At 48.6% G+C, this 70167-nt stretch overlaps 3 protein-coding genes across 11 annotated transcripts in view; 1 reads left to right on the top strand and 2 right to left on the bottom strand.

Moving 5' to 3' along the window:
- Positions 1 to 8800, bottom strand: part of NWD1 (NACHT and WD repeat domain containing 1) — a 60947-nt gene extending 52147 nt beyond the window's left edge. For 2 of the 9 annotated variants that reach the window (XM_032412335.1, XM_032412332.1), the window contains exons 1-3: positions 8362 to 8800; positions 3014 to 3099; positions 1303 to 1419 (exon numbers count right to left, since the gene is read on the bottom strand). In XM_032412335.1, coding sequence (XP_032268226.1) covers positions 1303 to 1419; positions 3014 to 3099; positions 8362 to 8470 — 312 coding nt within the window. In that variant the 5' untranslated portion in view covers positions 8471 to 8800. Of the gene's footprint in view, positions 1 to 1302; positions 1420 to 1969; positions 2012 to 3013; positions 3103 to 7086; positions 7274 to 7302; positions 7677 to 8361 lie in introns of those variants that run through there. The other 7 variants (XM_032412328.1, XM_032412329.1, XM_032412330.1 and 4 more) reach the window with 7 other exon arrangements.
- An 18459-nt stretch (positions 8801 to 27259) lies between these two features.
- On the bottom strand, positions 27260 to 48508 carry TMEM38A (transmembrane protein 38A). Its single transcript, XM_032412326.1, has 7 exons — positions 48428 to 48508; positions 47570 to 48142; positions 34120 to 34276; positions 33671 to 33855; positions 31326 to 31413; positions 29771 to 29888; positions 27260 to 28939 (listed from the first exon to the last, which is right to left on the bottom strand). Exons 2-7 carry the CDS (start codon positions 47691 to 47693, stop codon positions 28700 to 28702), a joined length of 912 nt encoding a protein of 303 aa, XP_032268217.1. The 5' UTR covers positions 47694 to 48142; positions 48428 to 48508; the 3' UTR covers positions 27260 to 28699.
- A 236-nt stretch (positions 48509 to 48744) lies between these two features.
- SMIM7 (small integral membrane protein 7) lies at positions 48745 to 60019 on the top strand. The gene is made up of 5 exons (XM_032412325.1): positions 48745 to 48818; positions 48901 to 48942; positions 49429 to 49481; positions 53713 to 53803; positions 58899 to 60019. Exons 1-5 carry the CDS (start codon positions 48793 to 48795, stop codon positions 58912 to 58914), a joined length of 228 nt encoding a protein of 75 aa, XP_032268216.1. The 5' UTR covers positions 48745 to 48792; the 3' UTR covers positions 58915 to 60019.
- The last annotated feature ends 10148 nt before the right edge of the window (positions 60020 to 70167 follow it).

Below are 70167 nucleotides of genomic sequence, written 5' to 3'. Positions count from 1 at the left end.
GAGAAGCAGGCTTCCCGCCGAGCAGGGAGCCCGATGCGGGGCTCAATCCCAGGACCCTGAGATCATGACCTGAGCCGAAGGCAGTTGCTTAACTGACTGAGCCACCCAGGCGCCCCCATTTATCTACCTTTAAATTTGCTTCATGTGCTTTGTGGCTACTGTGCTAGACAGTGCAATTCTGAAGCCAAGCAGCCCTCAAATATTTCTCTTTATTTCCCTAGATAACAGCTTTTATAAGGGGGACCACCTTCTCCTACACTCTCCTTTGTCTCCGGGAGAGGTTCCAGGGGAGTTTTCTTTTTATTCGGAACTGCTCGAAGCTTCTTTGTGACTAAGGCATTTTGGGGCGAAGATACTTTCTTGACTTTTTCCCTCTTTACCTTTTAGGACAGAGGTCAGCAAACTTTTTCTGGGAAGGGTCAGATAGCCAATCTTTTCAGCTTTGCAGACCAGGTGGCTTCAGCCACAACTATTTGGTTCTGTGTGTGTAGCTGGGAAACAGCCATGGATGATAGGTGAACGAAAGAGTGTGGTTGAGTGCCAACAAAGCTTTATTTACAAAAAAAAAAAAAAAAAAAAAAAAAGCTTTATTTACAAAAAATGGGCCAGATTTGCCCCAGAGGCTGTAGTTTGCTGACCCCTGCTCGAGGATTTATGAGCTCGAATGTCATAGTTCTTGGATGTATCTGGAACTTGGTGGTGGAATAAATCAGGACAGCGGAATAGCATTCGCTGATCGTAGCCCAAACCACTAATTGTGAGCTGGCGGTTATTCTGGGGACAGAGAGGGTGCTGTTGGGGTGGGAGGACAGGATGAATACCCTGGAACATGGAAAAACTGGTCCCACCTAGCGTCAGAGGAAGTTTGCCCTGAGGCAGGCTCTAGACTTCTCCCAACACCATGACGCACAAGGGAGAAAAGAATTCCCAACATCCTGTGGGTTTCCATCCTTTCTGTGCTTTTCCAGGATCCCCACATTCCACACACATGAAGTGGATGAGGTGAGAAAGCTGGGGGTAGGTTCAGAGCAAATTCTAAGTTTCCTTTGGGCTTCTACCCTCTGCTCTCCAGCTCACCTGTTGCTTCCACTTGGCTGCTAATGTCTGGATCCCAGCTAGCTTGGTGGAAAATGAGTAGTGATCGATTAGCAATGTCTGCCATGGGAAGGCTATGGAGATTAGGTACCATAGAAGAAATGCCACCCACATCCCTCCACCGATGGGTTTGGCTAGTGGGTAGGAGCCATATATCAGGGATGGAATGAGAAGTAATCACCAACCCATCCCTCCCAAGAGACTCACAACAAAAGCGGGCCCTATGGATGTTTTCCGACACCGGTCGAGCTCCTCCAAGCAGAGTTCTGTGGTCATGTGGTCAGTGGCCTCAGTGTTCCGAATACCCCACCTCAGATCAACAACCTGGAGATTATAAGTGTTGGTGTGTCAGGGAGGTGGCAGAATGGATGATTTTTTTCAATTCCTTTTGACAAAGGCATAAAGTTTCTTTCAGTAATTTTGGACAGTCTCTCCCCAAAGGGGGGTGTCCAAATTGAAAGAACTTGAATGAAGCCCATAACCCCAGGGCTATCATGAGAAAAACATCAGATAGACCCAGATGGGGGGCATCCTGCAGGACGGCCAGTCAGCCCTCTCCAAGACTGTCAAGGTCATGAGCAACAAGGAAAGACTGTCTCAGACCAGTGTCAACCCCACTAGGTCCCCTGGACGGGGTCCTCGACCAGAGAGAGGACACAAACAGAAGAACCATTGACATCTGAATGAAGCTGGTTCATAGCAGCATACCAATGTCCATTTCTTAGTTATGACAAATGTACCCGATGATGTAAGATGTTCACAATAGGGGGAAAACCGGGTGCAGAGCATATGGGAACTCTGGACTGTAGGCCACCTTCACATAAATCTAAATCCGAAATAAAAAGTTAACTTAAAAACAACATATCAGGGGCACCTGGGTGGCTCAGTTGGTTAAGCAGCTGCCTTCGGCTCAGGTCATGGTCCTGGAGTCCAGGGATCGGGTCCCACGTTGAGCTCCCTGCTCAGCGGAGAGTCTGCTTCTCCCTCTGACCCTCCCCCCTCTCATGCTCTCTCTCTCAAATAAATAATCTTAAAAAAAACAACAACAACAACATATAAAAAAAAATGTTTAAAGAACTTGGCCATATTCAGACTGTTCCTTCCTAAGTGAGGACATGTCCACACTTGTTCCCAGAGCTTTCTTTGCAAAGGAGGGTGTTTAGTTTGGCCAAAATCAGACTTGGCAAAGTCTCCTTGACAACCACATGCTTGCGGTCCACTTTCGCCTGCTTGCCTGAGGGGGGCCAGGCAGAATGGCTCAGTGTCTGATGATCGATGGCAGGCAGAGTCCAATTCCCAGCACTGCTTCTTTCTTAGTGATATAGAAACTACGATGCGTCTTATAATCAGGGGGGCCTTTGATGGAATGGATCGCTGTCACACAGGTCAAGGAGTCAGGGTCAACTGAAGCCAACGCTCCAAAGATGCTTTGTCGGTTTCCCCATCAAAACGTGCAGGGGGCAACATCCTACGCCTGGATTGGTGCGAGAGCCATAGGGGCCTCTCTTTGGGGACTGCTGTCGACTGTGCCAGGCAGGTACACCATTAGTATTCCCGAAAAAGGCACCTCCCACTTCTGTGTACACCCCAAACACCCCACGGTCCTCTTAGACTCCCCCTGAAGCTGCCCCAGTCCGGGGAGGGCCAAGAGGGCAGGACAAACCAACAACGAAAGGCAGGTAAGTGGCATGCCCAAGGAGCAGGGTCCCAAGGCGGCCCCCCCCAGCACTCCCAGGCCTCCTGGGCTCCCCGAAGTGCCCGCGGCCATAATCCCTCCCCCTGCCTTTTTAGAGGACTTTCATCTCCACGGGGCATCACCAGTGCGGAGCCTCTCGGAGCCAAGGGTCCCGTGCGACTAGCAAACCCTTGGTCTCTAATTTCAGGACAGGGGACACCGAGGCAGGGAGGAAGCTATTACCTCAAACATCAGCCCATGCTTTTGGCAGAAGGTTTGCACTTCGGGGAAGGCCGTGCTCTGCAGGGCTTCTCTCTCTGCATCCATATCTGCAAGGAACAGCATAGAGGATGTTAGCTGGAAGATCCCAGAACCCTTTCTTGCCCCCATGGCTCTGCTTTTAGCCTCATTTGTCCCCACTAAGGCTGGGGTCCTGTGGGGCAAATGAAAAGATACAAAAAACATCAAGAGGTAAACCGGAGAGGGCCTTTCCTGGTATTAGTGCTAAAAATCCCACATCCCAGGAAATTCCTCAATCCCAGCTAACCAGGATGGTTGGTCAGCCTAACTTAGGGTTGCCAGATAAGTACGGGATGCCCAGCTGCATTTGCGCTTCAGATAAGCAACGAAAAACTTGATAGCATAAGTATATCATGTTCCGTGCACTATTTGGACACATGTGCACATCTGATAAGCCCAGCTGAATTTGCATTCCAGATAAACAACAATTCATCTGTTAGCATAAGTATATCCCAGGTCATGCATGTACTATTTGGGAAATACTTATACTAAAGGATTAGTCATTGTTTATCTGAAATGCAAATTTAACTGATGTCCTGCTTTTGCTGTTCTGTTTTGTTTTGTTTTTTGCTTTTGCTAAATCTGGCAGCCCTACCCGGGGTAAACCTGGATTCTAAGACCTTCTGCACCACTGACTTCACTGTGTGGCCCAGTGCCAAGGGTCAGGCTATTCTCAGTTTCCCCCCTCTGTAAAATGGGGGTGATGCTTCTACTTTGCAGGGCCGCAAGCTCCCCAGAGTCAAACGCCTCTGCTTGTCTTGGTCATGGCTAAGTTCTTAGCATTCAACACAAGTGCTCAGTAAGTGTTAGTTGAGCTACTGAATCTTACAAGTAAAAGCACCTAGCATGAGATAGACGTGGAAGAAATGTTTGTCTTCTCCCCCTGGTCAGGGGGAGGTCATCGGAGGGTTCAGGGAAGGACTCCCAAAGCTGTTGGCACAAAGAAGCCATCCGGGCCCTGGGACGGGAGCTGACCTGGGTTCTAGTCTCGGCTGTGCCTCCTACCCCATGCTCTTCCCCCTACCCCATGCTCTTCCCATGTCTAATGCATTCCATGGGTTATTCACATCCGTCCATAAAGTATTTATTAGGAAGTTGCTCTATGCTCAGAACCTTGCTTAACCACTGCGGGCACGGCAGCAAACAAGACATAATGGGGATGATGCCCTGTGCTGGAGCCGGCCCCCACTGGCTTGGAAGAGCCGAGTGCTAAACCTTCAGGAATTTTGTGAATTCACATAGCCACTACAGACAATTAAATCATCGGAACTTAGGATGGAAAAGGCAGATGGCAAATGCGCAAAACGCATCACTTTGTGATTATTTAATGGCATTTGACTGTGAGCTCTGTTCTGGAGTTCGGTCCTGGCTGCTGATTTTGTATCAGGGCAAATATTAGAGGAGATTGAATTACTGCACATCTCTGCCTGCGTGTTCGGAAAGTCCCATCGGCAGCTCGAAATTGACCCTGGTGGAAGGATTTACACCACGGAAATGGGCGGACGGTACAAATCGGGTGTTTTGGTGTTTTTTGTTTTGTTTTGTTTAGATTTGGGGGGACAGGCTCGTAAACACCCTGCCAGCATACTACCGTCCTTGCCCCCACAGGGCTCGCAACCTGCTCGGAGGAGCCAGACATTAAATACACATACCCCTGACCACGGTTACGGGGCCTGGGGCTTCAAGGGTCCCACGACCTGCTGGAGCTCAGGGTGACCACAGCACGGGGGTGAGGGGAGGACCCTATGAGATCAAGATGGGAGATGAGGAGGGTCGGGTCATGCAAAGCCTGGTGTCTGAGGAGTTGGGGGGGAACGGCTCTCACACTCTTTAAGCCTGGCCTGTAGTGCATTCATCATAAATGTTAGTTGCAATATGGTTTATCACTCACAGCAACTCTATCCAGTCAGGCTGTCAGCCTGACTTATCAGGGAGGAAACAGGGGGTCTAGGAGGCTCCCCCTCACCAGTTCCCATGTGGGTCACTGGCCAGGCTGCATTCTTATCCAGGTCTCCTAGAGGACCCTATGAGCCATGCCTTGGCCACCTCGCCCCTCCCCAAGAGTACCTGCTTGCCTCTAACCCCCCAGCCCTGCCCTGCCCTGCCCCTTACCCGAGACTGTGGAGCTGATGAAGATGGCCACACTGCTGGACAGAGGTGCTGGGAGGGGGCCTGCCTGACCCTGGAGAAGCCGCCTGCAGGTGCCCGGGCTGAGGGGGCCCACACTCATGCTGCCTGTCCACCTGGATGACGCTTCCCCAGCATAGGGCCTGGGACTCAGGGACCTCAGGCCAGAGGCCAGGTGGCCTTCCTGGGAGGGCAGCCAGGCAGAGCCTTCTGGAATGGGGCGTCCATCTCACCCCCTTGGTGCCTTGGAGTCCCCGCCACCTCCAGCGCCCCTGGGGAGCTGAAGCCACTGCTCCGCACTGCTCTGCTTGGTCTGCAAGCACTCACGGGGGTTGTTGGACAGTGGCTTCCCAGCCAAGGCCCCTGGATGTTGGTTCCTCCAGGCTCTGAAGCCTTTTGCCCCTCAACCAGCCAGCTCCTCACGCCAAGAGCTCAGCCGTTGCTACGCAACTACGGTTTCCTGGAGCCCGGCATTGGGGCCTGGGGACCAGCCAGCCTCTGGAACACCTAGGTCTCCTGGGGATCCCTGAAATTCGAGCCTGGGCCCAGGTGCGCGGAGGGAAGCTGTCAGATGCTGGGAGTCGTGCCAGTCCTGGTGGGGCAGGCCAGAAGGACAAACACAGTGGAACCCCTACCTCCTGCTGCGCTCACTGTCCCCTCCAAAGGTGGTCCAGGCACTGCGTGTATATTTAAAAAAAATTTTTTTTAATTTATTTTTTAAAGATTTTATTTATTTATTTATTTGAAAGAGAGAGAATGAGAGAGAGAGAGAGAGCACATGAGAGTGGGAGGGTCAGAGGGAGAAGCAGGCTCCCCGCGGAGCAGGGATCCCGATGTGGGACTCGATTCCGGGACTCCAGGATCATGACCTGAGCCAAAGGCAGTCGCTTAACCAACTGAGCCACCCAGGTGCCCCTGCGTGTACATTTTAAACCAGCAGTTCTCATCAGGGGCATATTCTGCTTCCCAGGGGACCCTCGCACACTTTGGTTGTCACGACGTTGGGGAGGAAGAGCTGCTGGAGTCCAGTGGGTAGAGCCTGGGGATGCTGCTCAGCCCCCTACGATGCACAAGACGGCCCCACCAGAGAGGATTATCTCTCCCTGAATGTCAGCAGTGCTGAGAAACTGAGGAACCAGCTTTAAAGCAACTCAAGCCAGATCTCCTTGCCTGCAGGAGGCGTGGAGCCTGAGGATGCGAAGGGAGATTAGCAAGTCTCCAGGGGCAGTTCGGGACCTACCCATATCAAACTGAGACGTGCTCTTTGAAATAATCCCAAAACACTACTTGTGACAACATGAAGAGACCTGGAGGGCATTATGCTAGGTGAAATAAGCAGGACAGAGAAAGACAAATACTGTAAAATCTCACTTCTACGTGGAATCGAAAAAAGCCAAACTCATAGAAACAGAAAGTAGAGTGATGGTTACAGGGGAAAGGGGGTGGGGAGATGGGGAGATGTCAGTCAAAGGTTACAAATTTCCAGTTAAAAGATGAATAAGACTGACCCAGGGATCTAATGCACAGCGTGGGGGTCATAGTTAATACTGTATTCTATGCTTGAAAGTTGCTAACAGCATAGATCTTAAAGGTTCTCACCATGAAAAAGAAATAGTAATGAGGTGCGTGTTGGAGGTGTTAACTAAGGCCACTGGGGTAATCATGGTGCAAGATAGAAGTGCATCAAATCAGCATGTTGGCTACCTTAAACTCACACATTCGCCGATTATCCGACAATAAATCCGGGGGAGAAAATTAACCAAAAACATGGCCTCTATGATCAGGGAAAGACCTTCTCATTATCTGACCTTACTGAAAATGCCCTGGTGATCTGAGTCCTGCCCACCACCTCTCCACGGTAACGAACCGCAGACAGAAGGAAAGCATACCTGGGTGTCCATGGTTGAGATGCTGGCTCGTCCATCGCTGTCCTGGAGGAGTTGAGCAAGTGGCCTCTCTCCTGGGACATCAGCCACATCGTCTGTGAGATGGCAGTGAGAACCGCTCCAGGATGGGCTAGGACCAGGAGAGAAAGGCACTCCCCTCAGGATCAGCACATAAGGGAGCATGATGAGCCTGAAAACCAGAACGAATGCCAGACATACCCACGATGGCCCCCCGTGTGAGCGAGGCATTTGGGAGTTGGGAATGCCACGTCCCCACTTTACATACAGGTGCTTGAGAAATGGTGGTATCGGTTCAACCAAACAGCTCGAGCTTCTTGATACCTTTTCCTTCTCTGCCTCAACTTCCCTTCCCTGCCTCATTCACCCAGGAAAAGAGTCTGCCTTTAAGGGGTCCCCAAGACCCCCCCTCAGATTCGAGGATTCGTTAAAAGGACTCAGAGAATTCGGGAAAGCAGTTCTCATGGCGAAGGTTCATTACAGTGAAAGGACAGAGATGAAGGGCAGCCAGGGGAAGAGGCGTGCAAGGCTGTGTCTGGCAGACGCCGGGCTTGGGCTTCTAGTTGCCCCCTCCCAGCGGGGTTGTGCGGGCAGCACTGGATTTTCACAGCAACGGTGTGTGACAGCACGCTCGGAGGATTGCCAGCCAGGGAAGCTCACCGGGGCCTTGGTGTCCAGGTTTTTCCTGGGCATTGGTCACACAGACACAGCTGACTTCAGAGTCCAGCCCCTCCAGAGCTCCTCCAGAGTGGATACCACAAGGCCCAAGGTCCCCACTAGAAATCACATCGTTAGTATAGACTCTTCGGGTATATTCCGAGGCCCCCAGGTAAACAAACAACACTCCTATCAGGCAAGACATTCCAAGAGCTTTGAGGGCACATCCTGGGAGCTGGTCAAGGGCCAAACCTTTCATGTGCAGGGTGTGGAAAACCCAGGCCTGTTAAATGAAACTTTCCTGCACAGACCTGAAAAATGTTGTACCATAATTGACTGTCACCATTTTACAGATGAGGAAAACTGAGAATCAGAGTGAGAACTTTTTCACTAGCCTGGAAAGGTAGGGTAGGGTTGGGGAGTGAGTGCTGGTCTGCCCCCTTCTTCTCCCCATCCTGAACCCTTTCATGTCATCCACTCCTCGGCTTAAATGCTGCTTCCTAAGAGGCCCTCCCTGATTGTCCCATTGCTCAATGACCACCCCCTACCCCCGAGTCACTCCCAATGCCATCACCCTGTTTTAATTCTCTGTGTGGTACTCACCACCAGCTGATACGTTTCTTCTTGCTTCTTTACTGCTTGTCTCTCCACAAGAACATGAGTTCCATGAGTGCAAGGACTTTGTCTGCCAAGGTCGGCATGCTTGGCACATAGTAGGGCTCACTAAATGATCGTCCCATCAACGGGCTCATCCACAACTGTCCATCTTCCTTGACTCCTATTTGTCACCGCAGGCAACTGAGCAAGACTGGATTTCCCCAGGAAAGACGGAGGCCCCTTGCAGGGCCCGCCTTCTGATGTTTCTTGGGGTCTCTGGCCTCCCTCTTGCTCCTTTCCGTGGTAGAAGGGCCAACTTAAAATTCTCTGGGGAAGTAGGCTGGAGAAGAGAGTTTTCTGGGTGCAGCGGTGCCCGGAAACCAGGCCCCCGGCAATCCTAGAAACTTTTGTCTTAGGTACTTCCCAGGTCTCTCCCTGCCAATTCGCCTAGCAACCGGGAAAATGAAAGAAATTGTGTGGCTCCCGGGCCCTGGCTTAGCTGGGCACTTAGCCAGACTCGATGGTTAACCATTGTGTGCCGGGCTAATACACTCATCACAGTGGAGCCCATTTGTTAAGGGTCCGTGAGGTGCCAGATGGTTGGCATCCCACATGGGCAGTGTGCCCGAGAGGCAGATATTATGATCCTGTCCCACTGATGGAAAAAAATGAAGTCCAGATAGATGAGGCCCCTGGCACCAGCCACTTGACCTCTCTGGGCTTAAGTTTTCTTCACGATCTCCAGAGTTGGCGAGACAACAAAATTCCCTTACAGGGTGAGCCCAACGCCATGCCTGGGGCATGCGAAGGGCCCATGAAATGTTGGCCATGATTAATTATTATTATTTCCAGGCTCACCCAGAGTCAGGAATCAGAGCGTCCAACGTCGATGTCCCCGCAAGTGTTAAATGAAGTCTAAGTTTCCAGAGCAGGGTTTCTCAACCTCAGCCCTGCTAATATTTGGGGCCAGAGCACTCTTTGTGGTGGGGTGTGCATGTTGGAGGAGGTCATCAAGAACACGTGACTACAGATTTGACCCACCAGCTGGACCTGGGCAGTGAGAGGCTCGCCCTCCCCATCCCCTGTCCTTGGAGTGTTCACTCCACTGGACTTCCCCGGGCTAGATGCTCCCAAAGGACACAGCCTTGAGATAGTGATGTGGTGTTAAGACCATCTGGATGGTGTATGAGACTGAATCCAGTCGAGGCCTCTATAGAAATGTTAAGATTCTGGCTGGTAGATGTGGAGATCTAATTGTCCATGGCCAATCAAGACAAGCCTGGTAAGTAAGTTCCCTTGCTTATCAAACCTGCCACCTACCCATCTGAAATGGCCTGACTTTCTTTGGTCTTGCCCTGCCCTCCCAGTATGGGGGCTGGTTTCAGATTACATACAGGGAAGCTCCCGAGGAGGTAGCAAATGACAGTGTTCACTGTAGAATGCTGAGCAGCATCCCCGGTCTCCACCAACTAGATGGAAGTGGCACCACTTCTCCCAATCACAACAACCAAAAATGTCTCCTGACAGTGCCACGTGTCCCCTGGGGAACAGAATCCCCACCTCCACCCTCTGGTTGAGAATCAGGGCTCTATCATGTAACTATATTCCTGGGACCATCATCATGTCATTATATGGCGAGGAATTCTTAGCTTCAGGTGCTAATATAACATACGGTCTCTAACTCTCCCTGTGACCTGGGAGCTTCATTTTGCTACCCTGGTTTACCAATGATGAAAATAAGCTTCTGGGTGGGGGGCACCTGGTTGGCTCAGTCAGTAGAGCATGCGATGCTTGATCTTGGGATTGTGAGCTCAAGCCCCACGTTGGGTGTAGAGATGACTTAAAAATAAAAAAAGAAAGAAAGAAAATAAACTTCAGAGAAATTCAGCAATTTGCCCAAGCTCCCTTGGCAAGGGAATGACAGCGCTGAGCCTCAAAACCCAACATTTGTCAGCTACATAGGAATCTGTAGGGATTAGAGAATTCTTGGCAAAGTTTTTAAAGTGTGATGATGGTATCGTGGAAAGGTTTTTGTTTTTTTTTTTAAAGAGTGTATTTATCTTTTAGAGATGCATAATAAAATATTTATAGAATAGTAAGATTTCTAGAATGACTGGGATTTGGTTTGGAATAATAATCCCAGATGGCAGGGTGGATGGGGTAGGGTTGGCCAGGGGATGATAGTAGTGGGACCTGGAGCTGGCGGTTCATTATACCATTCTGCCTTTGGTGTTTCAAATTCTCTGCAGTAAAAGTGTAATATATTATTCCAACCCTGCTCTTAGGGGATAGTTATAATGGTCATTATGTGTTGGGTAGGGACTGAGCCCTAGGCGAAGGGACTTCCACATCTTCTCTGCCTATCATTCCCATCTTAAAGAAGAGGGATCCCGGCAGAGAGATGTTGATGACCTCAATCAAACCCTCTGCCTGGAAGGAGGTGCCTGGGCTGAGGATGAGCGGGGAAGCGGCGCCCCCTGGAGGTCAGCGCGGGAGCTGCCGCGTGAATGGGCAGAAACCGCTTGTGCGCAGGGCAGAGTGGGAGAGGCAAGGAGAGGAGCTGGGTGGCCCGAGGTGCTACATTTTGGGGGGAGGGCACACACACAAAAAAAGCCCCAGCAATAAAAATAAATAATATTTTGTCATTTTTATGGTGATAAGCGTGTAATATTTTAAGACAATATTTAGAAAAATTAAAATCAATGCAGAGAAATCCACAGTGAATGAACTATCACAATCTTAAATACAGTGAGGCAAGTGAGGTGAGTATACACATGCAGGGTTGGATCCCGTTTTCATTAAGATTTTCATGTTTTAGGGGCGCCTGGGTGGCTCAGTCGTTAAGCGTCTGCCTTCGGCTCAGGTCACGTGGGATCAAGTCCCGCATGGGGCTCCCTGTTCAGCGGGGAGCCTGCTTCTCCCTCCCCCACTCCCCCTGCTGTGTTCCCTCTCTCACTGTGTCTCTCTCTGTCAGATAAATAAATAAAATCTTAAAAAAAAAAAAGATTTTCATGTTTTGTTCAGGCACGGATTTTTTTTGGTGTGGATTTTGATTTTTTAGAAAATATTACTTTAAAGTATTATGTACCTGTAAATCAAAACCACAGTGAGATAGTATCTCACACCTACTGGGATACCTATAATCAAAAAAGTAGAAAATAAGTACTGGCAAGGATGTGGAGGAATTGGCGTGCTCGCGCAACCGCTGGTGGGAACGTAAAGTGGTGCACCCGTTACGGAAAAGAGCTTGGCGGTTCCTTGGTAAGTGAAACATAGAGTTACCGTACGATGTGGAAACTCCATTCCTAGGTATCCACCCAAGAGAACTGAAAACAGGTGTTCAAACAAATCCTGTACAAGGATGTTCAGAGCAGCACTAACCAAAAGAGCCGGAGTTGAAAACAACCCAAATGTCCATCGACTGGTCAATGGATAAACAAAATGGGATCAATCCATACGATGAAATGTTACCCAGCCATAGAAAGGAAGGGAGCGCTCACATACGCTACAATGTGGCAAGAACCTAGAAGACACTGCGCTGAGTGAGAGAAGCCAGTCACAAAGGGCCACAGAGTGTACGATTCCACTGATATGGAACGTCCAGAATGGGCAAATCCGTAGACACAGAAAGCAGGTTGGTGGTTGCCAGGGGCTGGGGGAGTGACAGCTTATGGGGATGGGGTATCCTCTGGGGCCATGGAAATGTTCTGGAACTAGACAGAGGTGATGGTTGTGAATGTACGAAATGCCACCCAGTTATGCACTTTAAATTTATTTATTTTAAGATTTTATTTTTTTATTTTTAATTTATTTTTAAAGATTTTATTGTTAAGTAATCTCTACATCCAACGTGGGGCTTGAACAATCCCGAGATCAAGAGTCGCATGCTCCACCCTCTGAGCCAGCGAGGCACCCCTACGATTATTTATTTTATGTTATATGAATTTTACCTTAATTTTAAAAATGGATTTATTCATTTTGTATTTTGTATTTTTTTTAAAAAATGGATTCCAATAGGAAACAAATATTTATCTGGTCATCACTGGTGTTTTGGATGCCCCTGCAAGTATTTTGCCCCAGGTGAGTGCCTCTCCCAGGGCTTGGCCCAGCTCACAACTCCTAGGTGTGTCCACTGTTATCATTCCTGGGTTACCGATGGGGAAGCTGAGGCCCCTGGCCACACGGCTAGTAACTGTGTGTAGTAAGAGCGTAGTTACTGGAGTGGTATTTGAAACCAGGTCCCGTATCATCTGTATTTCGAATTATAGGAGGGTCCAGAATGGTCCCAGTGGAAATCGGCAGTTGGGCTCATTTTTGCCCACTGGTTCGGTAAGTTTTTGGGGCTTACAGACCACACACTGCAACATCCTCGATAAAAGCTCTGGACCCTCTCCTAGAAAATGCCATGGACGCACAATTTCGCTTAAGTCCCAGGAAGTCTGGGGAACGTCGAATTCCTCCTGTCCTTGATTGGAACCGGGCCAATGAGATCTTGGTTGAGAAGCTCAAAGTCAGACAAATACTCTGAGATTCAGCCATTTAAGAAGAACCAAAGGCGCAATTTGTTAGTAAAGAGACACTCACCTGCAAGCAGAAGAGACATATTGCCAAGCACAGCTGTCACCTCCTGAGCGTTTATATGTGCTGAATAAAAGGACCGACCGTTCATAGCGGCTGCCTCTGGGGTGGTGGGTTGTAGGGGAGAAGAAGTAAGTCTCTCTCTCTCTCTCTCTCTCGATCTCTCTTTTTCTCTTTAGGCATTTCTCTGTAGTTTGCATTTTTAAGAACCAGACTGTATTATTTTTATAATTTAAAAAAATCTGAGGGGCGCCTGGTGGCTCAGTCGGTTGAACGGCTGCCTTCGGCTCAGGTCATGGTCCCAGGGTCCTGGGATCAAGCCCCGCATCCGGCTCCTTGCTCCGCGGGGAGCCTGCTTCTCCCTCTCCCTCTGCCTGCCGCTCCCCCTGCTTGTGCTCTCTCTCTCTCTGTCAAATAAATAAATAAACTCTTCAAAAAAAAATCCGAAAGCTGCACAAACAAAAATCTTTGCTTTTATAGGGCATGGAGAGCAGTGCATCCCTTCAGGAAACAGTCTAGGATGTTTGGTGAGGACATTTATGTGACAATCCAATAGCACGTGCCCGTCTGTGTGTCCAGACAGAACCAGCCTCCTCACTCGCTTACCCACGTTGTGGTTTGTTCCAGGCCCATCATTCAGGGAGAGGTTCCTCTTGGCATTTTGTCTCCTGGGTATATCTGTTTTCCCGAAGCTGCCATAAACAACGGGAATGGATCATCTCCCAGATCTGGAGACCAGAAGTCTGATAGTAAGGTGGCAGGAGGGTTGGTTCTCTCTGAGGGCTGTGAGGGAGGATCTGTTCCAGGCCTCTCTCCTGGGCTGGCAGCTGGCTCTTTTCCTGTGTCTCCGTGTTGTCAGCCCTCTGTGCATGTCTGGATGCCCTAATTCCCTCTTCTTATGGGGACAACCATCATATTGAGTTAGAGCCAACCCTAATGACATTATTTGAACTTGATCAACTCTTTAAAGGCCCTCTCTCCAAATGAGGTCATGTTCTGCAGTATCGGGGGTTAGGACTTCATCTTGTAAACTTTGGGGGGGGGGGCGCGCAATTCAACCCACAACAGTGGGTGTTTTACTCACACATGGTTGTTAAAGCGTGAAGTTGGATATGGGCCCCAATGGATCCACGTTGGGATTTATTTATGGCAACCCTATTAGTATCCCACCTGGATCTAGGATTCCCAGTGAGGGAGATAGGCCATCTCCATGGAAACCCAGAGATCCTTCCAAGAGATAACCACTATGAACAGTCCTTGTATTATGCACACATAAACACATGTTGGGAAAAGGTTTTGTTTGTTTTGACCAAACTGGAATCATACCACACGCTCCGTTTGACACCTTGCTTTTGTCACGTAATAATACAACACAGATACCTTTTTGTGGCAGTCTCCTGGAGATCTAGTTCATTCATTTTAATGGCTGCATAGAATTCTATTGAGTGGATGGACTGTAATTTCTTTATCCAATCTATTCTGAGTCCTGAGGCATGAGAATCAGAGGGCTGAGGTATAAGCCCCGATCTGAGTCCGAAAGCTCGAGAACCAGGAGGGTTGATGCCCAAGGGCAGGAGATGTATGTCTCAGCTCCAGCAGAGAGAGGGAATTTGTCCTTCCTCTTTTTTGTTCTTTTTTTTTTTTTTAAAGATTTTATTTATTTATTTGACAGAGAGAGAAAGAGAGAGACAGTGAGAGAGGGAACACAAGAAGGGGGAGCGGGAGAGGGAGAAGTAGGCTTCCCACCAAGGAGGGAGCCTGATGCGGGGCTCGATCCCAGGACCCCAGGATCATGACCTGAGCTGAAGGCAGACGCTTTACGACTGAGCCACCCAGGCGCCCCTCTCTTTTTTGTTCTTGATGAATTGGATGATGTCCACTGACGTTGGGGAGGGCCATCCACTTCACTCAGTTCAATTCAGATGCTAATCTCTTAGCATTAGACACCATCCCAGACACACCCAGAAATCATATTTGAGAAGCTATCTGGGCATCCCTTAGCCCAGTCAAGTTGACACCTACAATTAACCATCACAGTGATGGCATTTGGAAATAGGGCCTTTGGGAGGTAATTAGGTTTAAATTATTGGATCAAGAGGGTGGGCCCATCCTGTTAAGATTAGAGTCCTTATAAGAAAAGGAGGACAGAGAGGAGAAGCCATGTGAGGACACAGCAAGAAGGCGACTGTCTACAAGCCAAGAATTGGGTCCTGACAAGACACCAAATCTGCTGGCACCTTGATCTTGGACTTCCAGCCTCCATGCTGCGAGAAATAAATGTCTGTTGTTTAAGCCACCCAACCTTTGGTATTTTGTTATAGCAACCTGAGCAGCCCGAGACATGGAGCTTGCTGCATACCAGGTCACATCATGTTGGAGCCCAGACAGGGCCTGGGGGTTGGATTCCTGGGGCTGTCATAACTCAGTTCCATGAAAGAGGTGGCTTTAAACAATAGAGATGGCTTTTCTCTCAGTTCTGGAGGCCAGACGTTGAAATCAAGTTGTCAGCAGGGCCACACTCCCTCTGAAGGCTCTAGAGGAGGATCCTTCCTGGCCTCTTCCACGTTCTGGTGCTGGCTGTCAATCCTTGACATTCCTTGGCTCTGTTATCGCATGGTCTCCTCCTTATATCTGAGTTCAACTTTTTCTCTTCCTGTAAAGACACCAGCCAGTCATATTGGGTTAGGACCCAACCTGGTGGCCTTATCTTAACTCAATGACACCTGTCAAGACCCTATCTCTAAATAAAGTCACATTCACAAGTGCTGGAGATTGGGACTTAACATCCCTTTTAGGGGGACACAATTTACCCCATAATGGGCGAGTGCACGTCTTTCAGATATTTTGTGTGACAAGATGGGAAGTACATATAAAGCCCTTCTATTGAGACTTAACTTCAGTGGCCATCTCCAGGAGAAGCACTTGAATGAAGGTTGGGATCTTTTTTCAGGGAACATCATTTTCATTTGAAATGTCTGACCCACCATGATTCAGACTTGGCTGTTTGGCAGACATTTTCTCAAAAATGAACAAAATGAGCCTGTCACTCCAAGGAAAACAACTCAGTTCTGTTGCCAATTCAAGCTTTCAAGGGAAAATAAGAATTTTGGAAAACCTGCACCTGCTGCTATGAGCTTGACTGCTTTCTGATACTCAAAGAAAGGCTTTTCCGATAATATCGGCAGTGATTTTAATGACTGGGACATTCTGATATTGAATAATGCAATGTGACAGCCTCTGCATCACCAGAGCCAATATTTTCCAAATGATCATTGCATGATGTTACAATCAACGTAGGAGATCCATTCAGAGTGCAAGACAGATGGATAGCTTTTAATGTAACCAAGTGTTGGGGGTTGCCTGGTGGCTGCCAGAAAGATATACTCAAGTCCTAACCCCTAGAAACTGCAAGTGTGATCTTATCTGGAAAAGTCTTTGCAGACATGATTAAGTTAAGGCTCTCAAGATGAGATCCGCCTGGATTACCAGATGGGCCGTAAACCCAATGATGAGTGTATAAGAGAGGGAAGAGAAGAAGGCACGAGCAGAGAGGAGCAGAAGGCTATGGGACAGGGAAGGCAGAGATTGGAATGATGGAACCACCAGAAGCTGGAAGAAGTGAAGAAGGATCCTTCCCTAGAGAGGATGGCATGTGCAAATGCCCGGGGGTGAGAGAACGTGCTGTATTCTAGGAATTGCAATAGTTTGGTGAGATTCAGTATTAGATATAATGAATTTAGATATAAACTATAAGAAATATGACACTAATAATACCGCATATGTTAATTAAATTGAATTTAAATAATTAAAAAAAAACTACAAGAAATAATGATGGATACCCATGTACCCACCACCTAGCAAACTTTTTCTATAAAGGGCCAGATAGCAAATATTTTCAGCTTTGCAGTTCAGACAGGCTCTGGCTCCGCTATTCAGCTCTGCCATTGTAGCTCGAAAGCAGTCATAGACGATACCTAAACAAATGGGCACGAATGTGTGCCAGTAAGACTTTATTTCTGGACATTGAAATTTGAATTTCATATAATTTTCACATATCATGAAACAGTCTTCCTTTTTTTCCCCCCAGCTATTTAAAAAAATGTGAATCCATTCTTAGCTCGAGGGTTGATCTAGCTTAAGAAATAGAGTATTTCCAATATTTGAAAGCTCCCTGCACCCCTCTCAGTCGGTCATCTGTCTCTCTCTCCTGACAAAGGGCAGCCTTGATCTTGTATCTTGTGTTCACAATCTCTTCGCTTATGTGATGGTTTTACCATATAAATACATCTCCTGAAATAATATATCATTAGGTTTGTGTGTTTTTGGCTTTCATATAAAGGGGAACAATGCCATAGGTATTCTGATGCAACTTGCTTTTTACACTCAACATGGTTTTGAGATTTGTCCATGCCCTGGTTTGCTCATTTTTACTGCTGTATGGTATTCTGTCATATGAGAAGCAATTTGTCCATCCTCCTGCTGTCGATCGACATTTGCATTTGTTTCTAATGTTTTTTCATTAGAATCTTCTGGAACATTCTGGAAGGGTTTGAGGCAAAGTTGGAGATGGTCACACTGATGGGTTAGAAAAGGACCCCCCCCCCCCCAGCTACTTGTCAGGCAGGGCTCAGTTATAATAAGAAGCAATGGATTGTGGCTCAGATGGATGCACAGATGGAGAAACAAGCTGAGGTGGTTAGGTGATACCCACCACCACACAGTAATCATGGGTGTGGCGGGCAGCCTCTAAGACGGCCCCTGATGACCTCCACCTCCCTGAGGCACAAATTTTTTTTTTTTTAAAGATTTTACTTATTTATCTGAGAGAGAGAGAGAGAGAACGAGCAGTGGGGGGTGTGGTGTGAAGGGAGAGGAAGAAGCAGACTCCTCGCTGAGCAGGCAGCCCCACACGGGGCTCAATCCCAAGACCCTGAGATCATGACCTGAGCCAAAGGCAGACGCTTAACCGACTGAGCCACCCAGGTGTCCCTCCCTGAGGGGCACTTTTGTGTTAGCCTTCTCTCACACTGCCCTAGGGTTAGTTGGTGTGACCAGTAGAATATGGCAGGAGAAGCAGGATGTCACTTTGAAGATCAGGTTATAAAAGACTGTGGTCTCCACCTTGGGCACTCTCTTGAATGCCTGTGTTCTCGCTTGGATGGCTCACCCTGGGAGAAGTAGCTGCTACTTTGTGCGAGGCACTGGGGTGAGGACTGGAGCCTGCGTCCATCAGCCAATGAAGAGCTGAGGCCTGGAAGAGCTCCGGGAGGAGTTTTGGAGGTCCATCCTCCCTCTGTGGTTAGGCTTTGCAGTGACTACTTCTCTGTGAGAGACTGAGCTGGAACTGCCCAGCTGAGCCACTCTGGGATTCCTGATGTTCGGAGTCCATGTGAGATACGAAACGTTTGTGGTGTTTTTTTTTTAAACTTTTTTTTTTTAAAGATTTTTTATTTATTTATTTGACAGAGAGAGACACAGTGAGAGGGGGAACACAAGCAGGGGAAGTGGGGGAGGGAGAAGCAGGCTTCCTGCCGATCAGGGAGCCCGATGCGGGGCTCGATCCCAGGACCCTGGGATCATGACCTGAGCCAAAGGCAGACGCTTAACGATTGAGCCACCCAGGCGCCCCGAAACGTTTGTGGTTCTAAGCGGCTACAATTTGGGGTGTTTTGTTATGCAGCAACAGCTAACTGATATAGAACTTAAACCTTTCAGTTCCTTGTCTAGGCCCTTATAGGATGCCCTGCCTCTCCCAGTCTGAGTCTGTCTGCCTTTTTCCCACAAAGAGTCTTTAATAACCATGTCCTACCATTTTCAGCAGCACAGGCACATCCTCGGGGGCTCTTGTGCAGCCCACAGAAGGGATGATAAAGGTGAGGCTCCAGACCACAATCAGTGAGGGACTGGGCAGCCAGGAGGGAATCTACAATACTTGGTGGAGCAGGGGGCCTGCAGATGTATGTCCTCCCAACCGGTCCACCCAGAGATTCCTTGGAGAAGGGTTTTCCAAACATCCCAGCCTATGTCCATGCTGTGGTCTTTGTCTGGAACACTTTGCCAACATCTTTTAATCCTCCCTGTGTTTTTTAAGGCCCCAGACAAATTCTCTCCTCCAGGAAGCCCTCCTTGACCCTTCACGACCCCTCTGAATCCCCCATGGCACTTCCTTCTGTCTCTCAGGGAACTCCTTGTGAGCAAGGCTTGGGCCTTTGCATCTCTGTGACCCTGGGGCAAAGCCCAGGGACAGGCACACTGAGCATCGGCAAGTGTTTGTTGAATGAATTCATGCCTGCTCTGGTGTTATAGACTCGATATTTGTACACCCCCCTACCCTAAACTACATATGTTGAAATCCTAATTCCCAATGTGATGGTATTTGGAGGCGGGGCCTTTGGGAGGTGATTAAGGTTAGATTAGATCGGGAAAGGAGAGCCCTCATGATGGATTAATGCCCTTATACAAAGAGAAGAAGACACAGGATCTCTCTCTCTCTGCTCCCCACCGTGTGAGGATACAAGGAGAAGGTGGGTGTCCACAAATGAGGAAGAGAGCCCTCACCAGACATGGGATCTGTCGGCCCCTTGATCTTGAACTTCCCAGCCTCCGGAACTCTGAGTGATGTCTGTTGTTGAAGCCCCCTGGTCTGTGGTAATTTGCTGTAGCAGCCTGAACTAAGACACCTGATTATGGTCTGCTTTTACTGAGAAAACGTGGACTCTTGAGGGATGGTCAGATGTCTGTTGGTGGCGTGGCACAGAGTTTAATACAGCCCTCTCGGCTGTACCTAGTTAATTGTACTGTTCATTTCTTCTATGATTTATCAGATTTTTAGAGTTAGAAAGCGTCTCAAAAATCATCTAGTCCAGGGGGGCCTCAGTGGCTCAGTTGGTTGGCTCAGGTCATGATCCCGGGGGCCTGGGATCGAGCCCCGCATCAGGCTCCCTGCTCAGCAGTGAGTCTGCTTCTCCCTCCTCCTCTCCCTCGGTGATCTCTCTCGTTCTCACTCTCTATCTCTTAAAAACAAACAAACAAAAAAAACAAAACAAAAACCAAAAAACATCTAGTCCAGGGGTTGGCAAACTTTTCCTGCGACGAATTGGATAGTCAATATTTTCAACTGTGCGGGCCGGGTGGTCTCTGTCATAAGGACTCAACTCTGTTGTTGTAACTCACGAGAGGCCATCAACAGTATGTAAACAAATGAGTGTGTGCCAATAAAACCGTATTTATAAGCACCAGCAGTGGGCCGGGTTTGGCCTGTAGGCCATAGTTTATTTACTTTTGACCTAATCCAACATTCTCATTTAACTATGAGGGTTTTGCCCAGGGTCACGTGGGAAGTTAAGAGCAAACCCAGAACTCACTCTCAGACCTGCCAACATCCTATCTTTACGCCTTCGCTTTAACCTCTTGGCTGGCTGCTATGGGCTCAGTTCAACTCTCGTTTCCTCCACTAATTGAGCTGGGACTTTTCTCCAGATGCCTCTGGGCAGGTACTAACCAGAAAGGGTGATGTAAAGGCGCTTATAAACACCTGTGTCTGTGGTAATTGGATGACTGCCTTACCTTCTGAGAGTCGGAGACTCTGCTACACTCCTCCCACGCATGTATCTTAGAGAGGTGGAGTGTAAAGGGAAAAACGTAGGATTTGGAGTGAGATAGACCTGGGTCCTAATTCTGCCCAACCGTGAGCTCTGTGTGACTGCCGGCAGGTCCCTTTGCCACGGAGCCTAAAAGTTTTCCTATAAAATGGGAGGAACAACCCCCCCTCAAAGACAGACGGCTTGTAAAATATCTCTTTTGTGCTTGGCATGTTGTGAGCACTTAATAGGAATTCCTAGGTGCAGTCGTGGCCCAGATTTGCTTACGGCAGAGTGAGCGGCTTCTAGGGTGGTCCCTGCGGATCCCCTGCTCCTGGTACTCATGCTTTTGTATAAGCTCTACCCTTGAGTGTAGAGGACTTGGGATTAGCTTTTAATGAACAGAATATGAAAAAAGGGATAAAATGGGGCTCCTCAGACTATTAAATATATAATCACCCATATGATCCAGAAATTCCCACTCCTTGGTATATAATCTCAGTATCTATCCAAAAGAACACACAAGGAAACTTTTAGATGATAGAAATGTCTTGATGATGGGTGATGACATTTGTAGATGGGTGTCTACATTTGTCAAAACTGGATAAATGGCGGGGGGGGGGTCATGAGGGGACAGTGATGGAATGTTACTTCCAAGAATAGGTTGTAGAAATCTATGACCCAGAAGTTTTACTCCAAGCTGTATAACCCGAAGAACTGAAAAGAGGCGTTCAAACAAATCTTTATAGCAGCACTATCTGCAATGACCCCCCAAAGTGGAAATAACCCAAATCTCCAACAATGAACAAAAGGATAAACAACATGTTGTATATGCATGTAATGGAATATTATTCAGCCATAGGAAGGAATGGAGCTCCAATACACGTGAAATGTGGAGGAAGCTCAAAAACACTATGCTGAGTGAAAGAAATCAGACACATACAGTGTCATGTAGGGTGCGATTCCATGTATGTGCAATGTCCACAACATGTAAAATCCAGAGACACAGAAAGCAGATTCGTGGTTGCCACGGGCTCGTGGTGGGGAATGGGGGGTGACTACTATGGGCACAGGGTTACTTTTGGGGTGATGGAAATGTCTTGGAACCAAGTAGAAGTGATGGTTATACAACATTGTGGACACACTAAATGCCACTGAATTGTTCACTTCAAAATGGTTAGTTTTATGTTATGTAAATTTCACCCTAATTAAAACCAAAAACAAAACCAAAAAAACCTCTATGACTTCCGTTTTGCGAACCGGAAAGAAACTTCTTGCTGGCTTTGATAAAGGAAGTTGCCAGGTTGGAGAGGCCCACTTGGCGGGGAATTAAGGGCAGCTTCCTGCCAACAGCTGGTGGAAAACTGAGGCTCTCGGTCCATCAAGCCATAGGAAACGAAATTCTGCCAACAACCACGTAAACCCGGGAAATAGATCCTTCCCAGGACGAGACCTCCTCCCCACTCTTAGTTGATCCTTACAATGGCCCATTGTAGAGACGATGCTTGAATTTCAAGAGTCACCTGCTCCAGGTCACACTTTTAATGGGTTTACCTGAGCCCTTGCAAGGCCCTTCTCATACCCCCACCTCTATGACCTCCTGTGGCTAACATCTGTAAGGGGCGCGAACAGCCAAGGTACAGTTGTTTGCTTGATAAATATTATTTTGATTCCTCCTTCCCTTTCTTCGGTGGGGAGTGCGGAGAGGCATCACTTCATGGTTAAAAGAAGACTCTGCAGATTTCTCCCTATAGAAGACTACAATATGCCCTGCATCGTTGAGCTGGAATTGGAAATTAGTTTCCTTCCTTCCTTCCTTCCTTCCTCCTTCCTTCCTCCTTCCTTCCTTCCTTCCTTCCTTCCTTCCTTCCTTCCTTCCATTTGTCAGAGAGAGAGCATAAGCAGGGGGAAGGGCAGAGGGAGAGGGAGAAGTAGTCTCCCCGCTGAGCAAGGAGCCTGTTGTGGGGCTCGATCCCAGGACTCCGGGATCATGACCTGAGCCGAAGGCAGATGCTTAACCGACTGAGCCACCCAGGTGTCCCTGGAATTGGAAGTTTCTATGCAAACTCATGACTGATGATATATGTAACTGAATACAGATACGTGTGTATCATATTCGTACATGTATTTCAAAGCTCTGACCTCTGGGACCTAGAGGCTCTGCTTCCTCCCCATCTTTCCTGCTTCGACAACCTTCCTCTCAATCGAAAGCAGGGTCTTCAAGAAATAGTTGCACAGCCATGGTCACAGCAGCATTTTTCATAATAGCCAAAAGGTAGAAACAACCCAAGTGTCTATTGATGAATGGATAAGCAAAACGTGGCATAGCTATACACTGGAATAATATTTACCCTTATGAAGGAAGGAAATCCTGACCCAGGCTACAACATGGATGAACCTGGAAGGCATTATGCTGAGTTTGGAAATAAGCCAGTCACAAAAGGACAAATACTATATGACCCCACTTACATGAGGCACTGAGAATAGTCAAATCCATAGAGACAGAAAATAGAATGGCAGGGGGCTAGGGGGAGGTAGTGGGGAGTTAGTGTTCAATGGGGACAGAGCTTCAGTGTGGGAAGACGAGAAAGTTCTGGAGATGGATGGTGGTGGTCCTACATGGTTGTACAACAGTGCAGCTTTACTTAATGCCACTGAAACATGCATAACAAATGGTTAAGACGGAAAATTTTATGTTGTATTTTACCATAATTATAGTAATAATGATGATGAGGAGGAGGAGGAGGATAAAAGAACATTTCTTTCAACCCAAGACAGAGGAAGCTACTGAGCGTGACTCCTGCAGCTATAATTAGGCTGGACTTGAGAGCCTGGTCTTCAGAGTTCTTACACCTACAGGGGCGACAGGGTCAGCCTGCCCCGCCAATCATCCCCCAGCCAGACGGTGGCCTACCCACCCCCTTCCCAAAATAGGCTGGGAGGCTATTTTGGTACAATCTGTTCTCTCATAAAATGAGATCCCAGAACATCCATCGGTGCTCCCGGGCGCAGAGCCGGCTTATCACCCACACCCACCAGGTGCTAGATGAGCCCCAGCAGAAGTGCTCCGGGGAATTACAGAGCTGGCCTTTGGAGTCCGGCTCCAGACACTCCCGCTAGTCCTCCTGAGAGGAAACTGAGGCTCAGGGAAGGGGAGTTCCTGCCCCAACGCCACGCACCTCGCAGGCGAAAAGCCAGGATGTGGTCAGGTCCGAGAAGCTTCGCAGCCTATTCTGCTTTTCCTCTCCTGTTAGATGAAGCTGGCATTCTCAGCATCCATTTCTGGAAGTTTTGACAAAGACACACAGTTGTGGATTCCCCACCACAATCAAGAGACAGAACCGTTCTATCCCCCCACCCCCTTCTCCTGGCCGCTTTGGAAGCAGTCTCTCCTCCCACTCCTCGGCCCTGGCAACCGCGCATGTGTTTTCTGTCCCTGTGATTTTGCTTTTCCTAAAATAGCCTCTAAGGAGCGCGCTGGCCGTGTGGTCGGAGTCGGGCGCCTTCGCGGGGCAAAGGCCTCCGAGACGCATGCGCCGTGCCGTGCGAATCCGCCGCTCGCGCCTTCTCGCCGCCGCCGCGGGACCGTCGGCTGGTTTCGTGCGCTCCCCGGCTGCCGGACACTGGGGATGGCTCCGTTTTTTTTGGTGATTCCCCAAAACAGCGGCTTTGAACATTTCTGACGTGAACACGAGTCTGTGTTTCACTTAGGAATGGGATTGCTGCGTTATACGGCAAACGGGGTCTCATTTCGCGGGACACCCGCCGCCTGTTTTCTTCCCAGCACTGGGTGAGCGGAGTCCTTACCAGCCCCTGGCATCCTGAGCTATTCTTATTTTTTTCTTAAAGGTTTTATTTATTTATTTCACAGAGAGTGAGAGAGCACAAGCAGGGGAAGCAGCAGGCAGAGGGAGAGGGAGAAGCAGGCTCTCCGCCGAACAGAGAGCCCGATGCGGGGCTCGATCCCAGGACCCCGGGATCATGACCTGAGCGAAGGCAGCCGCTTAACCGACTGAGCTATTCTTATTTTAAACGTTGGAGGCAGGAACTTATTAACTTGCTAGGGCAGCCGTAAGGACAGACGGAGCGGCTTTTTTTGCAGAAATTTTTCTTTTTTTTTTTTTTTTAAGATTTTATTTATTTATCTGACAGAGAGACAGCGAGAGAGGGAACACAAGCAGGGGGAGCGGGAGAGGGAGAAGCAGGCTTCCTGCTGAGCAGGGAGCCCGATGTGGGGCTCCATCCCAGGACTCTGGGATCATGACCTGAGCTGAAGGCAGACGCTTAACTGGCTGAGCCACCCAGGCGCCCCCAGAAATTTATTTTCTTACAGTTCGGGCACCTAGGAGTCCAAGACAAAGGGCTTGGCCGCACAAGAGTTTTCTTCTGAGGCCTCTCCTTTGCTTGTAGATGGTCATCTTCTCCCTGGGTCCTCATAGGGTCTTTGCTCTGCTCATGTCTGTGTCCCAATCTCTCCTTTTTTTTTTTTTTTTTAAAGATTTTATAGGGGCGCCTGGGTGGCTCAGTCCGTTAAGCGGCTGCCTTCAGCTCGGGTCATGATCCTGGGGTCCTGGGATCGAGCCCCATATTTGGCTCCCTGCTCGGCGGAGAGCCTGCTTCTCCCTCTCCCTCTGCCTACCACTCTGCCTACTTACGCTCTCTCTGTCAAATAAATAAATAAAATCTTAAAAAAAAAAGATTTTATCTATTTGAGAGAGGGAGAGCGCGCACAGGCAGGCAGAGGGAGAAGCAGGCTCCCCACTGAGCAGGGAGCCCTGTACCAGGGCTCGATTCCAGGACGCTTCGATCATGACCTGAACCGAAGGCAGATGCTTAACCGACTGAATTACCCAGGTGCCCCTCTAATCTCTTCTTACAGGGACCCCAGACTGCAGTAGGGCCCACCCAAAGAGATTTTCACTTAATCACCTCTTTAAAGACCCTGTCTCCAAATATGATTACCTTCTCAGGTATTGGGGATTGGGACTTCAACCTGTAGATTTGGGGGGAGGGCACAATTCAGCCCCTAACAGATATGCAGCAGCATTTTGTTACAGTTTTCATGTTTATTTATTTCGTGCTCTGTTCAAATATTTTTTTAAAAAGATTTTTATTTAACACAGAGAGAGAGAGAGAGAGAGCATGAGCAGGGGGAGGGGCAGAGGGAGAGGGAAAAGCAGTCTCCCCACTGAGCAGGGAGCTCCCACTCTGGACTCAATCCCAGGACCCCAGGGTCATAAACTGAGTGGAAGGAAGACACTTAACTCACTGAGCCACCCAGGCACCCCTGTCTGTTCAAATCTTTTGCCCAATTTTTATGGAGTTTTTTTCTTAAGTGAACATTTTTTTACATCTTTATTGAGATATAATTGACATACAATAAACTGCACTTTTTTTTTTTAAAGTAGGCTCCATGCCCAGCGTGGAGCTTGAACTCACAACCCTGAGATTACTAGTTGTGTGCTCCACCGACTGAGCCAGCCAGGTGCTCCTAAACTGAGCACATTTAAAGTATGTAATTTGGTAAGTTGTGATGTGCATATAGACCCGTGAAACCACCACTATAGTCAGGATAGTTAAGATTTCCATCACCCAGTTTCTGTGCGCTTCTTCGCCATCCCTCCCACCCTCCCCCTCTCCCCAAAGCATCCATTGATCAGCCTGTTACTATAAATTAATTTGCTTTTTCCAGTATGTTACATGCATGGGCTCGTAAAGTATTCTTCTTTATATTGTTTCCCTCACCCATTGTAATGTATTTGAAGCTCGCTCATGTTGTCCCATGCTGGTTCCTCTTGCTTATGGAATCGCTGAGCACAATTCCACTGGATGGAGCAGTTATCTATCCCCTCACCTTTTGACGGACATTTGTTCTTTCCACTTTGGGGCTATTACAAAGCACCTATGCACATCAATGTACGTGTCTTTGAATGGACACATATTTTCAGTGCTCTCGGGCAAGTACCCGAATAGCTAGGTCATAGGATAAACGAACATTTAATTTTTAAAAAAAATTTTTATTTATTTGACAGAGAGAGAGTACAAGCAGGGGAAGTGGCATGGAGAGGGAGAAGCAGGCTCCGGCTGAGCAGAGAGCCCTACGTGAGGCCCAATCCCAGAACCCTGGGGTCATGATCCAAGCCGAAGGCAGATGCTTAACCGACTGAGCCACCCAGGAACCCTGAACATTTAATTTTTTAAGAAATTGCCACTGTTCCAAAGCGGCTGCATCATTTTATATTGCCCATGGAATGAAGAGAGTTCCCCTTGCTCCACATCCTCACCAGCACTCACCAGCAACCATCCTAGAATGTAGTGGGTACCTTCCCACCCATTTCCCTGATGGCTAAGGATGTTGAGCATCTTTTCATGTGCTTTTTAAAATGCCATCTGTATATTCTCTATGGCCAGGTGTCCATTCAAATCCTTTGCTCATTTTTAATTGGGCTGTTTATTATTGAGCTTTGGGACTTCTTTATATATTCTGGATACAATCCCTTTATCAGATGTGTGATTGCCAAGTTGTTCTCTTAACAGCGTCCTGTACGGACTCTTAGCTGCAAACCCCAATCACTCCCTTAATTCTCCCATCTGTCTATAAAGGGCAGTGATAATCATTACGACCTATTCCCCAAGAAGCAAACAGGTTTGGAGAAGGGGAGGCCCCATGACCTGTTGGTGGCATAGTAAATATCTGAACTCCAAACTCCAGACTCTACCCGCAGGCTCCATCTCCTCTTGGCGGTTGGGGGCTGCCATGAGCCTCATCTCCCTGGAAACTCTGAGTGTCTCTAAGGACACAGAACCCCCACTGCGTCCTGAGGCCGAAAGAGCAGGAATGAATCAGCCAAACCATTGTGCTTCTTTCACAACAGATTTATTTGCTGAACCTTCATGCCGAGTCTTGATAAACATGCAAGAGGATGAATTCGGAGCCTCAGGACCCACCAGGCTCCCAGGTGTCACCAGATCAAGGCACTTTCCCAACAGCTGGGCAATACTGGGATCCTGCTGGCCCCATGCTGATGTTGATGCAGCTGTAGGCTGTTGCTCTGTCCCGTGTCCCACCCACCCCCCTGGGGGCAGAGGACACGTCTAAGCCGGCCCTGTCTGGGCCCAAACCCCACCTGAGACTGGCCACACTCGGGTGTCCTGGTAACACAGCCTGAGATGAATCAGGTGGCCGGTGGGGGGGCGGGGTAGATGGGGGGCTCAGCTACCATTCCCCTCACTCACCCTGAAGCACGTTCCAGGCCCGCCCAGCAGTGGCACAAGGCTAGGCACAGACTCCTCCGAAAGACTGAATGAGCGGTGGAGGATGCCAGCATGAGGGAGGCCCGAAGCTTCTAGGGCCCGACAGCAAGTGTTCGGAGGCCCTTGACAGAGCTGGATCTTGGCACCCCTGCCCAGCCAGCTGCATTTCTTTGGTTTAGGGGCAGCCTGAAGCCAAAGATCAGAACAAGCCTTCCCCACTCCCCAAGCTCTCAAGACTGGGCCAGATGTGTCTACTGAAGGCCCCCTGTGTGCCAGGTAACTTGTGGGGGTTCTCCGATCCACAAACACAAATAATCTAAAATGCAAAGCCGTTCTCAAGCACGATGAACATCCGTCAAGGCCTCCCCTCCCGACTGCACGGTGCTTAAGAGTTTATAAAGCTGGTTGACATCCAGGCGCGCACCAGCACCTCCACGCGGAGGCGGCCTGGGGGTCTCCACTATACAGACAGGGAATGCAAGGCTCGGAGGAGGCAGCTTGCCCGGTGCCATCCGGAAGGAGTGGGCAAGAAGAGATGGAAGTCCCAGCAGCTGCCTTGTAGCAGACACTTAGGAATTGTCCATCAAATTCATGAGTCTCAACCTGAAGTTCTTTTTGGAGTCAAGATGTAATTTTAGAGAGGAAATAGTAGAACCAAAAATATAACTGCTAGGGTTTCTGGCTGGGGCCACCGCCCAAATAAAGCGGTGTCGCTATGGTGGCCTGGCAGAAAGAGAGAGGGACCCCTCCATTCCTACAAATGCCCCTCACCCCCATATCTCATTTAACCCCCCCGACATGGCCCCAGTTTGCGACTGGGAAGTTGAGGCCTGGAAAGGGAAGAGCTGAGCCCAGGATGCCCCTGCACCGGCTCTGAGGGTCCCGGGTCCGGGTCCTCTCCCTGGTACCCCTCAAGGCCTCTGGGCCATCCACTAATCTGCCTTCTTGGTCTTCTTCTTCCTGGAGCCCTCACTCAGCTCCTCCTTGGACTTAGCAGGCAGGGCTGAGTGTGGCGAGCCGGGCCCACCGCCGCCATGGGACCCGCCATGGGACCCACCGTGGTTGTCATGGTGATGGTTGCCCCCCCAGGTGGTCCCAAACAGCACAGGGCAGATGTAGCCCTCCAGAACATCAAAAGGGGAGCTGTGGGAGTGAGTGGCCGTCAGGAACACCTGAGGTGGGGTAACAGATGGACGGGGAGACAGCGAGAGAGATAGAGGGAGACCGAGGCAGAAAGCAAGGTGGGGGGCAGGGGGAGGAAAGAGGGGAGAGGTCAGCCAGGTCAAGGTCAGAGGTAGCCCAGGCCCATCCCTCTGGCTTTATGCACTCCCAGGAGGGTGACCAACTATCCCAGGTTTCCTGAGATCCAGGACTTCTGGTGCTGAAACTCCAGATAGCATGGGGCACACGGGGACAGTTGATCTCCCCCCTCACCTCAGGGGCCCCCCAACACCTGGGCTCAGAGAGGAACAGTGCTTGGCCTGGGGCGGCTCATTCCCTTCCCCCTTTCAGTGGCCAATGGGTCTCCTCCCAGGGAGCCAGCAGCCAAGCTCCCCAGATCCATGAGGAGGACAGTGTGGTCCCTGAAGACCCCTCCCGGGTGAGCTAACCCCAGCTCAAGGCCTTAGGATCAGACCAGCACCATTCCTGATCTAGCCTCAGTCCCTGGTGTCCTAAGTGTGCCTTCCTGGGTCTTGTCCCTCAGCTCTCCACCACCAAGGCACGAGGCCCCAATTCTCCAAACAGATTCCATGCACTCCTGCCTCACTCTCGGCCTTTGCCCAGGCTGGGCCCTCCGCCCAGAAGGCCGTATTCTCCTTACCCTGTCCCCACCGGCTGGACACTCCTCTTACCAGACCTTCCTCCCATGCACAGACCTACTGGGACCCCCTTCCCCAGGCCCCGGCCTTAGGGCTGTCCTTCCTGGGACATAAGACTGCAAATCCAAGCTCCCAGCCTGGAAAGTGTGGGTTGGTGGTGTGGGTCAGGGCAGGAAGACTTACCTTACAGGAGACCATGAACATGGTGAAGATGAAGATGAGGCTGGCTTTGGATACCGGGAGCCAGCGGGTCTGCTGGAGGGTGAAGAGTACGGCTCCGTACAGGCTGGCCTTCGTGGGGCTGGAGGGGGCAGTCTCTATTACCATGTGGCGCCACGTAGCTCAGGCCCTTTTTCCCTCTGGCCCAGACCCCCTTCTCTGCCTGCCCACTGCCGGCCCCAGCTCCTATCCCAGCTTCTCCTGAGTGGGAGGTGGGAAGATGCCTGCATGGCATAGACAAGGTGGGGTCTCCCTGCACAGTAAAGGGTTAACTTGGCCCAAAGAGAGGTGTGGCTTTCCCCTCCTGGCTCCTGGGAGGTATCCTTTAAGCCCTGGAAATGTCCTGCCTGATAGGAGTGTCTTTGTTCACTTGGGGACTTTGGGTCATCCAGTTAGGAACGATGTGATTTAAGGTGGGGTCTTGGGCCACGTGGTTATCAGTTCGACCTCTGGAGGGACTGGAGACAGGTCAGGCATGTAGGCGGTCAGCTATCACCTGTTCTTTTTTGTAACTTTCCTTTTCTTTCTTACAGGATAGGTTCTCAGTATTTTAACTTGTTACAGAAGAGAGACCCGTGACTTCTGTTCCCGATGTCTGTTGTTCTCTGCTGTCCTTAATGATGATGATTCTGCCTGATATTTCCAAGGCACTCACCAGGTACCAGGGCCAGGGAGTTTATGAGTGTGATTCCATGGAGCCCTCACCCTCCGCTCAAGAGGCTGAAATAGAATCCAAGAGGGGAAACCACTTGCCCACTTAGTAGCAGGCAACACAACATTGTGGGTCCCCGTTTCCTTGTCGGTAAACTGAGGGTGGGAACAGACCTCTAGTAGGGATGAAATGACATAGTGCTCTTTTCCGAAGTGTGAAATGGGAATTTTCATTGGCGTATGGGTGAGCCTTTTAAAAAATTTTGTCATATTTTAATGGCCATCGCTTTCTTTATTGTAGATTGGGAGAAAATTTAACTAGCCCAAACCAATGAGGTCCTTTAAAAATGTATAGGCTAAATGTAGCATGGGGCCCCTAGGTTGGGTCCTGGATGCTGCCCTGTGGTCCTGCCCACCTAGTCCCAGCCACACTCCCCACCCACACTCTGTATCCACCCACACACCGTGCCATATACTGCCCACCGATGCTCTGTACTCCTCCCCACCCACACTCTGTATCCTGACCCTGCAGAACTGGGCAGAATCACTGCTCTTTTCTGACTTGACAGTTGGCAGAGGTGCTGGCCTCTGTCCGGAGGCTCCTCCTTTGCCAGAAAACTCCTACTCACTCTTCAAAACCCAAATCAAGTAGCTCATTTCCCTGCAGCACTGCCTGCCCCTCCCCCCTAGGCAGAGCCAAGGCTCCCCTTCTGCTCCATGGATGCTCCATGACCTCTGGAAGCTTCTGGAAGACAAAATTAGTGGCTGAGGCTTCCAAGTTACCAGGAGCATCCAACTCAAGGTCAGGCCCAGGAGGCACACGTACATACAGTAGGGATAGGGGCGGGGGGTGGAATGGGATACTCACAAGGACATGTGCAGGATCTCATTGGTCTCTGGCTTCCAGACCCCTCGGAGCAGCTGCTCAACGTTGGACATGAGGGCGACACCAGAGCCTAGGAGACAGGGTGCTCCTGAATGAACCTGCCACCTCCAGTTCCCCATTCTTCTTGGCTGAGTTCCCAAGGAAGCAGCTTCGCTGCTCCTAGAGTCTTCTCCAGAGGGACACTGAGCCTGGGTGTATGACAATCAGTTGCAGTGGGGAAATTGAGGCTCAGGAGGGTCACATGGCAATATTTGGAGCAAAACCAGCATGAAGGCATTGAGGTCATATCTCATCTGCAAGGTATGTCTTCGACAAATCTGGGTTGTCTGCCCCGATGCCCCTAGTCCAGGACCCTGAGCTATGCATAAGGCTTCTGGAAGGCTCCCCACCCCAGTCTCTCTCCTCCTCAGGGCTCTGAACTTTCAATCTTTCTTAAGCCACTTGCCCTCTGGGAGGCATGCTATCCCCCTGGGGAATTTGTTCTATAGCACAGGCTTCCTGGAGAGTGAATAAGGAGACCCATATGGGACACAATGGTTGAAGTTCTAGAAGAATCTTTCCATTTACCCCAAATGTATTGGCTAAAGAAGCTTGAACACCCACTCCAGGAATGGCTGTGCTGGGTGTCTGATATGTACCACTGGACCAGGGATTCATATCTGGAGTGATTTTGCCCCCAAATAGGCATTTGGCAATATCTGGAGATATTTTTGGTTGTTGCAACTGGGGCAGGGCTGCTCCTGGTGGGTTAAGGCCAGGAATGCTGCTCAACATCCTACAATGCACAAGACAGTCTCCAGAGTCTGTCAGAGCATGATCCAGCCCCATGTGTCAATGGTGCTGAGTACACTGTGGCTCAGTGGAGGGTGCTTCTAGGCCCTGGCATTTTGGCAATACCCACTTTGGTATCAGGGGGCAGGGATAAGGTACCCAATGGTGTTAGCACCTGCTCGAGCCTTCTTTCCCTGTCTTCCTGTTACTCCTTGGTCCACCTCTATAACTATTATTGTTGGATTGTCTATTTCTCCTTTAACTTCTCAGTTTTTGCTTTATATATTTTGGTGCTGTTTTTAGGTGCATATATGTTTATAATTGTTATATCGTCCTAGTGGATTGACCCATCATTGTAAAGTGTCCCTCTTTAATTTTTAGTAACATTTTTTGTTTTAAAGTCTATCTTGGTCTGCCTCTTAGCATAGCTAGAGGAGGAGGAAAAGGAGGACTTCAAAGTAGTTAAGAATGTGGATGTTGAATTCAGAGAACCTGAAGTCAAACCTAGCTGCACCCCCTTAGCTATGTGACCTTGAACAAGTAATTTCATTTCCCTCCTCAGTAAATTGGGGATGATGTTAGACTTTTCCTAAAGCAGAGTCTTAAGAATCAAATGAGATAAGATGCACAAAGGCCTCAACTCAAACCTGCCCTGAGTCATAAAGTCTTAACCTGGTGTCCTTGAACCCAGACCGGAAACAGAACTACATCTTCATTTTCATGTCCCTCACCAAAATATAGCCTTTCCTTCCATTGTGAAGGGAGGCAGTAAGCTGAGAAGGATTTGCAAGGCTGTGACGCCATCACCAACGGAATTCATGGATTTTTCCCTTTTCACATTCCCATTGTTGCAGATGGTTTCATAATATCATTTGTGCTCAACAACACTTCAAAAGGTCGAGAAATACCTATTTGCTAAGTGAATGGTCTCTTATTTAACACTTTGGTAAAGATGTATAAAATTACTCTATCATATTAAAACTTTTTTGGGTAACTTTTATTAAAAAATTTTTTTGATAGCTATTTTAAAATAATGGGCCTCTTTTATCATCCTATATATTTTATGCACTTAAAAACATAAAAGGCTTTACTGGACTCAAAAAGGACCATGGCCCACAAAGACTGAGAACCCCTGTAGTTATAGGGGTATGATTTCTTCTCTAGGAGGTGTTTGGCAACATCTGGAGACACTTCTGGTTGTCACGCAGGTGGGCGCTACTGACATCTGGTGGGAGGAGGCCAGGGATGCTGCTCAACATGTTACCATGCACAGGACAGCACCCGCCACCTGGCACCAAACATCAGTAGTGTCGCAGTTGAGAACACCTGCTTGAGAGACAGCTGTCACTGTCTCGTGGTCCTGTTTATCTTTGACACTTAAATTCTGGAAGAATCTTCCCACTTACTCTAAAGCTGTTGGCTAACGAGGCTGGACTCCCACAACAGTCCTCTTAGCCTGTAGCAATGTCTGTGTGAACCTGGGTGCCTGACAATGTACCACTGAGCAGGGGTTCTCAAATGAGATGATTTTCCATCGTCATCATGGTCCTGTTTACCTTTGACCCAGCCGGTGGCAATCATGACGAACCACCCGTGGTGGTAGTGGTGATGGGCATGATGGATGCCCACGGCAATCTTTCGGACTCTCACTACCTCCTTCATGGCCACAAATATAAGTTTTACAGGCAGGAAGCAGACACACTTGTAAAAGAGGTCCAGGGGGCAGAAGAAAATCAAGTACCTTTGGGAAGAGAACACAGAGCGTCATGGGGAGACAGACCGTTGGGGGTCCCTGGGAAGTGAGGTTGTGTCCAGATCTCCCTCCCCAGCTTGCCGGGCTCAGGACAGAGCTGGGCAGTGGAGAGCACTGCATTCAGGTCCGCTGTGGAGGTTGTGTGGATGGGTCCTATTTCCTCCAACCCCCCGCCTCCCACCTCCTAGGTGGCTGGGTCACCCCTGCCCCCAACTCTGCTCTCCCACATCCCACCAGCCAGACAGTGCTTACCAGACAGCTGTGGCCAGCAGGACGCTGGAATTGTTGCTGAAATAGTCGATCAGGGGCTCGCCGAGGAGCAGATCAGCCAAAATGTAACTCCCAAAGCAGTGCAGCATGGCACACAGCCAGGATGCCATGGGATGGCGCTGGGACAGCTCGACTGCTCCTGGGGGGTATGGGGGTGTCCCCCAGCGTCACCAGGGTGCCAAGGGCATGCTTTGTCCCCATGCCCTCCAGTCAGCCCATCCTAATTCAGCTGCCTTGCAGCTTGCCCATTTCAGAGGAAGAACTCAGGCTCAGAGAGGCTGGACACATGCCTGAGGTCACACAGAGAAAAGGCAGAGCTGGGTCGGGGCTCTTTCTTCTGTGCTCAGAAAGGTGGCAACGATGGTAATGCCAGGTCCCATTTAGCAAGCACCTCCAGGTCTCAGACACTGGGTTTACATTTATATGAAGGACTTGCTAAATCCTCATTGATAACCACAGCCAAGCGATCACTCTCATTATCCCTACAAGAGAGGGCGGTGTGGACAGGGAGCAACGTGCAGGTGGGAACGCTTTCATGTGGCTGTTCCTGCCTTGGGCTGACGCCAAGATCCCTACAAACTCACGCCTGTCCTCTCGGTCTCTCCCTCTTTTTACATTATTTTTTATTGCGGTAAAATATACATGAAATGTGCTACTTTAACCATTTTTAAGTGAACAGCTCGGTGGCATGAAGCACATTCACACTGTCGTGCAACCATCATCACCATCCATCTCTAGGGACTTGTTCATTGTCCCTCGCTGAAACTCTGTCCCCGTTAAACACTAACTCCCCGTTCCCTCCTTCAGTCCCTGGCCCCCACCATCTACTTTCTGTCTCTGTGAATTCAACTCCTCTAGGGACCTCGTGTAAGTGGAATCACACAGTATTTGTCCTTTTGTGTCTGGCTTCTTTCGCTTCTTTCACTCAGCATAACGTCCTCAAGGTTTGCTCATGTTGTAGCAGGTGTCAGAATTCCTTCTTTTCTAAGGTTGTATGATCTTCCATTGTATGGATATACCACATTTTGTTTATTCACTCATCCATCAATGGACATTGGAGTTGTTCCCACCTTTTGGCTATTGTGAATAATGCTGCTAAGAACAGAAGTGTGCCAATATCTATTTGAGTTCCTGCTTTCAACGCTTTTGGGGATACACCCAGAAGTGGAACTGATGGGTCAAATGGTAATTCTATGTTTAATTTTTTTGAGGAACTGCCATATTGTTTTCCATGGCGGCCCCACCATTTTGCATTCCTACCAGCAGTTCACAAGGGTTCCAACTTCTCCACCTCCTCCCCAACACTTGCTGTCTTCTGTAACAAGCTAGCAGCAGAGAAGGAGCAAAGACACAAAAGCAGAAACGGCCAAGTACAAATACCACCTCCTCTAGAAAGGCTTCCTTGCTCTGCTGGGTCAGTCACTCCTGCCCCTGGGCTCCCATGACCCTGTGGACTTTATCCTATTATGGGTCTTGGTATTTTATTTAATTTTTTAACACTAAGAGAAAGTAGATTAGAGGTTGCTTAGGGCTGGAGGGAATGGGGGAGATGGGAGGGTGACAGCTAAAGGATACAGAACTCTTTTGGAGGTGATGGTTGCACAATTCTGTGAATATACTAAAAAACCAATGAATGGGATGCTTTAAATGGGTGAATTGGGTGGTATATGAATTATGGCTCAATAAAGCTGTTATAAAATAAAAGGGACAACAGAAAAAATGCAACTTATTTCAGTTTCTGTAACTGATACTCATAAATGATAGTAAATTGAGTCTTCCTATAAACCCAAGGCAACAAAATACAAAAAAGAACGGTCTTGCTTAGTGAACAGAAACAGAAATCCCATTCATCAGGAAGATGGCTCAGTGCATTGGCCTCTAATTTGGCTGTACATCAGCATTACCTGGGGACTTTACAAACTAGACACCTGAACCCCCCACCCCAGAGCATCTTAGTTGGCCAGTCTGGGGTGTTGCTGGGCTTATGGATTTCTTAATGCTCCTGGGTGATTCTTATGGGCAGCAGTGTTGAGCACCACACAGAGACAGAGGAATGAGCTGGCCGATGTCCTGCAGCCCTGATAACCCAAGATCTTCTATCCATGGCTAGGAGGATAGGCTCCCAAGAACAATGGTTTCCAAACTGTGTTCCTAGGAACCCTGAGCATTTGCAGGAGCAAAGAAGAGACAAAATGGGAATGTTCTGGGTCCTTCACCCCACTTTAACCAGAGCACACTTGCATTTACTGCTTCATCTCAGTGTTCAGGACAAGATTTTTTTTTGGTCTTAAAGTAATCTCTATGCCTAATGTGGGGCTTGAACTCACGATCTGATATCAAGGGTCACATGCTCCACCAACTGAACCAGCCACGTGCTCCTCAACACAAGATTTTGATTGAGAAAGGGAATCTGGTGTTCACAGACATGCACACAACTATTCATAGCAGCTTTATTTATAAGTAAGTTATTTGTAAAATGGCTTCAATGGGTAAAGGGATGAACAAATTGTGGTACATCCAGATCATGGACTACTACTCAGCAACAAAAAAGGAACAAACCAGGGATACACGCAGTAACTTACATGAATGTCAAGGGTACTATGCTGAGTGAAAACAGCCAATCTCAGAAGGTTACATACTGGGGCGCCTGGGTGGCTCAGTTGGTTAAGCGTCCAACTCTTGATTTCGGCTCAGGTCATGATCTCAGGGTCATGAGATCCAACCCCACATTGGGTGGGTGGGTCCACGCTCAGCATGGGGTCTGCTTAAGACTCTCTCTCCCTCTCCCCCGACCCCCCTCCCCATGCCCCCGCTTGTGCTCTCTCTCTCAAATAAACCTTAAAAAAAAAAGAGAAGGTTACATACTATATGATACCATTTCTATGACTTTCTCCAAGTAACAAAACATAGTGATGAGTGACAGAGAGCAGATCAGTGGTCACCAGGGGTTAGGGCTTGGAGGAAGATATAACTATAAAGGAACATCACTAGGGAGTTTCTTTGGGGTGCCAGAACCATTCTGTATCCCAACTGTGGTGGTGATTATTAGAATCTACACACATGATAAAATACAGAACTGTATGGGGGCACCTGGCTGGCTCAGTTGGCAGAGCTTACGACTCTTGATCTTGGGGTTGTGAGGTTGAGCCCCATGTTGGATGTAGAGATTACTTAAAATCTTTAAAAAAATACAGAACTGTATAAAAAAACTATCTGTAAATACTGCTGAATAAAGTCAGTTGTTGGTGTTAATGGGATTGTACCAATGTCAATTTCCTGGTTTTAGTAATGACCTACCATTATGTAAGACATTGTCATTGGGGGAAGCTGGATGAAGGGGACATGAGAACTCTTCATTAAATCCCACATTAAAATAGAGGGGAAGAGTCTAGTTCTTAAAAAATAAGTTTACAAAAAACACTAGGGGTACAGGATTAATGTCTATTAGTCAAATTCTTACACTTTGTATTACCCACTTAAAGTCTTCAGAATTTTTCTAAATAGGTCCTATCTGTATGTTAAATTATTTATTTTATTTATTTTTAAGTAATCACTATGCCCAATGCAGGGCTTGAACTCACCACCCTGAGATCAAGAGTCGCACACTCTACTGACTGAGACAGCCAGCCGCCCCCTGTCTTTATGTTAATATGGTCACAATCCCCTATGGCCACACCCCAGAGTTGCAACCTGGGTGTCTCCTGGTGTGACAACTGTTTCATCATCTAGATTCCTTCCCTCCCCTAGTTTCACTTTCCAGAGAATGCCTTTAGGATTAAGTTGTAAGGCACAGGTACTTAGCTCTCAGGGCCAGAGCTGGTATCAGTAACTCTCCTTAAACAATTTACTTGGATCCAATGACAACTCCACTCAATGTGGGCATGAGATAAAGAAGTTACGTGTGATCTACTAATCAAAAACTAATCAAAAGAAATAATCCGACTCCCCGCTGAGTGTGGAGCCCAACGCAGGGCTCAATCCCACGACCTTAAGATCATGACCTGAGCGGAAATCAAAAGTCGGCTGCTCAACTGACTGAACCACCCACGTGCCCCGTTTTTTGTTTGAAAATGTCACTTTGGGGGCACCTGGGTGGCTCTGTCAGTTGGGTGTCTGCCTTTGGCTCGGGTCATGACCTTGGGGTCCTGGGATCTGGCCCTGCAACAGGCTCTCTGCTCAGCGGGGAGTCTGCTTCTCCCTCTCCCTCTGTGCTCTCTAATAAATAAATAAATCTTTTATTAAAAAATAAAATGTCACTTTGTTTCTAGAAATTGGATGCCTTTTGTCTCCAAGCTGTGAATCTGAATGCTTGGCCTCTCCGAGACATGCGCCATGGATGACGCTATTGACATAAATACCTATACATACTGTTGATACACTCAACAAATTGATTTGATCTTAATCCTTTGGTGAGTATGAGGACCTCATCAGTCTTACCTGCTGCTGCACCCCCAGCGCATGGCGCTGTGCCTGACACGTAGTAGCCGCCCAATAAATAGTTGTGAGTGAATGAACTCCCGCCGTAACGGAGCTTACATTCTAGTAAATGTGGACAGAACACCTCCTAGGCATTGAGGCTGAGTTGAGCACTTTGGGTCGCACTATAACGAAAACTCCCCTGCTCCATTTATTTATGGAGTTACTATTTTGTCCCGTGCAACTGCATGCCTTCACTCCATCCTTGAGAGCTGTTAACCACACATAATATAAGGATCAATATCCCCCTTGCAGTGAGTTATACAGGGGACCAGTGTCCGCCTGCCCAGCATTCATGTCCACCAGCACCTCAGAATGTGACCTTATTTGGAACAGGGTCATTGTAGGGTCTTTTATTCCAAGAAACATGAAGCCCACTCGTTCTATAGAAGGAGCTGCCTTCTCAGCTTGGTCAACCTCACAGAGAAGGGGGGTTGGGGTGGTGGGAATATCTGCCCCTCCTCCAGAGGGAAAAAAGCCCAAGTTTTCCTCCACACACACAGTTGGGAGGATCTACAGGCATAACCACCTTGGAGGCTGTTTGGCAATACTGAGCAGATCTGAGGCTATGCATTGCCCATGTCTTAGCAATTCTGCTCCTCACTACTGACCCAAAAGAAACTAGCAAAGGAGATGTGGGGAGGAGGATTTCACTGCCACACTGTTTCGGTAGAAAAGAGAAGTCTCCTATTTCTCAGTGACAGGGTAGAGAGTCGCACACTGAGCTGCTATCTAAAAGTGAACTAGACGGATGCCTGGGTGGCTCAGTTGGTTAAGTGTCTGCCTTCGGCTTGGGTCATGATCTCGGGGTCCTGGGATGGAGTCCTACAACAGGCTCCTTGCTCAGCAGGGAGTCTGCCTCTCTCTCTGGCAAATAAATAAATAAAATATTTTAAAAAAATAAATAAAAGTGAACTAGATCTACATCCAGGCTCCTCAGCGGCATATGGCACTGCGTTGGATCATTCCCTGCTGCAGTAGGGGCTGTCCTGTGCCCTTGGGATGTGCAGCAGCATTCCTGGCCTCCACCCACTAGATGGCAGGGGCGTGCCCCCATCCTGGTTGTGACAGCCAGAACTGTCTCCAGATAGTGCCAAATTTCCCTGGAGACAAAATCCCTTCTGGTTCAGAACCACCACTCTAGATAAATCAACATGGATAAATCCCATATGGTTATTACTGAGTAAAAAAGGTTAGGTTGCAAAATGATACATTTATGTATATCTTAGGTATATATTAATTTATTTTAAAAAATATTTTATTTATTTATTTGAGAGAGAGAGAGTACAAGCAGGGGGAGTGGCAGAAAGAGAGGGAGAAGCAGGCTCTCCACTGAGCAGGGAGCCAGATGCGGGGCTTGATCCCAGGACCCTGGTATCATGACCAAAGCCGAAGGCAGACGCTTAACCGACTGAGCCACCCAGGTGCCCCTCTTATGTATATATTTAAAACACAGCACACTCCATGTAGTTCATAGACACATATATAGCAGAGAAGGTGTAAATACAGGCATGAAAAAATATAGGCTGATTTTAGGGTGGTGGTTGCATCTAGAGAGGGAGTGAGGGAAAAGGGATAAGGTTAGCTGTCTCTCAATCTATTTATTTATTAAAAAGCCATCTGAAGCGGGACACCTGGGTGGTACTGTCGGCTAAGCATCTGACTCTTGGTTTGGGCTCAGGTCATGATCTCAGGGTTGTGGGATGGAGCCCTGCATCAGGTTCCATGCTCAACTCGGAGTCTGCTTTAGATTCTCTCCCTCTGCCCCTCCCCCCACTTGCTCTCTCTCTCTCTCTCTCTCAAATAAATAAATAAATAAATAATAAAATCTTTAAAAAAAACGTCTGAAGCAAATCTATGTTCACATCTGTTCAGTCTGTGTGGAAGGGAGAGAGATGTCTGTGATATTTAATCTGTGTGTATGAAATACTTAATCATCAAAACTAGGAAAAACAAGAGTCCCCCGGAAAGCTGCTAAGCAGGAGGGACATGGGGTGCTCATCTGCTTTATCACACTGGGCTCCACATGCCCCCTCATCGGACCTTCACTACCTGCCCCCTCTCTGATGGCCATGATCAGAGGTCCAGGAACAGGACGTGGGCAGCGGGGAACTGTGCTATATCCTACCACGAGAACCTAGCAAAAGGTTCTGAAGACTCTTAAAAAATCGTGTTCATGGCAGCACTATTCACAATTGCCAAAGGGTGGAAACAACCCAAGTATTCACCAACAGATGAATGGATGAACAAGATGTGGTAGATCCACACAATGGAATATCACTCTGCCTTAAAGAGGAACAAAGTCCTAACACACGCTACAACATGGACAAATCTAGAAAACATGCTAAGTGAAAGAAGCCAGACACAAAAGGTCACATAGTGTGTGATGTCATCTATATGAAATGTCCAGAACAGGCAAATCCATAGAAATGGAAAGCAGACTGGTGGTTGCCGGAGGCTGGGGGAGAGGGGGATGGGGAGTGACCGCTCACGGGGCTGGGGTTTCCTTCTGGGGGGAGGAAAGTGTTCTGAACTTACATATTTCATATAGGTGGAATCATATAACATAGCTTTTGCCTCTAGCTCTTTCACCGAGCGCAATATTTTCAAGGGCAGTATTTATTTTTCTCTGCTGTAAGGTATTCCAACATAGGAATAGATCCCAAGTAATCTTTTTTTTTTTTTAAAGATTTTATTTATTTATTTGACAGAGAGAGCAAGAGAGCACAAGCAGGGGAAACAGTAGTGGGAGAGGGAGAAGCAGGCTCCCTGCCAAGCAGGGAGCCGGATGCGGGGCTCGATCCCCTGGGATCATGACCTGAGCCGAAGGCAGACGCTTAACCATCTGAGCCACCCAGGCGCCCCTAGATCCCAAGTAATCTATCCATTCTCTTGCACAAACTACATTTCATAATTAGGAAACATGCCTAGTAAAAGCTGTTTGAAAGAAAGTCGTAAACACACTCCCCTTTCTCTTTGCCACCCCCAACTAACCATGAGACCTTGGACAAACGGTTTTTCCCGTGTCCCACTGCTTCTGTCAGGTATGAACCCCAATCCCTTCTGTGCCCAGCTCCTAACAAGGGCTGGAATTGAAATTTCCCTCCTCAATCTCACCCTGGAGTTACAAGCCCATAGTGCATCTTCTCCCTGCCCTCGAGGTTGTCCTAAGTCTCAGCATTTACAAAGGTCCTATGAAGCAGAATGTTCTCTTCTCTTCTCTGGGGTGTCTATTTAAAATGCTGCCAGCTGAGAGTTAATCCTTTGGAGCAGCTGGTGGGTCCCGCAAGGGCTGGGTCAGGTGAGGCACCCATGTTTTTCAGAAATGGATACCTCTGCATCTAAAAATAACCCTTAGGGGTTGAATTCTTTCCAGGGTCATTCTTGTGCCCTCTGGGACCATCCCAAGGACTGAGGCCAGGGGTGGGGGTGGGGGTGGGGTTGTGGGAGTAAAGCAGGCTCCCGTGTTTGCACCATTTCAATAAAACCATGGTGTAAACACGGGACCCAAAAAGCTTACACCAGGTGAGTCCTGGTAGAAAAGTCACAGACCCAGGTTTGGCTCTGTGGCTCACTCTCTCTGGTGTGGCCTTGGACAAATGACTGCTCCCCACCAGCCTCAGCTTCCTCTGCTTTCCAAAGAACAGGATGAGAGTACCCCCTCCCCAAGTTGTATTGATGATTCAGGGTGGTGTGCATGATTATCAAGATGATTCTTAGCATTATCAAACTTATTTATCTCAGCAACCCCAGAAGAGCAAGATCAGTCTCCTCATTGCCACAGAGGAGAAGATGGAGGCTGATGGGAGATGGGCCTGCCCTGAAGATCCACAGCAAGGCAGTGTCGAGAACCTTCCCTCTGGCTCTTTCCCTTTGCCATACTCCTTCCTGGTTTCTCTGGCTGGGTTTTGGAGCAGCATCAGGAACCAGGAGAATGTGGGTTGCAATCCCAGGTTGGCTACCAAAGCACTCCCCTCTCGCTGGGTGAGCTTTGGCTAGTCACTCCTCTCTCCGGGCTTCAATGGGTGTATTTGTGCATAACGGGGGTGCTGTCTAGAGGTACCAACCATCCTGGTTTGCCTGGGACCGAGGGGTTCCTGGGACATGGGGCTTTTGGTGCTTGTCTTAATGGCACCTGAGTGAGGTGGTCACCCCAGTGCTATTATTCATTTCAAAGGGCACCGGCGAGGACAAAAAGAAATTGCTTAGTGCTTAGCAATTATGCATGAGTTATTCCTGGAACCGAACTGAAATGGAAAGTACCTGTGGGTGGAAATTTTAGCTGATGGATTTATAAAAATCAGCTCTGCCTGAGGAGGGAGGAGGAAGCCCTGATCGCGTCCCTACTTCTGGCCTGGGATGGGTCCTGTCTATGGACGGCAGGGAAGCACTAGAAGGTTCCCCTGGGGGCACTTTCAGCACTGCCATGGCTCTGAGCTATTTAGTCCGAGGTCTAAACATGGGGGGTATATTTACAGAGCTTCTCAGTGACTTGATAGCAAGTCTTCTGAGCCTTCAAGCTCAGCTGTCTGCCTTCGTTTCTTCCCCTGTGAGAGATGGCAGCCCCTACCTTGCAAGGTTGGAGGAGAGGCAGCTCTCCGTCCTCGAAAAGCTTACAGTTCCTGCCAGAGGTCTCAAAACAGGGCTGAAGGAGCTGTCTCGTTAGCCTGACAGCATTTTAGAAGATGTCCAAACCGCAACCAAGACATCTTTCAGTAGGTGAATAACTAACTATGGTGCATAGATACCATGGGGTATTACTCAGCAATGAAAAGAAATGAGCTTTCAAGCCACGAGAAGACATGGAAGAACCTTAAATGCATACTGCTAAGTGAAAGAGGCCAGTGTGAAAGGGCCACACACTGTATGATTCCAATTCTATGATATTCTGCAAAAAGCCAAACTCTGGAGACGGTAAAAAGATCGGGGGTTGTCAGGGGTTTGGGGGAGGGGCAGGATGCTCACGTGGAGCTAGGGGGATTTTTAGGTTAGTGAAATTATCTGTATGATACTGTAATGGTGGATACATGTTATACATTTGGCGAAATCCACAAAATGTACAACACAAAGTAACCCTAATGTAATGAACTCTAGGCTTTGGTTGATAACATGTGGTAGTGATAATATAATAATAATGATATGGGCTCCTTGATTATAACAAATGTAACCCCCTGTGCAGAATGTAGATGGTGGGGAGGTCAGAGAGTACACGAAAACTACTTGCAGCTTTATTTTGCTGTGGATCTAAGACTGCTAGACTAGAAAATAGCCTATTAATTTCTTAAAAAGAAAAAATGTTAATTATCCTTATTTTTCAAAATTTTTATTTTTTTTTAAACGAATTTTTTAAAAAGAAAAAAATGTTTGAACAGCCAACATATACACATAGGGAACTATAAATCACATTTCCGGCTTCCCTTGAAAAATCACTTCTGGTGGTTCTCGCCCCAACCACGTGAAGATGTGCATGGTTGGATCTCACCTGGGGACAGTCCCCACCTGGCTGGCTTACTGCTTCCCGTACATCACCTACCTGGCCCTTGAAAGCATTGGAGTTTGAGACTCAGTCTAGATCACTGGTTCTCAACTGGGGGCAACTACATCTGGGGACATTTCTGGTTGTCACAACTGGGGTGTGCTACCAGCATCTAGGGGGTTGAGCCAGGGATGCTATGAAATATCCCAAAATGCATGTGATGGCCCCTACCACAGAGAATGATCTGGCCCTCACTGTCACTTGTGCAGAGATTGGGCAACACTGGTGCACAGAACTGATTCTCATCTGGGGAACTTAAAAAAAAAATACCGACACTGGTACCACGCACAGCGATTCTGAGTTAAATGGAGGGGTGCTGCAGGAGCAAGAGGATTCTGAAAAGCTCCCTAGGTGAGTTTAATGTGGAAGTATATTTGAGAACCACTGGTCTGGAAGGTTCTTGGGATATCCAGGACTGTTATTCATTCATTCATTCAATCATGCAGCGGACATCCATTGCTTTCTCTTCTTGCATAGAGCTAGGGGTCCTGGAGGAGAGCCAGACCTTCTCCTCCCTGCCCTATTAAGGAGCTCCAGGTCTAATAAGGAGCTCCTGCCTCTTTTAGTCCAACCCTTCTTAAATGTTATGCAGATTCTGATTCAGCGGGTCTTGGGGTGGGGGTGGGGGGCCGGCATTCTGCATTTCTTAACCAGCTAGCTCCCAGGGGCCATAGATGCTGTTAACCTGAGGACCACACTCAGAGCTCTGTCCTCATTCAGGATTCTCATGAAAGCCTGACCCAGAAAATGACTGCGTCCCAGGAAACACATCTTCCCACGGCCTTACAAATAATTGCACTACCTTTCCCAAGTGCCTTAGACCCTACTACTGACAAAGTTCTCAAAACATCTTTACAATTGCCCCGCAGAAGAGTTCAGGATTATGTTCCGACGCGCCTATTTCATAGATGAGTGAGCTGAAGCTCATGGGGGCGCGGTAACCAGCCTGGTATTTAGTGGTAGAGGCAGAGCTGACTCCTAATTCAGAGATTTTTCCTAGAAGCCAGCTTGGCTGTCAGCTCCAAAGGTGTGCTACCTGTGCCGCTGCCCAGGACCCTGTGTTCAGAAGGGTCCCACATTCAGTTTAGCGCTCTGTTGTCACCATCTTGAAATTCTGACTTTCTTTAAATCTTTTTTTTTTTTTTTCTGAGAGAGAGAGAGAGAAAGAGCACAAGCAGTGGGAGTGGCAGGGAGAGGGAGAAGCAGGCTCCCCACAGAGCAGGGGGAGCCCGATGTAGGACTCGATCCCAGGACCCCGCGATCATGACCTGAGCTGAAAGCAGTCGCTTAACCGACTGAGCCACCCAGGCGCCCGAAATTCTGACTGAGTGAGGGGCCCTGCAGATTCTGTAGCTGGTCCTGCAGTCAGCACATAGATTCTGAGAAGAAACCTTTGTAGAGACTCAGCAGGAACACCAAACTGGGTGGTGGTGGGGGGCTAATAGCTAAGTCCTACTCCTCCCTTTTCCAAAGGGAAGCAAGTACCCCAGAGCAATCGGAGTGAGTCCTGGGGTCTGGCAGACCTGGGTTTGAATCCCAAGGCTGTCATCTACCAGCCATGGGACCACAGGCTCGTTGCATATGTAAATTAGCTTAGCCACTATTTTCTATTTCCCCAGTTACAAATGGAGGGGGTTTGAACTGGGCAGGCGTTTCTCAATCTTGACAGCATGCAGCAATCACTGGGGAGGGAAGCTTGAAACATGAGCATGCAGGGAGGGCCCTATCCCAGATATTCTGATTCAATTTGTCTGGAGTGGAGATGAGATGGGGGTTTAAGAGCCCCCAGGAGCCCCTAATGAGCAGCTAGGGTTATGAACCACTGAACTTTCCCCACCTTTAGGAACCTTCAGGCACCTTCAGGCTCCAGTACCTCTAATTCAGATGATTTATTTACTCTGGCAGAAATTTCTAGACCCCTCCTGCATGCTCCCAGCCAGCCTGAAGACCTCTTTCCTCCAGACACTTGTGTCCTATATCCCTACGAGGCTCCAGCCCTCCACAGTTTTAGATTTCTCAAGGTATGCTAGGTTCTGTACTTGCCCAGGGGACTGGCCTGAGCCACCAAAAATTCCTCCAGAACAGGAAATGCAGTCCTTGCTCATGCTAAGACAATACAAAGCTTATTTTGCTTTGCAAAGTAACTGATCTGCAGAATAGCTTTTAAAGAATAGGCTCTGGCTTGCGGATGGGCAAAAATAAAATGGAACAAAAACACTTGGCAAGCAGAATATGATCCTATTTGCATAAAATCGTGCTTTACCATCTCTAACTACAGGGTTATAAACGCATAGGGAAGGTCTGGAAGGGTCGGCAATACGTCAACTGTAATGATCTCTTTTCCTTTCCATTTCTTTTAAAAACATAGAAGCACCTATTTTTATAATCTGAAAAAAAAAAAAAAGGTATTTCAGTCCTGAGAGGAGAATATAGAGGTAATTTACATCTAAGTGGGAGAAACGGTCACAATGTTTCCGGATGATCGATCCCTTTTCTAAAGCTAAATTCTCTAGTCCCTTTCGTTTACTGGTATGCTCTAATAGTTAAAACGCTAGGAGATGAACAAGAAACATTCGGTGAGCCTTATCTAAAAATAGACCACATTCTAAGGAGGCTATTTACCATCATCTAAAAAAAAAATGCTTAAAAAAAAAAACAAACCAAGAAGCAGAGTCTTCCTTCCCTTCTGCGATTCTCCGCGGGGGTCTGGAGCTGGCCGAGTAGGCTAACCCCAAATCACCCTGCCCTAGGGCAGATTCTGCTCAGTAAGTGGAAAGGATCCGCGCCACGGCTGGAAGAATTCCCGCCGGGCGCGGGAGACCCAGCTTCGCTCGGCCGGAGGAGGAGGAGGGGAGACTGCCCGAGGGCCGCAGAGGAGGGGGGCACCGGTGTCACTTTCTCTGAACCGGATTACTGCCCCCAGCACGGCCGGCCCTTATATAGACACTCCGGCTCCGCGCGCCAAGGGCAAGGAGGGAGGTCACGGATGCGGGCGGCCAGGACATCTGGACTGACCTGCAGCACCGACCCCCGCCTGCGCCCTCACCACGACCTATGCCGCTGGCCCAAGTTCATGCGACCCTGCCGGGAACCCTGACTTCTCTCCCAGCCTCCTCCCCAGCACCTGTTCCCCCTCCTCTATACAGTCGCATTCCTCTCCTGCTTTCCAGCTGCATCTGCTCCCCCCCCCCCCGCCCCCCCCTCCCCGGGGCTTCTCTCCTTTCCCCCCCCCCTGTCTTCCCCCCCGCCCCCTCCATGTGGAAGAACCGCACGATCCCGGCACCCGCTGCTCCCCCGAACGAGTCCCTGGGACTGTGCCCCCCTCATGATCCAGGGCTTCCCCCACCTCGCGACCCGCAGGTTTACCTCCGCCCCCCGCGCCGCGATGCCAGCCCCCGCGGGCCGCTGGCTCTGGCTCACCTGGCTCATACTTGAGGTAGAGAATGGAGACGATGAAGTAGCTGAGGTCGAAGACGGGGAAGAGCGGCACCCGCGAGAAGCTGAGCGCCAGCTCGCCTAGGCTCAGCGCCGAGAGCAGGTCCATGGCGCCCGCCGGGTCCCACCCCAGCCCCCGGCCCAGTACGTCCTGCAGCCCGCGGCCCCGCGACTGCGCCCCCGCTGCAGGACCCGCCCCCGCCCGCCAGGCACCGCCCCCAACCCGGCCCCCGCGGGAGAGGAGGGACGATCGCCTGCCCCGGGGCGGGTCGTGGGGCCGTCCTGTCCCATAAAGCCCAGCAGGTGTCCCATACTCCGTCCCTTCGGGCCATCACGACCCCCTTCAGCCCAGCGAGGCGGGGTGTAGGGGTCCCTGTGGTGTGAGTTGGACAGGGTAGCTGGCCACTGGGGGGTCCTTCCCGCACGGAGCTCACCCAGAAGGGACGGGTCAGTCAGGACCCTGTCCCGGTGGGACTCAATTAGTCCTCTGGAGCCCTTGGATCGGGACCTGCATCCTCTGTGGGTCTTGTCCAGTTGTGAACACCATCTTCCCGTGCCCTAGAGGGTCAAGACCCCCGTCCTCTATGGAGCTGTCATGACCCTAGTCCTCTGTGGGGCTCTGTAAGTCAGGACCTCCATTCGCCACCGGGATCCCTGTTCTCCGAAGGGACAGCTCGGTCGGACCTCCGCCCCTCGTAGCTCCAGCCTAGTGGGGATCCCTGCCTTCCATTGGGCCCAGGAGGAACCTCCTCCTCCCGGGAATCCATGCCCGGGAGAGCCCACTGCATCAGGGCCCATTCCCCTCTGCAGCTCAGTGGTCAAGGAGCCAGCTTCCTTCCGAACCTGCGTGGGAGACCCGAGCCCAGAAAGAAAAGCCACCGCGCTAACTCTCCAGCGCGTAGGGGCCTCACGCCTGCGCGGCACGCCTCCAGTCCGTAACCCAATCTCGCCCCGGATGACTCCGCTCCCGGGTGACGTCACACTCTCGCCCCGCCCTTTCTTCGCTACCCTCCGGCCTCCTCAGCGAGAAGGGGCGCTCGCTCTTTCCTAAAGGGGCCTGGCCTGCAGAGGGCGGGACCCTGCCTGCCTTGGCCTTCGATTGGACCAGCCCTCGCCAGCGCGGCTTCGAGATTGGTCGGCTCGTGCTCTTCTCTCCTCCCCCTCCGGGACTTCCGCTTCCGGTTCTGACGGACGCTTCGGCCGAAAGGATGATCGGGGACATCCTGCTGTTTGGGTAATTAGGGGGGCCAGAGGCTGGGGTAAGAAGGGTGAAAGGGACGAGGGGCGGCCCAGGTAACCTCATTCTCCCTTCGCAGGACGCTGCTGATGAACGCAGGGGCAGTGCTCAACTTTAAGCTGTGAGTAGGCCGCTTTCCGATCGCGGCTCCACCCAGGGGGCCCATAGGCCCGCCCCCGCGAGCGTGAGCCCGCCCCATGCCGTAGGCTACGCCCCTAAGCCCCAGCCCTCCCTTTGGCCACGCCTCCAGCCTGGTCCATCCTCCTGTGACCCTACGCTCCAAGGTGGTTTGAAATACAGACTCCCGTTTCCCGGGGATCTCTCTTCTCGCATCCCGGAGAGCCTCCGGCCCGTCCCCCACAAAATTCTTAGCCCTATTCTGTACCCACGGACCAACCTCTCCCCTTGGTGGCTGTAGGCCTGTGATTGGCAGGTAGATGATGGTCCAGAAAGGGGCATTGAACCACCCGAGGTCACACAACAACTCACCTGCAAGGCTAGAGCCGAAACTGAGTGTCTGAGGCCCTCTGAGCTGGGGGTCAGGGCCAGGGGATCGAGTGGTCTTTATGTCCCACCAAAAGTGGACATTGTCTGTTCCTCTTTGTAGGAAAAAGAAGGACACGCAGGGCTTTGGGGAGGAGTCGAGGGAGCCCAGCACAGGTAAGGCCTCCTTTCTGGAGTCTGAAATTGGTCCATTTCAGAGAGAACAATTTTTTCTCACCAAGCCCTACCTTAGTTTTCTTTTCAATAGTTGTGTGTGTGTGTGTGTGTGTGTGTGATTGTGATTGTGAGAGGGAGAGGGAGAGAGGGAGAAATGGGCCTGAAGATTTTCTGTTCCTTCTGCTCACCTCTGTCACCCACTTCTTTCTCCGGGTCAGACCTCCCTGCGTATGTCACCACTCATATCACTTCCTACAGTCATGATTGTCCTTTATGAATGTTATCCTCTGGCTAATATTCGTCCCTCATACTTGCTCTTACTTGTTTTGGCCCATTCCTGTGCCCTTGTGGTGCCCGACCTCCAGCATGAATGAATGAATGAACAAGTAGCCATCGCTTTCAGAGTGCTGCAGACGTATTTTAATTAGATGCCAACATTAGCTTTCAAATAAATCAGATGTCACATAAAAATTCAGATGTCTGATTTATCAAGAAAAATCTGAACATCCTATAGCTCAGGGTTCAGGCAACCTCTTGGCACCTACTGGATGAAATTGAGAAAAACAGGACCCTGTTGAGGCAGGACCTGTGGCATCTGCCTCATCCCAGCCCCAATCTCCTCATCTTTATATCATCTCACCTGTCCTGGGGGCCCTGGAATTTATTCATCTGACTATTTGAAACCTAATGGGACCTACACATGACTTCTATGTCCATGCATCATTCACCAAGCATTTATTGAGCACCTGCCACATGGCTGCCACTGTCCTGGATTCTGGGGACACAGCAGAGAACAAGACAGATGAAATTCCTACCTTGTGGGTTGTACTGCTCTGGGGTGGGACAAGCAGTTCCTAAATAAGGAACAGATGGTGACGGAGGTGATGAGAGGTGAGGAGAGGGATGCTGCAGTGTGTGGAGGGAAGGACCCCTGAGCCGGTGGCGTTGGCAGCCAAGGTGGTGGGTGCCGTGATGGAGTGTTGCATGGGAATGATAGGAACCCCGAGGAGCAGTGAATTTGATGACGATCGGACCACTCCCTTTTATTGGGGGCCCATCTGGTAGCGGCTGCTTTGTTAGGTGCTTCCTGGGGGTGTGTTACTCTGCCTCTATCCCTGAAAGGTAAAGGGCATTTTCCCATTTTACAGACAAGGAAACTGAGGTTCAGGGCTGTGGCTTGACTTGCTTGTGGCCATGTAGGAAATCAGTGACAGCATCCTGATTGAACCTGAGTTTTTCTGACCCCATAGGCTGTCCCCTGTCACTAAACCATCCATCCATTCATTCATATGTTCATTCAGCAGCTGTATGTATCACTTACCCGCTCTGTGGAAGGTACTATACCAACTCCTGGGGCTGTAGTCTAGAGATCTAAATTGGAGCTGGTGGGGGGGGTGGTGGGAGAGTAGAAGGGCTTGGTGGCGGTGAGAGTCAGTCAGTGACAAGGACAGTCACAACAGTGGCTTCCCTCTGACCAGGGGCTCTCTGCACGTCTCCTTCCAGCCAGTATTCTGTGCTTACTGCTGCCACTGCAGAGAATGCCTCTCTCCCTGTGCCCAGCTGACCCCTCATACCGCAGTGGCTGCATCTGTTGAGAGCTGTGTGCCAGGCACTGTGCTGAGGTCTTCCTAGTTGCTGTCACCCCCATTTACACAGGAGGAAACTGGGGCATATGTAGGCCGGCGACTGAGCAAGGTCACCTGTGTGGAAGGGCAGTAAACTCCTGCCCATGTTTAAGGTCGGAGCTTATGTGCTTCCTCAAAGGTTTCTGACCCCCGCTCCCTGACAAGGGCTAGGTTGGCATCCCCCCATTGTATGCTCCCATGGCACTGGCCATGGTGAATAATCAGGTGTCTGATTACTTTTTTAGTATTTGTCCTGCGTGTGAGCTTCTTAGGGCAGGGATATCTGTCTTGGTCCTCCCTCTATCCCCTGCACTTGGCTGTTGCCTGGAACTAGTGGCCTTCACTTAGCATCTGTTGATGGCAGGAAAGCCTGTTTTTGTGATGCTGGGCCCAGAGAAGGGCCTCGTCAAGCAGCGCCTCTCAAACATCCTGGGGCTGGACCCGTGTTTGACGTTTGCAGTCTGGGCTGGGCTGCACGTGGCTCTCCCAGTGGGTTGGATGGTACCAGACTCGTCTAAACTGTGTTCAGCAAGACTGTGTGTGCTCATCATGTCCCTGGATGGTGCAGCGGTGCCGGGTGTAACTTTCTGAGCTCCTGCCTGGTATTCTGTACTTATGGGACAGCCCTGGTCTATAGATGACGCTTTGGGTAGCACCCTTGTAGATGACCCCACGTGGACCCATTTATTCCATTCTGGAGGATTAGAGAGGTGAGCAACTTAAAACCCTGGAGGAAGGTTCTGGAACCCATACCTCTGGAGTCTTAACGTACCAAGTTGCTTCCTCTTGGAACGGGTTTTGTTCTGCGGCATCAGGGGACTAGAGTAAGTCACCATCAAAGCAAAACCCCATTTTTACTTGCCTGAATTAGTATGCTTTTTCAGGTGCCAACACTGAAAACCCAGCCCAAAGTGATTGGAACAAATGGAAACCTCCAAGGGTGGAACTGTTTTGGGGCACACCCACCCTCAGGGCTCAAACCAGCCCTCCTGTGTGTGACCCTCTCCAGCTCTCTTTTTCCATCTAGGTTGGTTTTACTGTCAGGCTGGCTTGTGTTGACAAAAGATGACCCTAGAACAGGGCGGGGCCCAGTGTTCTGTAAAGTGTCAGATCGTAAACATTTTTGGCTTTGTGGGTCATACATTGCCTGGTGCAGCATGTCCGCTCTGTTCCTTGAAAGCAGTTGTGGGAAATACAGGCATACCTCGTTTTATTGTGCTGCTTTACTGTGCTTTGCAGATACTGTTATTTTTACAAACTGAAGGTTTCTGGCAACCCTGTGCGAGCAGGTCTGGGGAACCATTTTTCCAACAGCGTTTGCCCACTTCGTGTCTCTATGTCACATTTTGGTAATTCTCGGAGTTTTTCAAACTTTTTCATTATTGTTGTATTTGTTCTCGTGATCTGTAATCAGTGATTACGACGTGCTGAAAACTCAGATGATGGTTAGTGTTTGTTAGTGATATATATATATATTTTTAAAATGTTATTTATTTGGGGCGCCTGGGTGGCTCAGTCGTTAAGCGTCTGCCTTCGGCTCAGGTCATGATCCCAGGGTCCTGGGATCAAGCCCCACATTGGGCTTGATAAATAAATAAATAAAATCTTTAAAAAAAAAAGAAAAGTATTAAAAAAAGATTTTATTTATTTGACAGAGACACAGCGAGAGAGGGAACACAAGCAGGGGGAATGGGAGAGGGAGAAGCAGGCTTCCCGTTGAGCAGGGAGCCCAATGTGGGACTTGATCCCAGGACCTTGGGACCATGACCTGAGCCGAAGGCAGACACTTAATGACTGAGCCACCCAGGTGCCCCGTTAGTGATGTTTTTATAATTCACGTATTGACGTTATTTTTTAGATATAATGCTAGTGCACACTTAATAGACTATAGTGTAGTGTAAACATAACTTTTATAGGCAATGGGAGACCAAAACATTCATTAGACTTGCTTTATTGCAGTAGTTTGGAACCGAACCCACAATATTTCCAAGGTATGCCTGTATATACATGAGCGGGCATGGGTGTATTTTGATAAAACTTTATTCATAGACACTGAAATGAGAATTTCATGTAATTTCTGTGTCTCGCAAGATACTCTGTTGATTTTCTTTTTAGCCATTAAAAAGCCTTAAAGACATTCTTAGCTTATGGGCCATGCAGAAACAGGTGGTAGGGGCTGGCTTTGGCCCATGGGCCATAGTTGGCCAACCCCTGCCCTAAAGGACTGGGTTTATGTCTTCCTAGCCCAGAAAGGCTGACAGAAAGCAAGTGCCTCTTTCCCAGTAGTTGGGATGAAAGTCCCAGGCCTGACTCTCACTGGGCAGACTGACCAAAGTCCCAGGGCTGACTCTCAAGGGGCAGTCTTGGGTCACGTGCCCCCCCCCCCCCCGAGCCAATCAGAGGCTGAGGGCTTTTAGGGGTTGGTCAGTGGCAGCTATTGCCAGAGTGCCAAGGGTCGGGGAGCAGAGGCGACCCACAGGAAAAGCTGTGCTGGCCCCGGAACGTGGGGCGGTGGGATTGGGGCTGGTGGAAACTGCAGAAGCGCACTGCGGTCGCGACAACAGAAATGTCAGCAGTGCTTATAAAAACGCATTCTGACTTTCCAGGTGACAACATCCGGGAGTTCTTACTGAGCCTCAGATACTTCCGGATCTTCATCGCCCTGTGGAATGTCTTCATGATGTTCTGCATGATCGTGTAAGTCCGGCCTGCCTGTCCCCTTCATTGTCCAGAATGACCCACCGGATGCTCACCCTCTGCCTGTCGTCTCTCTGCACTTCCGCGTCACGCTTTCTGCTTTCAAAATAAGAACTCTCCCAAGCTAGAGAGGGAAGTAGGGTCTACAAAGGTTAAACTGTGTCACTGTGGTCTAGGCTGGAGCTTTGACTGGGACACAGTGTTCTCCGAGTCCTGGCTGTTCCTGGTGCCGTAGCAGAGGCTGCCAAGAGATGCCTTCCCTCGAGCCCATGGCCCTGTTAACCTCTTGCCTGCTCTGCCCTGTTTAGCCTGTACTCGATGTCTGCCAGGGTGGACAATGTGGCTTATTTGGCAGCGTGCTGCCGAGCCCTGCTCCTCTCCTGCCGGTAGCCCTCAGAAGTGTATTCAGACTTCTTTCTGTTTTCATGCCTATTTTTCATTTCCTCGTTAGGCTTAAAAAAATCTAATCGGATTGGTTTTCCTTCCACCATTGGGGGCCTTAATTTTGTTTTTTTTCTTTTAAAATTTTATTTATTTATTTGTCAGAGAGAGAGAGTTAGCGAGAGCAGGAACACAAGCAGGGGGAGTGGGAGAGGGAGAAGCAGGCTTCCCGCCGAGCAAGGAGCGGGGCCTTAATTTTGATGCCGCTGCTGAAGAATTGTGAGACTCCTTAGTAAACAGGCTCAGGGAAAAAAACTGTAGGAGAATCTGGTGTGCTATCATCTGGGCTCATCATGCTGGGCTGGTCCCATTCTTCCCCCTAAAGAGGAAGAGAATGAAAAGTCGGCTCTCCTGAGTAATTGGGATGCTGCATTTGGGGTTGCTGGGTGGTCCTTGTGCCAGCCCCATGGCTGTTAGAGGGGATGATTCCAGGACTCAGGAGATGGGGGGAGGAGGAGTTTCACTGTGCCACTGGAAAGTGTTTAAGAGCCCAGAACGAGGACCGTGGTGTGTGCCCAGAGAAGCCCTTTTTGGGAGCTTGGATGAGGCCTGTGCAGGTACAAAGAGGGCTGGTGAAGAGATCAGGGAGTTTGCAGAAGAGGATAGGGAATGTAACTAGGATTCACAGGAAGTAGAACAGCGTTGGTCTTTCCAGGTTCGCACCTGTCCTTTCCTTCCTTCATTTATTGATTTACAACTATCCAGTGTGGGCTGCACCTTGGGTTTATAGCTGAGACCAGGACAGCCTTCGTCCTTGCCATTAGCGAAGGCATAGTATGGCAGTTGGGACAGGGACAGAAAAACAAATAAATAGGGAAGAATCACTCATGAGGCAAATGGGAGGCTCTCAGTTTAGGCGATGGTCGGGAAGAGGCCCACAGAGAAGTGCTATTTAAATCAAAACCTAAAGAACAGGAGGAAGCCTTGCCATTTGCAGAGCTAAAGGGAGGCATGGTAGCACGTGCAAAGGTCCTGGGGCAGGGAAGAACTCTGTTTTCATTGTTCTGTTCTGCTCATTGGCTGCATTCATCCTGTCGTCCAGCTAGCTCCCTTTATGGCTCATTTGCTGGCCCGTGACCAAGATGGTCACCTTAGGCTCTGTGACCTCCTAGCTCAGCTCAAGGCTATCTTTGTAGCCTGGTGTCCTGATTTTGCTTCCTGGGAGTGGAACCTGCTTGACCTAGCTAGGTGTGACCCAGGTCCAGTTAGATGGGGGTTATCCTGATTCCAGCATAATCATTGAGGTTGAGTCAGCAAACCACAGCCCGTGGGCCATATCTATCTGTTTCCTGTTTTCATGCACACCCATTTCTGTAACTGCATTTGCATTATAGCAGAGGGGTTCGAAGCCCTATGACAGAAACTGCCTGGCATGCAAAGCCCAGACTACTTACTATGTGGCTTTTTTGCCAACCCCTAACCTGGGCCACCTCTTTCAGTAGGCGCCACGAGTGAGGGAAGATCCTCTTCAGAAAGGACTCTGTCAGGGAGGCAGTGACTGGCTTTCCCAGGATATTAAAAAAACTGGAAATCACCTAAATGTCCAAGAACTGGGGAGGAGTCAGGTAACTCAAAAGGACGCCCATATGAGCTGCTGTCGAGGCTTCATCGCTGATGAGGTGCTGCAAGTTCTGTCTACACAGGGGAGTGTTTCGAAAGCAAAGAAGGCTGGATGTCACTTACATGCGCATTCCAGCCTCGGCTGTGATTTGCATGCAGTAAGCACTGAATAAATGCCCGAAGTCTGTGGAGAAAACACTTCCACCCAGGGAGCTGGAAGGATCTGCTCCAGGCTGTCCACAGAGGTGACCATGCTCGGATTGCTGAGGAGATTAACAGGGCCTGAGGGGATGGCTTGCAGTTCCCCTGTACCCATTTTTATATTGCTTGAGCTGAGCTACTTGGGAAATTTTTTTAAAAAGTCATGAAAAACTTGAAGTATGGAGAGAAACGTGCCCGAGTGTTTAGGGGGACCGAATATTGATATCTGCATCTATGAAACATATCAAAAATAAGATAGACGAATAATTGGGTAGGTACACTGTAAAGCAAAGTTATTTATTTATTATTTATTTGAGAGCGAGGAGGGGGAGAGAGCATGAGCAGGGGGAGGAGCAGAGGGAGAAGCAGGCTCCCTGCTGAGCAGGGAGCCCAATGCAGGACTCGATCCCAGGACCCTGGGATCATGACCTGAGCCAAAGGCAGATGTTTAACCAACTGAGCCACCCAGGCGCCCCAAGCTTTTTGTTGTTGTTGTTGTTTTTTAATTAGAGAGAGAGTGTGCGTGCAGGGGGAGGGCCAGAGGAAAAGGGAGAGAGAGAATCCCAAGCAGACTCCCTGCTGAGCCCAGAGCTTGATGTGGGGCTCGATCCCACCACCCTGAGATCATGACCTGAGCTGAAATCAAGAGTCGGAGGTTCAACTGACTGAGCCACCCAGGCCCCCATGTAAAGCAAAGTGTTAATTGTAGAACGGAGGTGGTACATATGCGGAGTTCACTGAACTGTTCTTTTAACTCTTCTCTATGCTAAAACCTTCATAATAAAATACGGGGGAAGATACGGAGAAAATGAGGGTGTGAAATCATGGAGCAAGATTAATAAGTAAAAAAGTGGCAGTCAGTCTTCACAGTTCAGTATTTTGTAGTATATTCACAGGGTTGTGAAACCACCACCGCAGTGCAGTTCTAGAACATTTTCATCACCCCAAAGGGAAACCTCATACCCATTAAGCAGTGACTGCCTCTTCTTCCCTCCAGCCTCTGGTAACCACTTACCTACTTTCTGTCATTATGGATTTGCTAGTTCTGGATATTTCCTGTAAACGGAATCGTAACAACATATGGCCCCTTTTGTGTCCTGCTTCTTTCACGCAGCGTGATGTCTTAGACGTTCCAGCGTGTTGTAGTGTGTGTTGGCACTGCATTCCTTTCTGTGCCTGAAGAACAGTCCATTGTATGTCTTTTACCGCAGCTTGTTTATCCACTCATCAGTTGATGGCTATCTGGAATGTTTCCATTTTGGGCCTGTTTATGAAGATTGCGGACACAAACACTGGTGTTCGAGTTTTTGTGTAGACAGACTTAAGTTTTCGGTTCTCTCTGGTATATATGCAGGAGTGAAATTGCTGGGTCATATGGTAACTCTATATTTATCTGTTTGAGGTTCTGCCAGACTATTTTTTAAAAGTAGCTGCAGCAATTTGCCTTCCCACCAGTAGTGTATGATGGTTCCAATTTCCCCCACATCCTTGCCAACGCTTGTTATTGTCTGTCTTTTTGATTAGAGCCATCCTAGTGGACGTGAAGGTTGATTAGCATTTCCCCAATGGTTAGTGACATTGAGCCTCTTTTCATGTGCTTCTTGGTCATTTGTATGTCCTCTTTGGAAAAATGTCTATTTAGGTCCTTTGTCCAGTTTTTAATTGGGTAATAACTAAGTTATAAGAGTTCTTTTTATAGTCTAGAAACCAGTCCCTTATCAGATACATGATTTTCAAGTATTTTCTCCCGTTCTCTCGGTTTTCTTTTCACCTTCTCGATGGTGTCCTTTGAAGCACAAAAAAATTTAATTTTGATAAAGTCCAGTCTATCTGTTTCTCCTTTTGTTGCTTGTGCTTTTTGTGTTGTAGCTAAAAATCATTGCCCAACCCAAGGTCACGAAGATTTAGGCCTAAGTTTTCTTTCTTTCTTTTTTTTAAATTTATTTAATTGACAGAGAGAGACAGTGAGAGAGGGAACACAAGCAAGGGGAATGGGAGAGGGAGAAGCAGGCTTCCCGCCAAGCAGAGAGCCCGATGCGGGGCTCGATCTCAGGACCCTGGGATCATGACCTGAGCTGAAGGCAGTCGCTTAACTGACTGAGCCACCCAGACACCCCCTAAGTTTTCTTTTAAGAGTTTTATAGTTTTAATTTTAATAGTTAGGTCTATTACCCACTTTGAGGTAAATTTTGCATATAGTGTGAGGTAGGGATCCAACTTCATTCTTTTGCATGTGGTGATCCTGCACCATCTGTTGTTCTTGGAAAGAGTTTAGCTTTATAGAAACGTTGCAAAGATAACAGAGTTCCCATATATGTATCTTTTTAACAGTTCTGTGGTTTTCCCCTGTAGACCTCTGTCATAACTACATCCCCGTTCTCAACTTCATGGGTTTTTATACAGTTCCCAGGCCTTTCCCATTCAGATTTTCTTCAATGAACAGAGTTAACTGTAATCATTTGTATCATTGACTTGCAGTAATAAAGAATGGGCTGAAATAAAATGTTACAGATTCTGATGAAGCAGATACTTTCTTAAATAGCTTTTTTATTTTTAAAATGTACTGTTTGGGGGATGCCCGGGTAGCTCAATCAGTTAAGTGTCTGACTCTTGCTATCAGCTCAGGTCTTGATCTCAGGGTCATGAGTTCAAGCCCCGCATTGGGCTCCATGCTGGGCGTGGAGTCTACTTAAAAAAATAAAATAAAATGTACTGTTTGGTAGCATTAAGTATATTCATGTTGTGTAACAGAAGAGCTACTTACAAAGCCATAAGTAATATAAAATAATCTTAATAATAGTAACAGAAAATATTTTCTGAAAGTGTTTTCCGAGCTATATAGCTTTACATCCTTCCCATCCTCACGGACATCTCTGCCCTCTGACTTTTCCAGGCTGTTTGGCTCCTGAGCCCCAGATACACACCTTCCTGGGAACCAGGAACCAGGAACCATCTTCCCAGATGCCGAGTCTCCCTTTCTCCGTTCCTGACGACTTCAAGAATGGTTTTGACCGGAAAACAAGCGACCTTCCCAGAAAGCCCAAGTTCTTGGTGGGTGGAAAAAATGTTCGCCAAGCTGCACACGGCTTCCCAGCCACGTCATTGTTTTCTTTTCAAAGATATTTTCACTTTGGTCTCTGCGTTGAAATGCTGTCTACTTAAGGAGTTTTAGGAGGGTTTATGGAGGGGATGTGATAACAGTGCATTCCCCGCAGATAAAAGAACGTTGTGTAGATTGTTTTTTTAGATTGGAATTCGTCTTCTAGCAAGCTTGTACTAGAAACTCATTTCTGGATATTTCTTGGTTTATTTTTAATAAGCCTCCTTTTTGGTTCAAATTATACAGATTTTTCAAAATAATGTTTTATCCAGGGATCTGAAACAGAAAGGTGCGCTTTTAAGATTGGTGCAGCCTCTTTATTGGACTGTGTTTAGGAATAACAAGCAAGTTCATTGTTGCTGGGCCTGTGTCCATATTCCTTTCCTGTCTCGATGGGCTCTGCTCGGCCACTCGGTGCCTCTGAGGTCATCCTCAGGACTTTAAGGGTGAAGCCTTACTGATTCCCGTGGAAGAGAGGTACAGAACAGTTGGCAGGGGCAGATGTGGGTGTTATGAGAAATTTTGCCCTGTCTTACAGCCCTCTGTTAAAGTAACTCTTGGGGCCATTAAATGTATAGTTTCAAGAATGAGAGTGACTTATGTGGTGATACTGGGACCCAGTTCTGAAAGCTTGGAATTTTGGGTCTTCTTTTCAAGTGGGTGATTTCAAGGTTGAAAAGCAGTGAGCCTCATTCAAGGTACAGCATTTTGCATAGAATGTTCTTTGAAAGGCAGGTCCTTTATCGCCAAAATGAAATGCCAGCGGTCCACACCCAGATCCTACAGGTGTTTGATCTGTTTGTTGTGGGTTTTGAATTCCTAATTTGGAGGTAAACCTGGTGGGAGGAAAAAGTAAATATGCAGACTTTTCAGAACTAAGTAGCATTGAAAATAAAGCTCATTTCTAAAAAGGATCTTTTGTTTATACATTTTTTTTAACCAAGAAGTTAGCTGACTTCCAACTGGAATTGTTTTGAATTACACTGTGGGAAACACCGAGGATTCATTTTGGAGGCTGTCAAAAAGTCAGAAGAGAAGCAGTGCTAGATTTCCCGTTTTGGATTTTCCTTAATACATGTCAGGCCGGAATTGGGCAAATGGGCTTTTGACCTGGCTGCTTTGGGAAGTATTGAAAGAGCCAGGGAGAATATTGGGGTTTTGCTAGACCAGGGTCAAATCCACTTTTACTGCTGCGTAGCTGACGTCATTCTCCTTCACTGCTTCTATAATTTATTCCCTTGTCAAACCCAGGCCTATAGTTTGTCAGTAGCCGGGAACGTAGCTGCTGAGTTGAGCTTCGCGCAGGCCTGTGTCCTTGTCAGCAAGAACAGACGTGCGGAGATCTTGGCTAGTCACTCCTCAAGCCGTGTCAGTGGTTCGAGGAAACCTCGCTGCCTTATTCAGACTGGTGCTGAGGTTTCAATGAGGCGAGGCATTTGTACGCTATGGGGATGAATCATGCTCTGAGAAGAGAATGCTGTCATTGAGATTTTGTTTCAATAGTTGTATTTTTTTCCAGAGAACTATTACCTCATTGTTAAACTCTCTGCAAACAGTGTAGCTTCGGAGGCTGCTGTCCATTTTAAAAGTTGCATCTCACCGATGTGCATCTTTAGGAAGCTTTTCAAGAACCCTCATTAACATCAAAGGTTATCGAAGTTTGAGTTTTGGGTGCCTAGGGTTCCCCAGCATTTAAGCGCTTATGTTCTGGGCCAGTGGGTTCAAGTCCCGTCTCTGCTCCTTGCCAGTGGGACCTTGGCTGCTTGCTTCTCCACTCCCTGCCTCAGTTTCCAGTCAGCAAAATGGGTCTGGAAGTCCCACCTGCCTGGGTTTGTTGTGAGGCTCAGCATGCTCAAATGTGGGCCGAGTGCTTGACCGAGTGCTCAAACCTGGGTGTGCTCACTGCTAGCATCTTCTCTACTCTCGCCTGCATTTGTGCGTGCAGTCTGCACACACACCGTGAAAGAGAGATGTTTAAAAACACTAGAAACAGTTTTCCAGCATGGAAAACCTTTTCCCCCCTTCCTCTTTCCTTTCCAGCATTTTCCTTATAGGTATCATTATACAGGCATACCTTGGAGATACTGTGGGTCCAGGTCCAGACCGCCCCACTAAAGCGAATATTGCAATAAAGCAAGTTGAAGGAGTGTTTCGGCTTCCGGGCGCATATAAAAGTTACATTTACCCTGCATTGTGGAAGTGGGCCGTAGCATCACGTCTAAAAAACTGGCGTGCGTGCCTTAATTAAAAAATACTTGATCGCCAACAAATGCTAGTCGTCATCTGAGCTTTCAGTGAGTCAGAATCCCTGATCACAGATCACCAAAGCAAATACAGTAACGATGACAAAGTTTGAAATATGGTGAGAATTACCGAAATGTGACACAGAGATACGAAGTGATCAGACGCTCTTGGGAAAATGGCGCCAGGATACTGGTTTTGCCGCAAACCTTGGGTTTCTAGAAAACACGATGTGTGCAGAGTGCAGTCAAATGAGGTCTGCCTGGATGCGACATAGTTTGATCGTGGTTAAGGCGGCTTAGGTTCTACTGTGTTCACTTTGGCAGCATTTCCTTTATATCTTCCAGGCTGCCAGACAGGCTTCATGGTGTTGGGTTTTAATTACCGCGCTGTGTCAGTAGATCTCTCTTTAACCTTGGCCCTCTTGCTGGTCCTCTCGTGTGTGCTTGGAACTTGTACTTTGCCCGGTGTTATAAAGGCCACCGCGATCCCCATTGCTGTGACCTTTGTTGGCTTCCTTCACTGGTGCTTCTGCAGAACCTAGGAAGGCCACATCGGAATGTACCATCATTGTAGCTTCAGTGGCTTTTCTTTGTTTTGTTTTCAAGTTTCTTACTGCCAGTGCATGTTCATTGTAGAAAAATCATAAAATACAGCTTTGCTCTAAGGGATAAAATGAATAATCACCTTCGCTCAGCGTCACTCAAGGTACACATCTTTCTGGCTCGTTCTCTCTGCATTTGCATCGGGTATGGTGCACACGTTTTCGTTACGTAAATTGTATCTCTGTCTTCTAGCCTGTTTTTCTCATCTGAGAATACATTTCTATATTTTTCCTACAATTACTATTCTTTTTTTTTTTTTTTTTAAAGATTTTATTTATTTATTTGAGAGAGAGAGAATGAGAGACAGAGAGCATGAGAGGGAGGAGGGTCAGAGGGAGAAGCAGACTGCCTGCTGAGCAGGGAGCCCGATGCGGGACTCGATCCCAGGACTCCAGGATCATGACCTGAGCCGAAGGCAGTCGCCCAACCAACTGAGCCACCCAGGCGCCCTACAGTTACTATTCTTAATAACATGGTAACGATGTGCCATAATTACTTTAACTCATCTCCAGCTTATGGAGACTTGAGTTGTCTCCAGTTTTTGTCTATTATAAATATCACTGTGATGAACATCTCAGTATGTCATCCCTAATGAAGTTTTGGAGTCACTTTTTTTTTAAAGTTTTTTTTTTTTTTTTTAAGATTTTTAAAATTTATTTGACAGAGAGATAGCGAGAGCAGGAACATAAGCAGGGGGAGTGGGAGTGGGAGAGGGAGAAGTAGGCCTCCTGCCAAGCAGGGAGCCTCATGCTGGGCCAATCCCATGACCTGAGCTGAAGGCAGATGCCTAACGACTGAGCCACCCAGGTGCCCTTTTTAAAAGATTTTACTTATTTATTTGAGAGAGACCGCGTGCACACGCAAGTGTGGCGAGGGGCAGAGGGAGAGGGAGAAGCAGACTCCCCACTGAGCATGGGGCCCGATGTAGGGCTTAATCCCAGGGCCCCAAGATCACGACCTGAGCCCAAGTTAGATTCTTAACCAACTAAACCACCCCGGCACCCCTTGGGGTCACTTTTAAAGAGAGATCCATCTTGACAGCTTTGGGCTAAGAATTCTAAAGAAAAACGCATCTTGGACGACTTGCATCTTTGTTCATTTGTTCATACATATGTATGTTCATATGTACAAGAACTGGGTTCTAGATCCCCATCAGCTTTGACCAGGAGTGGTATTAGGCTACTTCAGTTTGCTTAACCTGTTAATAAGGACGAGAATTTCAGGCTCCAACCAGATAACTGTTTTGTTGTGCAAGCAACTGCAGTTGACATCATGCCAGTCGGCTTTCCACCTTGGTCCTGATGGTTAGGGACCTCAACCACCATCTCAGTACTAAATGCCCACTGCTGCTTGCCCCGGACCATGTTACATGGAGTCACTGCCAAGGTGAGAAGCTGCACGTTGAGAATTAAAACAAGGCCACAGTTTGCAGCACCTGCCCTTTGGGATTCATGTTGGAAACTCCCTTTTGCTTCCTCCACCTTGGCATCTCAAGAGGTGGAACATGTCCCTCCTTTGCTGGGTTTCTCATTGCACTTCAGTTCCAGCTATTCTAGAGCAGAAGTCAGGAACTGTGGTTCCCAGGCAGAGCCTGGCCCGCCACCTATTTTTGTAAATAAAGTTTTATTGGCACCCAGCCACGCCCCTTCGAATATGTATCATCTAAGGCTGTTTTAGTAGCTTTCCTGCTATAATGGCAGTGTTGTCACAGAGACCATCTGGCCCACGGAGCTGAAAATGTTGTCTTTCCGGCCCATTTATGTGATGCGTTCGCTGACCCCTGAGCTAGGGGACGATAGAGAATCTCAGGGTGTCCTTTTTCTCTCCAAAGCCACTCAAGTGGAGTCATCTGCACACCTTGTGGTCTAGATTTTATTTATTTATTTATTTATTTTTAAAGATTTTATTTATTTGACAGAGAGAGACACAGCGAGAGAGGGGACACAAGCAGGGGCAGAGGGAGAGGGAGAAGCAGGCTCCCCGCCAAGCAGGGAGCCCGACGCGGGACTCGATCCCAGTACCCCGGGATCACGACCCGAACTGAAGGCAGACGCCCAACGACTGAGCCACCCAGGCGCCCCGTGGTCTAGATTTTAATAAACACATTTGAATTTGCTGAAAATCGAGCCAGCTATTTTCAAGCATGAGCTTAAGACCAAAACGTAATTTTATTTCTCTTGATAGTTAGGGGAGAGATCGCTTCTGGGCTGCCTGTGATTCTCCCGAGTGGGAGTTCCTCTGCACCAGCAGCACAATGTGATAATGAGATCGGCTCTCCTCTGAATGGTTAGATTTGAAAAGCCAGCGAGGCTGTCATTAGTGAGGCATTTTCTTTTCATTTCAACTGTTTCATTATCTCCTTCTTAACCACATTTGTGTTTATGAAATATTTGACAAACCTCCCGATGTTTTCCTGTGTTGATGAAAGACGTATGCTGTTTGTGTATAAAGCAAAAGGCCTGGTCTTTTTAAAAGGAAGATGTAAATTCTACTTGGGGGTTTGTTTTCATCATTCCCTTGATTTCCATTATTGCACAGAGAAAAGTACTTGATCCGCTTTGAGCCCCTCTCTGAGAGTTGCTGGAAATGAGAGTTCGGTAATAGTGAGCATTCCTGCATGGGAAATTGGGCAGAGGGGTCTAGAGCAAGTTAGAAATTCAAAGTCCACATTTTTCAATTAGAAAACAGTAAGAACTAGTTCAGAGGATGGCTCTCTGGTTTTCCTTTTGACCAGTGGGTGGTTTTGGATCAGACCAGGAGTCAACAGACTGCTGCCCGCATCTGGCTTGCTACCTGTCTTCATGGTCCACAAGATGGAATGGTTTTCCCATTTTTAAATGGTTGAAAAAGGATCGAGAAGAAAAAGGAAATTCCAGTTTCTTTGTCCATAAATAAAGTTTTATTGGAACACTGCCACGCCCTTTCATTTACGTATTATCAGTGGCCGCTTTCGAGCTGCAAGGACACAATTGAGTCCTTGCGACAGAGACCATCTGGCCCACAAAACTAAACATACTTACAGTCTGACTCTACAGAACGGTTTGCTGACCCCTAGACTGGACAGTATTTTTTTTTTTTTTTAAAGACATCGGGTGGATCCTGTTCATCTGTATTTAGTTCACGTTATTGTTGCAGCTGTTAGTGATAAACGTGGGCCATGAGGGTATTGGAGTATGCTGGGGGAGTTGCAGAAGTTATTTTAAGGGGAATAAAGCTTTGGTGCATTTAATTAGAGTTTACTGTGTGAATCAGAGAAAAATGTGGAAAAGATGGTTATGGTAGAACTAGCAAGATGGAGGTCTGGGCCAGATTACAAACATCTCTGTCCCTTACGGAGTGTGATGTGGGGCAGCGAATTGGCATCCTTGCACCTCCATGTTGTCGTCTGTGATGCAGGGACAGTGAGGAAGAGAGCCTTGACACGTACCTACAGCCTGCCTCCCACGCGGCAGGCACTCAGTAAGTGGTAGTATTTTTGTTGCTGTCATTACTTTTATTAATAAAAGACCTTCTTGATGGGGTTTTGTGAAGCTTAAATGAGGTAGTGTCTTAGTCTGCTCAGGCCGCCATAACAAAGTGCCACAGGCTGGGCAGCTTAAACAACAGACGTTTATTTTTCTTACGGTTCTGGGGGCTGACAGTCCAAGATCAAGGTGCCAGCAGCGTTGGTTCCTGGCGAGGCCTTTGTCCTTGGCTTGCAAATGGCCGCCTTCTTGCTGTGCACTCAACATGGCCTTTCTTCTGCGCATGCACATGCGCATCTCTCTTCTTGTGAGGACACCGGCCATATTGGATCAGGGGCCCACCCTTATGACCTCAGTTAACCTGAGTTACCTCTCTAAAGGCCTTATCTGCACGTATGGTCACTTTGGGGGTTAAAGCTTTAACATACGAATTTTTAGGGGACACCATGTGTCAGTCCATAACAGATGGTCAAAGGTCCGCCTTGTAGTAGAAACTCAGTAGCTGGGAGTTCATGTCCTTGGCTAATAGTATGCTTCGAGGCGTTAAAAACTTCAAAGGACTCCCTGTGGTCTAGGAAAGCTGACCCTGACATCTGGTACAGAGGGATTTTGCTTCCTAATGTTTCGTAGTGAAGTATTTGTGTGGAAGTGGGGTGACGGCTTCAACCATAGCATCTCAGACCTTGGTGTCTCCACGAATCCCCTAGGGGTCTTGGCAAGGTGTGGATTTGCCATAGCAGGAGGGCAGCGCAGGCTGCGGTTCTGCATTTCAACCAGCTCCCAGGTGACGTCCATGCTGCTGGTCCCCGGACCACACTTTGAGTGACGAGCCTGTCTGTTCAGTAGCCACTAGCCACACATGGCTATTTCAGTTTCCCTGCCAGGTAACTAAAATTTAAAACCCCAGCCCCCCGAGTCACGAGTACTTTTCAAGTGCATTTCATGGCAGACACCTCTCGTTGGGCAGCACTGCCTCCGAGAGAGAGAGTGGTAAGCTTTCCTCGTCAGGGGCCTGCATGGGTTAAGTTGCCCCGGGGCTCCTGTGACGAATGCCCGCAAGCTTCATGGCTTCAAATAACACAGATTGATTATCTTACAGTTCTGGTAGTCAGAGGTCCAAAATGGGTCTCACTGGGCTAAAATCAAGGTGTTGCCAGAGCTGGTTTCTTCTGGAGGCTCTAGAGGAGAATCTGTTTCCTTGCTTTTTTGCTGCTTCTAGAAGCTGTCTGCATTCTTGGTTTGCGGCCTCTCCCTCTACCTTCCAAGCCAGCAGTGGTTGCGCAGGTCTCTGTCATGATGCCATCTGCTTCTGCTTGCTTCTTCCCCATTAAAGGACCCTTGTGATTACATTGGGCCCACCCACTGGGATCATCCAGAATCATCTCCCTATCTTTTTTTTTTTTAATTTTTTTATTGTTATGTTAATCCCCATACATTACATCATTAGTTTTAGATATAGTGTTCCATGATTCATTGTTTGTCATCTCCCTATCTTAAGGTCAGCTGACTAGTATCCTCACTTCCATCTGCAACCTCAGTTCTCTCTTGCCATGTATCGTCATTTATTTACAGGTTCCAAGAATTATGGCCAGGATATCTTTGGGGGTGGGGTGATGTTACTCGGCCTAACACAGGGCCAGACGGTAAATACTTTTGGCTTTGCGGACCGCCCAGCCTCTTACTCAGCCACGCAACTCTGCTTTTGTAGCGTGAAAACAGCCAGAGACCGCACACAGCCGACCAGGCCTTGCTTGCTGTGTGATTCTTTTTCCATCTTTAACTTACTTTCCTTTTTTTTTTTAAGATTTTATTTATTTATTTGCGAGAGAGAGAGAGAGAGAGCGGGTGAGCACGAGCAGTGGGGAAGGGCAGAGAGAGAGGGAGAAGCATACTCCCTGCTGAGCAGGGAGCTTGATGCGGGGCTCGATCACAGCACCCTGGGATCATGACCTGAGCCAAAGGCAGTCTCTCAACCAACTGAGCGACCCAGGCGCCCTATCTTTAATTTTCTTACGGAAAATCGTAAACACACAAAAAGGTAGACTAGTGCTGTGATTGCCCGGGTACGCATCAGGCAGTGGTTTTTAAATCTTATTTTATACTTTGCTGTACTTGACTGATTATTCACACCAAACATCTATTACTCTTGTAATCAGGAAAGAAGAAAAACACACAAAGATGGAAGCATCAGAGCATCTAGGAAATGTGAGGAAAACCACCACCACCACGTCTTGAGGTTAAAAAGGAAAAAGGGACAAACAGAGCTTCTGGAACATTTGTCCTTTTCCGTACTCCTCTTCCATGAGCTGGGAATTCGGCAGAGCTCGGGATGTTCTCAGGGCAAGTGGCAGCTCCAGTTAGATGGGCTGTCTGTCGGTCAGACCCTTTCCAAATAGGATATCTGCTTGCTCATGTCTCCTGAACTCTCTTTGTGACACTTTACTGAGTGAGAGAAGAAAATCTCATCCAAGTGGTTTGGATGATTATCCAGTTCTGAGATTCATGTTAAGACAAGTGAACTATGTAGTTGCCAGGGTGATGTGGGGAGGGAGCCCCAGCCATGGCGGGGGTGGGGGGTGCAGTTGGGGGACACATGGTTCCCTGGTTTTACCACTTTGCATCCAGATTTTACTCTCACTTGGGAGTCCGTGGGCCTTAGCCACCTAGGAGAGCACACCACATGTTCAGGAAAGGCCAGGAGGAATTTTGATAAATGGCTTGGTTTTGTGCATATGTGTTTGTGTGTGTGTGTAAGAGAGAGGCGTGTGTGCACAAGTACGTGTGACATGTGGGCTATGCGTATGGCATGTGTCAGCTGAGTTTGTGGCCTGTGTGTTGTGTGTGGTGTATGATGTGTGCATCGCACACATGTCATGTGCTCTAGGAGCTGTGGTGTGTGTGCTTGAGACTGCGTGAAGTGCACGTGTTGTGCAGTGTGTCCGTGTGCAGTGCGTTGTGTGTTACCCACGCTGTGTGTGGAGCTGGCGTGTGGTGTCTGTGGTGTGTGTGCCGTTAGAGGTGGGATTGGTTTTTTTTTTTTTTAAAGACTTTATTTATTTGACAGAGCGAGCACAAGCTGGGGGAGCGGCAGGCAGAGGGAGAGGCTCTGCAGGGAGCCTGACGCGGGGCTCCATCCCGGGACCCTGGGATCACGACCCGAGGTGAAGGCAGACACCTAACCGACTGAGCCACCCAGGCGCCCCTGGGGTTCTTCCTTGAACTGCCCTTTATCTCTTGCTACATGAACAGAAGTCAAAGTGCTCGTGCCAGGGCTTTCCACGCATAACCTTTATGTTTTGGCACAACAAGGGGTGACCAAAGTATCGCCGCTGTCCCATGTTTCCCGATGAGGAAATTGAGGCCAGTCCAGGGAAGTGACTTGCCCGAAGTCCCCGGGGTCATCAGCGGAGCTGGCACGAAAGCCTGGTCCCCCGACTCTTCTCCGATGCTGCCGCACTCCCACCCGAACACCTTTATTTGGGCTCTACCACCCGTTTGCTGGCGTGGATTACGAAAGCATGTGGCTCGTGCCCAGCACACCTGGGAGACCTGTCCAGAAGCCTGGGGCACCAGAGCCAGTTCCAAAATCGGAACCTCTCTTGCTTTCCAGCAGCATGTGCTGTATATGCCACGACGGCCCGAGGCATCTGGGCTAGCGCTCACTCGTCAGAGTAATACCGCCGCAGCAACCCAGCCTAACGTTCACAACAGAGCTGGGCCAGCAGAGACTGAACGGCCTCGGACAAGCTTTGCCAACCAAATGGGTCTGATGCAAAGTTAAAGAAATTCTTTGGCCTTTTCGAGCTGTGGGGTTTGGGAACGGCGGGGAGGGGGTCGTGGGCCTGCGCTCTGAGTCCCTGCCTTGTCCCTCCCTTGCCAGCGATGTTGGGGACAGGTCTTTGCTCCTATTTGTGCATCAGTTTCTCTGTCTGCGACCCCGATGGCTTCCGACCCAGTGTTGCCAGAAGCTGACACCACTTCTCTCTGTGTAGCCTGTGGTGTTTGTAGGAAATACTTTCTGGATCATACCACCTCTCTTCACATCACTTTCTGTGTTGAGGCTACAACACAGCCTTTGTTTCTGAGACATTTCCATTGGCCAGTTGGGGACCTTTTACTGTGGCTCCTATCTGCTTCTGTCGGCTCCTGGTGGCTTTTTGACATCAGTCCCTTGGCCCTGGTCTGTTCCTTGGGGAAATGGCTTGTACCTGATTTGGTTCATGTGTTCTCTCTGCCAGTCTGGGAACCCTGAGCTATGTGGGCCAGAGTCATCATCCTGTCCAAAATCCAGTCACATGACTTTAGCCAGGTCCCTCCTCTGAGGAACAAGGACCAGGTCACCTGGTTGGGTAGTGAGGTGAGCAGTGTGACAGGAGGGGAGGAAACCCACTCCTAGGGATGGTGAGGAATAAGGCTGGCCAGGAACATGGGCAGTGTATATGCGTGCGATGTGTGGTGTGTGACAAGGGGGCCTCACAAGGCCAAAGGCTTAAGTGAGATGAAGTGGGAGGCCCCTGAGTTTTTAGAGCAGGGGACAAGATCCAAACCGTGTCAGCAAGAGAGCTGTCTGGAGCAGAAAAAGCTGCAAGAGATTGATACTTTATCCTGCAATTCCTTTACTGAGGAAGAAAGGATTACCTTATTTCTGGAGACGTTTAAATAAAATGTTTATCAAAGTCATTCACTAGAGAATTAGAACAGTTGCTGATTCTATTTCTTTGCTTCATAAGGGTTACTGTGTGAACATAAAAA

This window comes from Phoca vitulina, unplaced genomic scaffold (assembly GCF_004348235.1).
Source record: "Phoca vitulina isolate PV1807 unplaced genomic scaffold, GSC_HSeal_1.0 scaffold13, whole genome shotgun sequence".
Taxonomy (NCBI): domain Eukaryota; kingdom Metazoa; phylum Chordata; class Mammalia; order Carnivora; family Phocidae; genus Phoca; species Phoca vitulina.
This window is presented reverse-complemented; position numbering and strand designations above follow the sequence as displayed.

What these genes read in the sequence shown, in the direction of transcription:
- TMEM38A (XM_032412326.1), bottom strand. Translation starts at nt 47,693, where the DNA reads ATGGACCTGCTCTCGGCGCTGAGCCTAGGCGAGCTGGCGCTCAGCTTC. An exon ending in CTACCTCAAGTATGAGCCAG is followed by an intron (nt 34,277 to 47,569) that starts GTGAGCCAGAGC and finishes CATACCCCCCAG; the next exon opens with GAGCAGTCGAGCTGTCCCAG. An exon ending in TGCCACCGGCTGGGTCAAAG is followed by an intron (nt 31,414 to 33,670) that starts GTAAACAGGACC and finishes CCTGTCTCCTAG; the next exon opens with GCTCTGGTGTCGCCCTCATG.
- SMIM7 (XM_032412325.1), top strand. Translation starts at nt 48,793, where the DNA reads ATGATCGGGGACATCCTGCTGTTTGG. An exon ending in GCAGTGCTCAACTTTAAGCT is followed by an intron (nt 48,943 to 49,428) that starts GTGAGTAGGCCG and finishes TCCTCTTTGTAG; the next exon opens with GAAAAAGAAGGACACGCAGG. An exon ending in GTCGAGGGAGCCCAGCACAG is followed by an intron (nt 49,482 to 53,712) that starts GTAAGGCCTCCT and finishes CTGACTTTCCAG; the next exon opens with GTGACAACATCCGGGAGTTC.